The sequence below is a fragment of the Struthio camelus genome, chromosome 21, assembly GCF_040807025.1.
Source record: "Struthio camelus isolate bStrCam1 chromosome 21, bStrCam1.hap1, whole genome shotgun sequence".
In the NCBI taxonomy this organism is placed as follows: domain Eukaryota; kingdom Metazoa; phylum Chordata; class Aves; order Struthioniformes; family Struthionidae; genus Struthio; species Struthio camelus.
This window is the reverse complement of record NC_090962.1, coordinates 10,438,692-10,508,749: the sequence shown is the minus strand read 5'-3', so window position 1 is coordinate 10,508,749 and position 70,058 is coordinate 10,438,692. Positions and strand designations below refer to the sequence as shown.

At 54.8% G+C, this 70,058-nt stretch overlaps 1 protein-coding gene across 1 annotated transcript; it reads right to left on the bottom strand.

Moving 5' to 3' along the window:
- Window positions 1-38,405: 38,405 nt before the first annotated feature.
- Window positions 38,406-67,247, bottom strand: LOC138061791 (uncharacterized). The gene is made up of 15 exons (XM_068915654.1): window positions 67,178-67,247; window positions 65,416-65,474; window positions 46,721-46,782; window positions 46,007-46,154; window positions 44,909-45,165; window positions 44,369-44,454; window positions 43,221-43,291; window positions 42,999-43,116; window positions 42,686-42,786; window positions 42,151-42,268; window positions 41,845-41,945; window positions 41,295-41,412; window positions 40,981-41,081; window positions 40,534-40,651; window positions 38,406-38,522 (listed from the first exon to the last, which is right to left on the bottom strand). Exons 3-15 carry the CDS (start codon window positions 46,745-46,747, stop codon window positions 38,477-38,479), a joined length of 1,410 nt encoding a protein of 469 aa, XP_068771755.1. The 5' UTR covers window positions 46,748-46,782; window positions 65,416-65,474; window positions 67,178-67,247; the 3' UTR covers window positions 38,406-38,476.
- Between the last annotated feature and the right edge of the window lie 2,811 nt (window positions 67,248-70,058).

Here is a 70,058-nt window from a genome sequence, read left to right as displayed (position 1 = left end):
ATGACAGCATCCCAGTCATGTGAACTATCCCACCATGTCTCTGTCACTGCAATGAGATCATGGCCCTGCGACCGCACACAGTTCTCTAACTCTTCCTGCTTATTCCCCATGCTGCGTGCATTGGTATACAGGCATTTGAGAGAGCCAGTCAAGCACACAGGCTTCCCAGAAGAGGTGCAAGAGGATCCTCCATAGCCATGTTGCATGCTGTCTCCCCTGGTTGTATGCACCCGCTGGAGGCATCCTGACTTGAACGGTGTTTTACTGACTCCCCTGCCACTATACCACTCCCCTTCCCCCATCTTGCCTAGTTTAAAGCCCTCCTTACCAGGCTGGCCAATCTGTTGGCAAAGACGCGCGTGCCCCGCTTGGTAAGCTGGATCCCGTCTCTCCCCATCAGCTGTTGATCTTCAAACAGGGTCCCATGGTCATAGAAACCAAAGCCCTGTTGCCAACACCAGCGGCGCAGCCAGCTGTTAACTTGGAAAATTCGTCTACTCCTCCTCCTGTCCTTTCCCCTCACAGGCAAGATTGAGGAGAAAACGACCTGGGCTCCCAGACCCTTCACCACCATTCCCAGAGCTCTGAAGTCCCGTTTGATGGTTTCCAGTTTGCCTTTCGTGTCATTAGCACCCACATGGAAGATCAGCAGAGGGTAGTAGTCTGATGCATGGACAAGCCTTGGCAGTCTTTCCACGACATCTCTTATTCGAGCCTCTGGCAGGCAGCAAACCTCTCTGGACAAGAGATCAGGTCGGCAGATAGGTGCCTCTGTCCCCTGCAGCAGGGAGTCACCCACAACAATCACTCGCCGTTTCTTCGCACCACCTCCCTGCAGGTGCGCCTGGTGCAAAGGGCCTGCTTCACTGCCCTGTGTCTCTTGCCACAGGAGAGGCAAACAGGAGGCAAACTCTGCTTCTCAACCCCAGTCATTCATCCCCGAGTCCCCACAAAGGCACACCCCCAGGCATGCCCTATTGCAGTGGGCCAATGGGCCTGCCCAGGACAAGGCAATTCAGAGGACTCCACGGGCAGGGGCCTCCGGTCAGCAGGGCAACTCACCAGGTACTTGCTGGAGACGTGCAAGTAGGCAGCCGCATGCTCCAGCAGATGGGAAAAGGCTCTGGCATCATTGCCCGTTGCCAGGTGGTGGTGAGCCAGGGCCACAAGCACCAGTTCCACAGTGGCCTTGCAGTTGCACAAACACACACTGTGCATCCCTTCGGTCTTGCTGGGCACCTTATGCATCCATTCGCTCTTAGCCAGAAAACACTCTGCCGCTCTAGTCACAGACAAGATCCTGGAGAAAAAGGACATCAAAGAACGCACCAGCATCACCAGTGCTGGTCATTCAGACAACACTAGTGGCACGTCCGAGCACAGCACGAGGCCACATGCACGCAGGCATCACGCAGGGGCACTGTCTTTCACTGCCTTCCCAGGCATGGTGAGCGAGCTCGGCCAGTTATTCCTTCTGCCCCACACAACAGTGACCTGCACCCCGTATTTCCCCGTGGTGTTCCAGGCTACAATTGACACCATTGACTCCTGAGTGGGCTGGGGCCACCCATCCGCACGCTCTCTTCTCCCTGGGCTCCTTCCTCCCTTCTGCTCTTGCCTTCTCTCCTCGCTCCAGACCTTTGGCTCTCCCCTAACAGCAAGCAAAGCCAGGACAGCTCACTCACACCGTTGCTTTTTGACAAGCTTCGTTTCCTGCCATTGCAGTGATGTCGCCCAGTAGACTGGGCAGCGTGACGAGCCCCGGGGCCCCAGAGCACAGGGACAGCACGCTCAGGCACGGCACAACTGGGACGAGGAGCAACAGCTCCCCTTTCCAGCACCGGCAAGCTATTTGCTGGGCTACACCTGTAAGAAGGAAGCATGAGCACAGAGCCTGTTGGGGCCTTTGCTCACCCTGCTCGCGAGCAACACTGCTCTTTTAGGCAGGCAGAGACACAAGCTGGCATTGCTGCCACCTTCCACAAGGCCACCCTCCTCCCAGGGGCTGCTTTGCCCCTGCACACCTCACACCACTGCTCTCTAACAGATAGCAAGCCGGGCCTGCTCCACCCTAAAGTGACCATCATCACTGTGAGCCCGCTGGCTTCCTCAGCCATGCTCATCTCCGCAGACATCTCAACCCAGCTCCCACCCAACACGCCCGCTCTTTCCTAAGCTGCAGCCCACAGGTGCAAACTCCACTTCTCTCCTCTGCACACCCTCAGCCCACTGCCTTCACAATTCATCATCAATACCTTCTCTCCTCACTACAAACTCTCCTCCAAGAAGCTCTTCTCTTTCCTGCAACTCTTTCTCTTTCTTTCTCCTCTGAACAGAAAGCATTCGGTTAAACACCTCCTTGCCGCACACCGGGGCAGAGCTGCTTCCTGCCATTCTGCAGCAGGAAGAGGACACGAGAGCCACAGGGGCTGACGGCAGCTCCCTTCCCGGCCCCTTCCCCTGAGATCTGCCTTCACTGTACAGCTGCTGTCGTGTCCAATCCCCTTCCAGACAGTCACACAGGTCGCTCTCCCCCCACCAGCAGAGCTGGGCCCAGCAGCAGCAGCTCCCAGGCAGGAGCCTTTCCCAGCAGAGGCTCCCCTGCAGGACAGCTCCTCCAGGGCTGGCCCAGCCCCGCCGTCCCCTACATGCTCACCACACACGGAAACTGCAGAGCTCTTCCAGGAAGCCAATCCCTTGTGGGCCCCAGGGAACAGGCCTGGAGTCAAGAAACCTGACTTTTGCACCACCAGCAGTACCCTGGCCACAAGGCTGCCCACAAGTTTCTGGTCACGGTTACCTCACCCTGGAAGGCTCCCAAAAAACCCCAGGAAAGCCATGCCCAACCCCACAAGTGCATGTAACAGTGGTCAATTCCATGCCAACAGTGAGTGCATGTGCTTTGCACACAAGTGAGTACTGCAGTGAGTGCATTACTGCTGGCCCCGGCCTGCGCTCTGCTGCAGTTGTGCAGCACCTCTGTCTGTGCCACGTCTTCTGCCTCTGTGAGCCTGACCTGGAGCAGCACCTGCTCGCTGGGCTTCCTGGTGTGCCCTTGGCCCTGACTTGTCACTACACGCTTGCTGGCTGAGCCCTGCACTGTGTCTGACCTGACCACCCTCTCGGGGCCCTGATCTGCACCCAGCCGTACCACTCTGCATCCTGGCTCCTGTGCAGAGCAGCCGGCTCCTCATGCTGCCAGACAAGAAGACCACCCCCTGCTCCCAGAGAGGTTGTCTACACTGGCCGGGGGAACCACACAGGCATGGCACGCACAGGCCCTGGTCTTTCACAACTGCTACGTCAGGCCATAGCAATAAATGCGAGGGAAGGACCAAAGAGGGCAAAAGCACACCTGCCACAAGTCTCTGCACTCCAATGCACACAGCCTGGAAACAAGCTGGAGGAACTCAGGCTCTGCCTGTGGTCACGCAGCAGCAGCATCCTTGGCGAACGTGGGCTGCAGTGAGACCGCTCACCCAGCTGCAGTGCTGCACCAGATGGCTACAAACTCGGCAGCAAAGACAGCCAGGGAGGGCCTGCCTTTCCTCCTCCGGAAAACTCCTGCTGCTTCTGAAAAGCTGCTCCTGACAACAACTGGTGTTTTAACAGCTCCAAGGGTTTCCTGCAGAACAGGCAGCATCCGACAGGGGAGGTTCCTGAAGAGGCTGAGCAGTCATGAAGGGAAGGAAAGTCTTGTGCTGCCCGGAACCATTCCCAAGAAGCTGGTGGGAAGGGGAAGTCAGAAGAAAGAGTGGTGGGAAAACGCCCTGCAGGAAGGAGAGCCACCTCCCGGGTGGCCTGGGCGTGCAGCCAGCAGGTCGAGGGCAGTGGGGCTGCCCCTCTGCTGGGCACTGAGGAGACCGTGCCAGCAGGGCTTGGTCCCAGCAGGGGCTCCCCAGCGCTCCAGCACAGGCAGGGACAGCTGGGAGCGACTCTGGCAGAGGGGGCCCAGGCCGCGAAGGGGCTGGAGCACACAGCCCCCGCGGGGAGGCCAAGACCACCTCCCTGGCGCAAGAGCAGCTCTTCCCACAAGTAAGCTCGAGGGCCCATGCAAAGGAGGCCAAGGAGAGCAGCCTGCAGCCCCATGGTCCCCTGCCCACGGGGGCACCCTCCAGCCCCCCACCATCCCCCTGTGGGGCACAGCCAGGTAGGGCCCCCGCAACTGGGGAGCGGGTCAGGTGTGCCGTCACCACGGCCTCCCCGTGTCAACAGTGACCTCAGCGCCACTGTTCCAGAGCTGTCAAGAGGCTGGTGGTGGGACACGACCCGGGATCGTGCTCTCCACTCCTGCCTGCCATGAGCCAGCCGGAGCGACTGTGGGCCAGGAGGAAGGCGGCGCTGCACATCAAGAGGAAGGTGGGTGCCACCGTCTGGGACCGCCGCGCCGCCCTCCTCCAGAGTGCCCCAGCCGCCTCGGAGCCCATGGAGGAGGAGGAGGAGCCCATGGAGGTGGACCCTGCAGAGGGGCAGCTCGCCCTGTGCCTCGTGGACCTGCCGCAGGGACCAAAGAGGAGGAGGAGGTGCTAGCCCGGCAGGAGGCCCCCCGCTGACCACCAGCTGCGGCACAGCCCCCCCAGCAACACCAGGCTGCTGCCAGCACCCAGCCACGGGGAGCTGAGCCCACCAGCCGGGGCAGGCCGAGGATCACCGGGCCGCCCGTCGCCTCCTGGACCACCCTGGACTGCCGGGCATCAACATCTGCCCGGCAGAGACAGGGCCCACCGTGGGGACACATCCCTCCCACGACTCCCCTCCACCTCCACTGCGGGACGGAGACAGCGCCCGGGAACAGCTCCCACCACCCTGCCACAGCTCTGTTTAGGCTACAGGTTAGGTTATAGGATAGATTTTTTTAGGAGTAGGAGTATTATAGCATTTAGCATTCGGGTTACTCTAGTAAGATTTCTTAGTGTAGGGTTGGTTAGCCTATTTTTAGTGTGCAGTTGTTGACAGTTAGTTACAGTTAGGTAGAGGATTCTTAGTTCACAGAGAATATTCTATGTGTAGGGCACAGTTCTTCTCATTATTATCATTAGGTAGAGTTATTACTTCTGTTCCTAGTAGCATTACAGTTATTAGTTACAGATATCATTCTTAGTTATTCTTCTGAGTTCTTCCTTCTTGTTGTTATTCTTAGTTCTTCTTCCTTCCTGTAGGGTAGTTCACGGTATAGGGTAGCATTAGGCTAGGTAGCTTCGCGTTGGTTACAGTAGTCTTAGTGTGTAGTTAGTCACAGTTCCAGTAGTCTTAGGGCAGTTACAGGAGCCTTAGTTCACAGTTAGTTCGGTCCTCCTCAGTGGAGAGGTAGTGTCTTTGGAGCCACAGCGAGAGAGGAACGCACAAGAAGGGAGGGACTAACCTGGGCCAGACCTTCACAAAGGCCACGCTCCCAAAAGGTCCTGCAGCACCGAGGCGGCAGCATTGCCACCAAGCACCATCATGCGCACACATGCACGGGGTCCCAGGGCAACTGGGCTCAGTCAGCTGGGCTACGAGGCAAGGCAAGAGTGTGTCTGTGCACAGCTGCTTGTCGGACTGGGCCCCCACAATCAGACTCTTTCCCACTACGGAAAAGCAGCAGGACTCTGGCATCTCTTGCACGACACGACATGACATGAGGAACTTTCACCAAACACGTGTCTTAATGCCAGCATTTAGGTGCAGGAGAACGCCCCATGCAAAGTGACTGCGGCCACGAGCGTGTGGGGCATCTCTGCCTTCCTAAGAAACCTTGGCAGGAGCCTGGACAAAGCACTAACAACAGCAACTTGACTTCGTGTCTCCCCTCAACGCTTGCATCTCCTGAACCGCTCGCAGTGTCCCCTCACCAGTGGTCGATTTTCCATTTCCTGCATCTCTACAGCAATCCTGGAATCTTTCTGCAGTGCACACTCAGAGGGGTGCACCTGAGAACCTGTAAAGTGGACACCTCAGAGAGATTTGGCATTGAAAAAAATTAAGGAGGCATTAAGGAAAGCGCTGGCTCTAGGGCTCCCTGATTATAAAAAACCTTCCCAGCTGTACATTCAGGAACAAGGGGTTGCCAGGGGAGTGCTGACTCCAATGCTACGTCCCCAACCCAAACCAGCCACATATTAGTTAGTACAAGTGGATGCCATCCTTTTGGGGACTCCTGGACGTATCCGTGCGGTGGCTGCTGCAGCAATCATTGTTGAGACATGTCCAACCATGCTTCTGGGACACCCTCTGACAGCACACGTCCCACACAAAGTGGAAATGTTACTGAAGAATTTTGTGTCTCACGTTCCAGCTCCACAGCGAGCACATAAATATGAACTACTTCTCTTAATGATGGACAATGTGACTATACAACATTGTAATACATTGAATCCAGCTACCCTGCTTCCCTTGCCCAGCGACGGAGAAAAACATTACCGTGAATGCACTAGGGTACTAAAATATACTAACATACTAAAGTATGCTTTTGGAGTTTGCTATGCAGTAGGGGCACTATGGAAAGAGCGAGGGTTCTTAACCTCCGGCAGAAAGAACATCGCAAATGGCCCACAAGTCCGCAAACTGCTGGATGCTATTCAAGATCCTAAACACAGTGCTATTCCTCATTGCCCTGCACATCGCCAAGGTAGGCCCACCGTAGAAAAAGGGAACAATTCTGCTGATTCAGCTGCCCGAGCAGCTGCCTTGCAATGGGATGTTTTGTTATGCCCCACTGCGATGGATGGACCAGACGTGTCCCAGCTATCCAACATACATGACAAAGAATGTACCAAGGAAGAAAAGGAGAGGTGGGAACAGCTTGGAGGGGGACGAGGCGAAACTGGAATTTGGACAATCGGAGGTAAGCCTGTATTGCCTAGGAAAGATCTGCTACCTGTGGCACCATGGCTCCATGAAAAAGGACAAGGCGGAATTGAAGGTGTTGCGGCACAAATAAAAAGACTCCTGGGCAGCTCCAGAGAGATATGCAGTTTCCAAGTAAATAGTATCCAGCTGTGATCAATGTCACAATGAATAGACAGCAAAAACAAAATGAGCAAAGGTGTGTGCAGAAACTAACCTAACCCAAAATGGCCACAGGTTTTAAGTTTAGTGCTATGGGACATTAGAAACACACCTCGGTGGGACATTAGAAACACACCTCGGAAAAGCGTTGGTCTTACCCCAGCAGAAATACTATTTGGTAGACGTTTGGCTGTCCCAAGGACTTATTTACCTGTATCAGAAGAACTGGTGGATGGGGATGACCGTATAACGAGGAATGTATTGTACCTTCAGAACACGATTAACCATTTACAGAAACGAGCTGCTCTGGCACAGCCTGTATCTCTAGACTTACAAGTCCATACCTATGTACCAGGAGATTTGGTACTGATAAAAAAGTACATCCGAAAGCATACATGGGAACCAAAGTGGGAAGGAGCGTACACTGTACTTGTGTCTTCCTATTCTGCAGTTAAAATTGCTGAGCGGCAACCCTGGGCTCTTCATTCGCATGCTAAAACACACAATCCACCAGAATGCTTATCGGAAGAGTCTTCTTCATTAGAGGATGTTGTTTGGAAGCGATGGAAGGATGGAGAGGAATTCGCTGGGAGGCTCTCACCACAGATCCTTAGGTACGGCAACAGGCTGCTACCAAGAATGCCACACGTACTGCATGGGTAACTATGGTAGCCTCGACAAGGGGTCGCAGAGAGAAGCACATCTTTTGCTGTTTTGCTGATAAAAAGGTTACATTGGAAAGAGAAGAAGAAATGGGCCGTTGTTGTAGTAAGACCTGTCATGCTGAACAATGTTGTATAGAGGTATAGAGGTTCCTGTGAATGCTCATGCGAGTCTCAATGACATTTCTATGGACGGTCGCATTGTGTGTCAGGTAAAACATGACTTAACTACTCCTACGATCACTAGTAGCATTACTCCCACTACTCAACCTCCCACCCCTAAACTAAAACTTTGGACATATCTAATAGGACCGTACGTGATGAAGAAAGGAGGTCAACAAACCGTGCTGCTTAATCCAACTTGGTCCTTCAAACAAGTAGAACTCAGCTTGCAAGTAAACATCACAGGGCTCAAGCCCCAACGCGCGCCTTTCTTGCAAAACGTATACGTTGCATGGGAGACATGGTTAAACAGCAGGGAACAAAACCTAAGAAAACGACACATCACGGGCCTGATGGGGACTGGCCTAGGTGTATTAAATGGTATCGATGCAGAAGTGCTGATAATAAATTGGGCGCACCCACAACAGATTCGTTTAAGCTGCAACATCCGTTGCCATCATCGTTGACCGCAGCAGGGAAAGTACAATGGCTGATACCAGACCTGTTACCTCGGAGGGAGGAGATTAATGAGCAAGACCACCGATTAACAATAGACACGTTAGGGGTACTTCAAGGAAACACCTCACTTGCCCTTAGCTGCATTCAAGCCCAACTTTGGCTACAAACAATAGCTGCCTCAGGAATAAGGGAAGGGGAGAATGGTATGCTTCCAGCAGAAATCCAAACATTAATATGGGAAAAGAGTGCCGTATCGGAACGGAAATATCAAGCTGGGTGGCAAATGCCTAAGTTTACATTCAGTAAGGAGCAAAAAGTGGTAACTGCTTTTGTCCTCACTATTCAACAAGCATGGGGTAATGTTAGATCACAATAAGAGTTTAAATTTGCGCGTGTGTAACTTCACAATGCTAAAGGCACGTGGCTGCAATTATCCAAGCCCAGTAACAACTCCTCAGTTACTCCAGGAAAATTATTCATTGAGTCATGAATTGTGAGATCACCAGTACCTACTGGAACGAATCTCCATCTAGTGAAGGAAGTACTACACCATGACCAATGCGGACAATGCTCCACAAGGTCAAAGAAACAGGGAAAAGTACACTGATGACCGTAGAGCATGACAGAACAACAAATTCAAATGAGACTTGAAAGAGTCAAAAAGGACGCGGTGCGTCAATGGTGGGAAACTTTGTTTGGGTGGTCTCCCACCGCTTCTGCCTTCCATAATCGTTTGCTGCATCCTGTAGTGATTCTGCTCTGTCTAGGCATCGTGTGCTTTGCACTCACCTTGGCATTGTATAGAAAGTATGGAGGCAGGCTGCTCGCCTTGGAAAATGGATAGATTACGAAGAGGAACAGCCAGAAAAACAAATGGGGGGTTTGTAAGAAAACCACTGTCATTTCCATTGGCATAACCTTGATTCAACTTAGCATCAGTGCTTGGAGCAGTGAAGCCTGCAGGCCTAAGCTTGAACTTTAACCAAACCTGTGGCATACTGCTGACAGAACAACTGCAGAACCAGCTCTCAAATCAGCCCTCAAAGACCCAGCACACAATGGACAGAGGTCTCGGTTAACCTCCGGATAAGATAAGGCGCTGTGAAGCAGGAACAGCAGCAACTGTCCTGGGATGTAGACACGAACCAATCAAAAGGATAGAGACCACCCACTCAGGAAAGAAGCCTGGAAGAGACTGTCACTGGCAGGCGGGGAAATAAGACTGTAAGGAGTATAATCACCCCCACATTTCTTTGTTCTCGGTCCCTCTTTGGAGGCACCCAGCTCGAGCTGAAATAAACCATCGTATAAGAGTCTGATTCGGACTTAGCGGTGAATGCCTGGGGACCTTTGTAACAATATAAAGCACATTAGTCCCTGTGGACATGGTTTTCTGGAAAGCTTGGGACATGCAGCTTACTTCACAACATATAATGTTTGTTGTCATCATTTCACTCTGTGTGGAGGGAACAGGTGTGTGCTCATACGCTAATCTTGTCCTGCAGTACACAACAACTGTCACAACTCAGACGCGCTGAGGCTGCATCACACACCTCTCCCATCCCAATGTATCCTGGGATGCAGCACTGCCCTTCTGCTGTGTCAGCCACTCCTCCCAGTTTAGTATCATCAGCCAACTTGCTGAGGGTGCACTCTGTCCCTACATCCAAGTCACTGATGTGCAAGTTAAACCATACTGGGCGCAGTATTGACCCCTGGGGGACACCGCTAGCTACAGGCCTCCAACTTGACTCTGCGCCATTGATGACAGCCCTCTGAGCTTTGCCATGCAGCCAGCTCTCAGTCCACCTCACCAGCCACTCATCCGTTCTGCACGTCCTGAGCTTACCTAGCAGGATGTGAATGCCTGGGGACCTTTGTAACAATATGGTCCGAGACAACCAGAGGAGGAGGAAACTCCATATTAGTGCTGCTTAACCCTTGGCAGCGAGAATTACACTATGCTGCACCGACCACGGCCCTGTGCGGAAAAGCTAGCGCTAATTTGGGAAAGCATAGCCAATCCTACTCGTGAGGCTGTGCAAGCCCTTACCGCTGAACTATCAGCAATACAGCAAATGGCATTGTAAAATCAGGGGCACTCAGCTTCCTCCTAGCTGCCACAGGCACCTTTTGTACCCTCACTGGGGAAGACCGTTGTACCTTTATACCCCAAAATGACAATCAAGTGTTCCATGAGATTCAGAAAACACTTGGCGCTGTCAACACACTACATCACAGCGACCATTAGTCCCTGCGGACGTGGTTTTCTGGAAAGCTTGGGACACGGAGCTTCTCTTATTTCACAATGTATAATGTGTGTTGTCATCATTTTACTGTGTGCGGAGGGAACAGTTGTGTGTTCGTATGCTGATCTTGTTATGCAGTAAACAAGCTGTAAGACTGTAAGACTGCCATGTAGGAGCAAGCACTAAACACTTATAAGGGGGCAGCCGTGCTGCACCGGGAGTCCTTGCTCTTTACAGGTCCCTCAAGTTAGCGAACATCTGACAGCATGCTGGGCACGAGGCCATCCCTGGTGCAACGCCACATGGCCGTGCCCACCTCCCCGGTGCCGATAATGCGAGGGAGGGCAGGAGCCAGCATGGCCGGCCCCCGCGCACCCTGCGCATCCTCCCGTGTGTGCTGCTGCTCCCTGCCTGAAAGCACCACTCGGGCTCCCCTGGGGGCTCTCCGACAGCCCCTGCCCCCTGCCACAGCCCAGGCTTCGGGGCCCAGTCCCCTCCAGAGAGCCTCACAGGCCCCCCAGCAGAGCGGCCCAGCAGCAGCCGCTCCCAGGCAGGAGCCTTTCCCAGCAGAGGCTGCCCTGGCGGACAACTGCTCCCGGCCGGCCCAGCCCCGCCGCCCCCCACGCCCTCCCCACCCTCGGGCCCAGCGCCCAGGGAGCAGTCGCTGCCTCCCCGGCACACGAGCACGCCACAGGCTGCGGCATCGCTCGCGGCTCCCCGCGCGGCCGCCGGGAACGGCGCTTTCGGCCGCCGCGGCTTCTCCCGAGCCCCGAGAGCGGAGGCGCCGCCGGCCGGGGCCAGGGCCGAGCCAGCGGCAGCCGTGGCCGCCCAGGCCCCGCCCCCACGGCCTGGACGGGACGCCTCCCCCCCACAGACCCCGCCCCCTTCCGCCGCGCGCTCCCCATTGGCTCCCGCGGCTCGTGGGCTCCCGGGGCGGGACACGCCCCAGGGGGAGGGCGGCACTGCGCCTGCGCCTGCCCCGCGGGAGAGGGGGAGAGGGGGGGTGGGCGGGGGGAGCGGGGCTCTGGGCAGGCGGGGCTCTGGGCATGCGTGCTGGCGCGGAGGAGGGGCACTGAGGGCCGGGGCGGGGCCGGCTCTGCGCAGGCGCTGTGGCGGCACAGCCAGGCGGGGCCGGAGCGTGCGGCCCGCGGCTGCCCCGGCCCCGGCGCCGGCGCCGGCCAGGCGGCGTGTGCAGCGCGGTCAGGCCGCGCGCGGCGGGAGCCGATGGGGGAGCGCGGTGGGGCTGGGGGGAAGGGCCGTGGGGCGGGAGGCGTCACTTCCGGTGCAGGCGGGCGGGGGAGCAGGTGTGGCAATGGCTGCCGCCCGGCTGGGCCTGGCTGGGCCCGGTTCCCCCCCGCCGTCCCTCGGCCCCCTCCGCCGACGCCGACCCGCGTGGCGGCTGCCGAGCCCTCCCGCCGCCTGCCCCCGCCCCGCTGCCTGGCGGCGCCCCCGGCGCGGGGCGGGGGCGCTGCTGCCGGGGCTGCCGCGCAGCCTCGCCCCGGTGTCGCGGCTCGGGCACTGCGTGGTGCCCGCTGGTGGCCCTGGGCCCTCTGGGTCGCTGGGAGGAGTTTTGGAAGTAAACCCTGGGCTGTGGCGGGGGGCAGGGGCTGTCTGTGAGGCGCCCGGTGAGCCCGAGTGGTGCTTTCAGGCAGTGGTGCAGAAGTGCAGCGCTCAGTTGTTTGGATGGCTGTGCTGTGTGAGGAGTGCCCTGCTTCTTGTGCAGCTTGAAGTTGTGGGCCTGAAGAAGCTGTTCTGTCGGGGAAAGGGGAGAGGAGAGGGCTGTGAAAAGGGCAGGGCCGGAGCTTGGGGACGTAGGTGTAGAAGGAGAGTGTTTTCTTAAGGGCCCAGTGAGTGTGGGATAGCCAGAGAGTGTGTTGCAGGTGTGCCCTGTGAAAAGGGGTCTCTTTGGTGACAATGCAGATACTCCTTGGTGGAGGAGAAGGGATGTCTCGACAGGCAGCTTCAATGTCTGTGTAGTTTTAAGGAGGTGTCAACGCAGGGCAGCCCGAGCAGCCTGTAATACCTGTGTGTCTGGTGAGCTGGTGCGTAGAGCTCTGTGGGCACTGCCTCTTTGCCTGTCCTACCATGGAAGGAGCACCTGAGTAAGCTTGTGCTGATGCCCAGTGTTGCCGTAGCTGTGGGGGACCTGAGCGTCTTGTGTGCGTCCTCAGGAGCGCACAGAGACACGCGTGCGGTGGCCAAGGTTAGCCTGCGTACAAGAGAGGTCACGTGAGGCAGCTTGCTAGCTCCGTTGAGCAAGGAGTGGGGGTTGTCGGTCACGTGGCTTGGAAAGGGCTAAGGAAAGAAGGGTCTAGTGAAGCCTGGCGACTAATGCTGCAGAGTGAGGGAAACGGGTGTTGTTTGTACTTTGTTAGGCCAGCTTCAGCCAAGAAGGAGCTGCTGTGATGGTGAGAGGCGCTGCGGTTTCTTTGCCTTCCTTAAGGAGCCTGGGATGCCGGGAGGCCTGTTGCAGTGAGTCAGCTGCTCAGCACGGAGTTCTGATTGCCTGACTCCAGTGTGGTCACGTGCAGTTCCCCCTGTGTTGTCCAACTCCAGGTCAGCCGTGAGGAGCTCCACCCGCTAAGGAAGGTCGCCTGGGTCGAGGCTAAGGTATAACTTGCTGCAGCGCAGTGGTGTTCTCGTGCAGTGTGTATTGAAAAATACCCCTTGCCCAAGTATGTGAGGTCTCTTTTCCAAGTTGTGTGCTGACCCTTTTATGTGCCCCCAAGTCTCCAAAGCATCTGAGTGTGGGTTCTGTTTTTTCAGCCTTGAAGGGTTTGGTATTTCTGAAGGCAGGAGTCAGTCATGCTTTCTGCAGTGGCTCTGTGAGCACCTTCCTGCTGGCTGTTGCAAGGGCCTTTGTTGCCGCTTACTGAAGCCAGTGTCACCTTTTTGTTTCCAGGTTTGTGCATAAAGATGAGCAATCGGAAGAAGAATTTGCTGAGAAGGCCTGCCTAAAAGGTACTGTGGCAATGTGCTGATCCAGTGTAGAGATGCCAGAAGTGTGTTGCCCTCATAGGAACGTATCTTTCAGTCCTCCAGAGCTTGGAGAATGACAGCAGCCCCCAGGTGCGCTACGAGGGGGTGCAGACAATCTTCATCCTCCAAGCGCCCAGGAAAGTGCCCCCATCGGGCTTCTCCTGCTGAGGCCTGTGTGCCCGCCTGCCGAGAGCCTGGCAGCGATGGCACGCAGCTGTGGGCCCTGGGTCACCCTGAGCATCTGCAAATTGGGTGTCTCCAACTCTCCGATCCACCCGCTGTGCAGAGGACATGAAGTGAAGCAGGTGGCTCGGGGGCCACGTCCGGCTGGGCTTGCCCAAGGATGGAGACAGTGCAACCTGCCTGGGAAAGTTGTTCCCATGCCTGCCTACGCCCCTAGTCCTTTTTTTCCTCCCGTTTACCTGGAAGGCTGGGGCAGATAGGGCTGGCAAGGTGAGTGTATTGCGGGGAGCATGGGTGCCCGAGTTGGGCCCCGGAGAGGAGCTGCCTGCAGTGCCTGTGTGCGCTGTGGGGCCTGGCAGCGAATGCGAAGGCAAAGCTAGTGGCTGTTGCCCTCACAGTGACATTGCAGGCATTCCAAGGCCCACTGTTTGCCTGACTTCCTGTCTTCCTTTTGGTGGGCTCCAAGGCTCTCTGTGTCCTTCCTGGTGCATCCCAGCTGCCCCCATGTGCTTTTCCATGTGCTGAGGCCACTCGGGGTGCCTTTTGGTGCTCCCCAGTAGCCTGAGGACAGCATGTGCCCCCTCAGTGCGCTCGGTGCTGTGTGGGAGCTCTGTGGGGCCGCATTCAGGGCATAGGGATGGCATGGCCAGTCCCCAGCACTCCAGTGAGCAGTAGCACACACAGATGGATGGGCAGGGTGTGCGTGAGCCGGCCATGCTGACTCCTGCCCTCCCTCGCATTATCGGCACCGGGGAGGTGGGGAGGTGGGCACGGCCATGTGGCATTGCACCAGGGATGGCGTCATGCCCAGGATTCTGTCAGATGTTTGCTAACTTGAGGGGGCCTGTAAAGAGCAAGGACTCCCGGTGCAGCACGGCTGCCCCCTTATAAGTGTTTATTGCTTGCTCCTACATGGCAATCTTACAGGCTGCTTTGCTTTGGCCAAGCACTAAACTGTTATCCTTCACTCCCCTTGGGCTCAAAACTAAGTTGCTGTCTTGGGGCTCCCGATGCCTCGATGCCTTGTCAGTCACGGAGGAATGGCAGTGTGGGCATCCCCTTCTCACCAACTGGTGTCCAGGGGGCAGTCCGGAGCAGGGTCATCACCATATGGGGTGGCATTAAGCTTTCATAATTCTCCCTGTTGTTCCCCCCGAAAGCAGCAGCTTAAACCCCTCCCCAGCTGTGTTTTATCCAACAACTTCCACTCCCTACAACTCCCTTCTCTACTTCTTTATCTCTAATTTCCCCACTGTTTTCCCAGAAGTGGTGAGAGTTTCTGCAGTGCCGTGCCGTTTCGCATCACTATGTTCCCCCACGGCTCTGCAGTGAGGTGCCTCAGGCCGGGGACACGCCATGGGGTTGCCAACTGGAGGTAGGCACCAGCGCATGCTGCTGGCATGGGGGCTGTGCTCTCCAGGAGGCCCCGTCTTGCCTGCAGGCTGTGACATTGTCCACCCTTTGACACTGTCGGAAACCTTTGTGATTTGAAATATGTAGAGCTCAGTTTTGCCCAAACCATTTTTCCAGGATTCATATGCAGGATACATTGGGATGGGAGAGGTGTGTGATGCAGCCTCAGCGTGTCTGAGTTGTGACAGTTGTTGTGTACTGCAGGACAAGATTAGCGTATGAGCACACACCTGTTCCCTCCACACAGAGTGAAATGATGACAACAAACATTATATGTTGTGAAGTAAGCTGCATGTCCCAAGTTTTTCAGAAAACCATGTCCACAGGGATTAATGTGCTTTATATTGTTACAAAGGTCCCCAGGCATTCACCGCTAAGTCCGAATCAGACTCTTATACGATGGTTTATTTCAGCTCGAGCTGGGTGCCTCCAAAGAGGGACCGAGAACAAAGAAATGTGGGGGTGATTATACTCCTTACAGTCTTATTTCCCCGCCTGCCAGTGACAGTCTCTTCCAGGCTTCTTTCCTGAGTGGGTGGTCTCTATCCTTTTGATTGGTTCGTGTCTACATCCCAGGACAGTTGCTGCTGTTCCTGCTTCACAGTGCCTTATCTTATCCAGAGGTTAACCGAGACCTCTGTCCATTGTGTGCTGGGTCTTTGAGGGCTGATTTGAGAGCTGGTTCTGCAGTTGTTCTGTCAGCAGTATGCCACAGGTTTGGTTAAAGTTCAAGCTTAGGCCTGCAGGCTTCACTGCTCCAAGCACTGATGCTAAGTTGAATCAAGGTTATGCCAATGGAAATGACAGTGGTTTTCTTACAAACCCCCCATTTGTTTTTCTGGCTGTTCGTCTTCGTAATCTATCCATTTTCCAAGGCGAGCAGCCCGCCTCCGAAATTTGATATACAATGCCAAGGTGAGTGCAAAGCACACGATGCCTAGACAGAGCAGAATCACTACAGGATGCAGCAAACGATTATGGAAGGCAGAAGCGGTGGGAGACCACCCAAACAAAGTTTCCCACCATTGACGCGCCGCGTCTTTTTTGACTCTTTCAAGTCTCATTTGAATTTGTTGTTCTGTCATGCTCTACGGTCATCAGTGTGCTTTTCCCTGTTTCTTTGACCTTGTGGAGCAATGTCCGCAGTTGGTCATGGTGTAGTACTTCCTTCACTAGATGGAGATTCGTTCCAGTAGGTACTGGTGATCTCACAATTCATGACCCAATGAATAATTTTCCTGGAGTAACTGAGGAGTTGTTACTGGGCTTGGATAATTGCAGCCACGTGCCTTTAGCATTGTGAAGTTACACACGCGCAAATTTAAACTCTTATTGTGATCTAACATTACCCCATGCTTGTTGAATAGTGAGGGCAAAAGCAGTTACCACTTTTTGCTCCTTACTGAATGTAAACTTAGGCATTTGCCACCCAGCTTGATATTTCCGTTCCGATACGGCACTCTTTTCCCATATTAATGTTTGGATTTCTGCTGGAAGCATACCATTCTCCCCTTCCCTTATTCCTGAGGCAGCTATTGTTTGTAGCCAAAGTTGGGCTTGAATGCAGCTAAGGGCAAGTGACGTGTTTCCTTGAAGTACCCCTAACGTGCCTATTGTTAATCGGAGGTCTTGCTCATTAATCTCCTCCCTCCGAGGTAGCAGGTCTGGTATCAGCCATTGTACTTTCCCTGCTGCGGTCAACGATGATGGCAACGGATGTTGCAGCTTAAACAAATCTGTTGTGGGTGCGCCCAATTTATTCATCAGCACTTCTGCATCGATACCATTTAATACACCTAGGCCAGTCCCCATCAGGCCCGTGATGTGTCGTTTTCTTAGGTTTTGTTCCCTGCTGTTTAACCATGTCTCCCATGCAACGTATACGTTTTGCAAGAAAGGCGCGCGTTGGGGCTTGAGCCCTGTGATGTTTACTTGCAAGCTGAGTTCTACTTGTTTGAAGGACCAAGTTGGATTAAGCAGCACGGTTTGTTGACCTCCTTTCTTCATCACGTACGGTCCTATTAGATATGTCCAAAGTTTTAGTTTAGGGGTGGGAGGTTGAGTAGTGGGAGTAATGCTACTAGTGATCGTAGGAGTAGTTAAGTCATGTTTTACCTGACACACAATGCGACCGTCCATAGAAATGTCATTGAGACTCGCATGAGCATTCACAGGAACCTCTGTACAACATTGTTCAGCATGACAGGTCTTACTACAACAACGGCCCATTTCTTCTTCTCTTTCCAATGTAACCTTTTTATCAGCAAAACAGCAAAAGATGTGCTTCTCTCTGCGACCCCTTGTCAAGGCTACCATAGTTACCCATGTAGTATGTGCAGCATTCTTGGTAGCAGCCTGTTGCCGTACCTAAGGATCTGTGGTGAGAGCCTCCCAGCGAATTGCTCTCCGTCCTTCCATCGCTTCCAAACAACATCCTCTAATGAAGAAGACTCTTCCGATAAGCATTCTGGTGGATTGTGTGTTTTAGCATGCGAATGAGGAGCCCAGGATTGCCGCTCAGCAATTTTAACTGCAAAATAGGAAGACACAAGTACAGTGTACGCTCCTTCCCACTTTGGTTCCCATGTATGCTTTCGGATGTACCTTTAACTTAAAACCTCTGGCCATTTTGAGGTTAGGTTAGGTTAGTTTCTGCACACACCTTTGCTCATTTTGTTTTCGCTGTCCTATTCATTGTGACATTGATCACAGCTGGATACTATTTACTTGGAAACTGCATATCTCTCTGGAGCTGCCCAGGAGTCTTTTTATTTGTGCCGCAACACCTTCAATTCCGCCTTGTCCTTTTTCATGGAGCCATGGTGCCACAGGTAGCAGATCTTTCCTAGGCAATACAGGCTTACCTCCGATTGTCCAAATTCCAGTTTCGCCTCGTCCCCCTCCAAGCTGTTCCCACCTCTCCTTTTCTTCCTTGGTACATTCTTTGTCATGTATGTTGGATAGCTGGGACACGTCTGGTCCATCCATCGCAGTGGGGCATAACAAAACATCCCATTGCAAGGCAGCTGCTCGGGCAGCTGAATCAGCAGAATTGTTCCCTTTTTCTACGGTGGGCCTACCTTGGCGATGTGCAGGGCAATGAGGAATAGCACTGTGTTTAGGATCTTGAATAGCATCCAGCAGTTTGCGGACTTGTGGGCCCTTTGCGATGTTCTTTCCGCCGGAGGTTAAGAACCCTCGCTCTTTCCATAGTGCCCCTACTGCATGACAAACTCCAAAAGCATACTTTGAATCAGTATAAATATTAACAGTTTTACCTGTAGAAAGCCTTGCTGCTCTTGCCAAAGCAACCAGTTCGGCCCCTCATGCGCTTGTAGTAGGTTTTAGGGGCCGAGCTGCAGTATGTCGAAATCAGATCCTACCGCGTAGCCACTTTGCCGCTTGCCCTCATGATAAGAGGAAGATCCTTCTACGTACAAAACTAAATCTGGGTTTGGGAAGGGAGTCTGTTGTAAGTCTTGGCGAGGTTTTTCCACAAGTTGCATTACCCTAGTGCATTCACGGTAATGTTTTTCTCCGTTGCTGGGCAAGGGAAGCAGGGTAGCTGGATTCAATGTATTACAATGTTGTATAGTCACATTGTCCATTATTAAGAGAAGTAGTTCATATTTATGTGCTCGCTGTGGAGCTGGAACGTGAGACACAAAATTCTTCAATAACATTTCCACTTTGTGTGGGACGTGTGCTGTCAGAGGGTGTCCCAGAAGCATGGTTGGACATGTCTCAACAATGATTGCTGCAGCAGCCACCGCACGGATACGTCCAGGAGTCCCCAAAAGGATGGCATCCACTTGTACTAACTAATATGTGGCTGGTTTGGGTTGGGGACGTAGCATTGGAGTCAGCACTCCCCTGGCAACCCCTTGTTCCTGAATGTACAGCTGGGAAGGTTTTTTATAATCAGGGAGCCCTAGAGCCAGCGCTTTCCTTAATGCCTCCTTAATTTTTTTCAATGCCAAATCTCTCTGAGGTGTCCACTTTACAGGTTCTCAGGTGCACCCCTCTGAGTGTGCACTGCAGAAAGATTCCAGGATTGCTGTAGAGATGCAGGAAATGGAAAATCGACCACCAGTGAGGGGACACTGCGAGCGGTACAGGAGATGCAAGCGTTGAGGAGAGACACGAAGTCAAGTTGCTGTTGTTAGTGCTTTGTCCAGGCTCCTGCCAAGGTTTCTTAGGAAGGCAGAGATGCCCCACACGGTCGTGGCCGCAGTCACTTTGCATGGGGCGTTCTCCTGCACCTGGAGACACTGGCATTAAGACACGTGTTTGGTGAAAGTCCCTCATGTCATGTCGTGTCGTGCAAGAGATGCCAGAGTCCTGCTGCTTTTCCGTAGTGGGAAAGAGTCTGATTGTGGGGGCCCAGTCCGACAAGCAGCTGTGCACAGACACACTCTTTCCTTGCCTCGTAGCCCAGCTGACTGAGCCCAGTTGCCCTGGGACCCCGTGCATGTGTGCGCATGATGGTGCTTGGTGGCAGTGCTGCCGCCTCGGTGCTGCAGGACCTTTTGGGAGCAGGGCCTTTGTGAAGGTCTGGCCCAGGTTAGTCCCTCCCTTCTTGCGCGTTCCTCTCTCGCTGTGGCTCCAAAGACACTACCTCTACCCTGAGGAGGACCGAACTAACTGTGAACTAAGACTCCTGTAACTGCCCTAAGACTACTGGAACTGTGACTAACTACACACTAAGACTACTGTAACCAACGCGAAGCTACCTAGCCTAATGCTACCCTATACCATGAACTACCGTACAAGGAGGAAGAAGAATAACTAAAGCTATAACTAAGAATAATGCCTATAACTAATAACTGTAATACTACAAAGAACAGAAGTAATAACTCTACCTAATGATAATAATGATAATAAACTGTGCCCTACACATAGAATATTCTCTGTGAACTAAGAATCCTCTACCTAACTGTAACTAACTGTCAACAACTACACACTAAAAATAGGCTAACCAACCCTACACTAAGAACCCTAATGCTCCTAGAGTAACCCGAATGCTAAATGCTATAATACTCCTACTCCTAAAAAAATCTATCCTATAACCTAACCTGTAGCCTAAACAGAGCTGTGGCAGGGTGGTGGGAGCTGTTCCCGGGCGCTGTCTCCGTCCCGCAGTGGAGGTGGAGGGGAGTCGTGGGAGGGATGTGTCCCCACGGTGGGCCCTGTCTCTGCCGGGCAGATGTTGGTGCCCGGCAGTCCAGGGCGGTCCAGGAGGCGACGGGCGGCCCAGTGATCCTCGGCGTGCCCCGGCTGGTGGGCTCAGCTCCCCCTGGCTGGGTGCTGGCAGCAGCCTGGTGTTGCTGGGGGCTGTGCCGCAGCTGGTGGTCAGCGGGGGGCCTCCTGCCGGGCTAGCACCTCCTCCTCCTCTTTGGCCCCTGCGGCAGGTCCACGAGGTACAGGGCAAGCTGCCCCTCTGCGGGGTCCACCTCCATGGGCTGCTCCTCCTCCTCCTCCACGGGCTCCGAGGCGGCTGGGGCACTCTGGAGGAGGGCGGCGCGGCGGTCCCAGACGGTGGCACCCACCTTCCTCTTGATGCGCAGCGCCGCCTTCCTCCTGGCCCACAGTCGCTCTGGCTGGCTCATGGCAGGCAGGAGTGGAGAGCGCGATCCCGGGTCGTGTCCCACCACCGGCCTCTTAACAGCTCTGGAACAGTGGCGCTGAGGTCACTGTTGACACGGGGAGGCCGTGGTGACGGCACACCTGACCCGCTCCCCAGTTGTGGGGGCCCTACCTGGCTGTGCCCCGCAGCGGGATGGTGGGGGCTGGAGGGTGCCCCCGTGGGCAGGGGACCATGGGGCTGCAGGCTGCTCTCCTTGGCCTCCTTTGCGTGGGCCCTCGAGCTTACTTGTGGGAAGAGCTGCTCTTGCGCCAGGGAGGTGGTCTTGGCCTCCCCGCGGGGGCTGTGTGCTCCAGCCCCTTTGCGGCCTGGGCCCCCTCTGCCAGAGTCGCTCCCGGATGTCCCTGCGTGTGCTGGAGCGCTGGGGAGCCCCTGCTGGGACCAAGCCCTGCTGGCACGGTCTCCTCAGTGCCCAGCAGAGGGGCAGCCCCACTGCCCTCGACCTGCTGGCTGCACGCCCAGGCCACCCGGGAGGTGGCTCTCCTTCCTGCAGGGCGTTTTCCCACCACTCTTTCTTCTGACTTCCCCTTCCCACCAGCTTCTTGGGAATGGTTCCGGGCAGCACAAGACTTTCCTTCCCTTCATGACTGCTCAGCCTCTTCAGGAACCTCCCCTGTCGGATGCTGCCTGTTCTGCAGGAAACCCTTGGAGCTGTTAAAACACCAGTTGTTGTCAGGAGCAGCTTTTCAGGAGCAGCAGGAGTTTTCCGGAGGAGGAAAGGCAGGCCCTCCCTGGCTGTCTTTGCTGCTGAGTTTGTAGCCATCTGGTGCAGCACTGCAGCTGGGTGAGCGGTCTCACGCCAGCCCACGTTCGTCAAGGATGCTGCTGCTGCGTGACCACAGGCAGAGCCTGAGTTCCTCCAGCTTGTTTCCAGGCTGTGTGCATTGGAGTGCAGAGACTTGTGGCAGGTGTGCTTTTGCCCTCTTTGGTCCTTCCCTCGCATTTATTGCTATGGCCTGACATAGCAGTTGTGAAAGACCAGGGCCTGTGCGTGCCATGCCTGTGTGGTTCCCCCGGCCAGTGTAGACAACCTCTCTGGGAGCAGGGGATGGTCTTCTTGTCTGGCAGCATGAGGAGCCGGCTGCTCTGCACAGGAGCCAGGATGCAGAGTGGTACGGCTGGGTGCAGATCAGGGCCCCGAGAGGGTGGTCAGGTCAGACAGAGTGCAGGGCTCAGCCAGCAAGCCTGTAGTGACGAGGCAGGTGTGAAGGCAGGCCAGGAAGCCCAGCGGGCAGGTGCTGCTCCAGGTCAGGCTCGCAGAGGCAGAAGACGTGGCACAGACAGAGGTGCTGCACAACTGCAGCAGAGCGCAGGCCGGGGCCAGCAGTAATGCACTCACTGCAGTACTCACTCGTGTGCAAAGCACATGCACTCACTGTTGGCATGGAATTGACCACTGTTACATGCACTTTGGGGTTGGGCATGGCTTTCCTGGGGTTTTTTGGGAGCCTTCCAGGGTGAGGTAACCATGACCAGAAACTTGTGGGCAGCCTTGTGGCCAGTGTACTGCTGGTGGTGCAAAAGTCAGGTTTCTTGACTCCAGGCCTGTTCCCTGGGGCCCACAAGGGATTGGCTTCCTGGAAGAGCTCTGCAGTTTCCATGTGTGGTGAGCATGTAGGGGACGGCGGGGCTGGGCCAGCCCTGGAGGAGCTGTCCTGCAGGGGAGCCTCTGCTGGGAAAGGCTCCTGCCTGGGAGCTGCTGCTGCTGGGCCCAGCTCTGCTGGTGGGGGGAGAGCGACCTGTGTGACTGTCTGGAAGGGGATTGGACACGACAGCAGCTGTACAGTGAAGGCAGATCTCAGGGGAAGGGGCCGGGAAGGGAGCTGCCGTCAGCCCCTGTGGCTCTCGTGTCCTCTTCCTGCTGCAGAATGGCAGGAAGCAGCTCTGCCCCGGTGTGCGGCAAGGAGGTGTTTAACCGAATGCTTTCTGTTCAGAGGAGAAGGAAAGAGAAAGAGAAAGAGTTGCAGGAAAGAGAAGAGCTTCTTGGAGGAGAGTTTGGAGTGAGGAGAGAAGGTATTGATGATGAATTGTGAAGGCAGTAGGCTGAGGGTGTGCAGAGGAGAGAAGTGGAGTTTGCACCTGTGGGCTGCAGCTTAGGAAAGAGCGGGTGTGTTGGGTGGGAGCTGGGTTGAGATGTCTGCGGAGATGAGCATGGCTGAGGAAGCCAGCGGGCTCACAGTGATGATGGTCACTTTAGGGTGGAGCAGGCCCGGCTTGCTATCTGTTAGAGAGCAGTGGTGTGAGGTGTGCAGGGGCAAAGCAGCCCCTGGGAGGAGGGTGGCCTTGTGGAAGGTGGCAGCAATGCCAGCTTGTGTCTCTGCCTGCCTAAAAGAGCAGTGTTGCTCGCGAGCAGGGTGAGCAAAGGCCCCAACAGGCTCTGTGCTCATGCTTCCTTCTTACAGGTGTAGCCCAGCAAATAGCTTGCCGGTGCTGGAAAGGGGAGCTGTTGCTCCTCGTCCCAGTTGTGCCGTGCCTGAGCGTGCTGTCCCTGTGCTCTGGGGCCCCGGGGCTCGTCACGCTGCCCAGTCTACTGGGCGACATCACTGCAATGGCAAGAAACGAAGCTTGTCAAAAAGCAACGGTGTGAGTGAGCTGTCCTGGCTTTGCTTGCTGTTAGGGGAGAGCCAAAGGTCTGGAGCGAGGAGAGAAGGCAAGAGATAAGGGAGGAAGGAGCCCAGGGAGAAGAGAGCGTGCGGATGGGTGGCCCCAGCCCACTCAGGAGTCAATGGTGTCAATTGTAGCCTGGAACACCACGGGGAAATACGGGGTGCAGGTCACTGTTGTGTGGGGCAGAAGGAATAACTGGCCGAGCTCGCTCACCATGCCTGGGAAGGCAGTGAAAGACAGTGCCCCCGCGTGATGCCTGCGTGCATGTGGCCTCGTGCTGTGCTCGGACGTGCCACTAGTGTTGTCTGAATGACCAGCACTGGTGATGCTGGTGCGTTCTTTGATGTCCTTTTTCTCCAGGATCTTGTCTGTGACTAGAGCGGCAGAGTGGTTTCTGGCTAAGAGCGAATGGATGCATAAGGTGCCCAGCAAGACCGAAGGGATGCACAGTGTGTGTTTGTGCAACTGCAAGGCCGCTGTGGAACTGGTGCTTGTGGCCCTGGCTCACCACCACCTGGCAACGGGCAATGATGCCAGAGCCTTTTCCCATCTGCTGGAGCATGCGGCTGCCTACTTGCACGTCTCCAGCAAGTACCTGGTGAGTTGCTCTGCTGACCGGAGGCCCCTGCCCGTGGAGTCCTCTGAATTGCCTTGTCCTGGGCAGGCCCATTGGCCCACTGCAATAGGGCATGCCTGGGGGTGTGCCTTTGTGGGGACTCGGGGATGAATGGCTGGGGTTGAGAAGCAGAGTTTGCCTCCTGTTTGCCTCTCCTGTGGCAAGAGACACAGGGCAGTGAAGCAGGCCCTTTGCACCAGGCGCACCTGCAGGGAGGTGGTGCGAAGGAGCCCTTGTGCCCGTGGTGGGAGAGGCAGCGTGACTGTGTTAGGCTGGAGATCGCCGGGGCAGGTGCAGGGCCTCCTCAGAGAGATGCAGGAGGCAACAGGGAACGATGGGGCTGGGGGCAGGCTTGGCAGCGACACTCAGCTGCTCTTTGTGTGCTTGTTCAAAGGCCTTCCTGAACCTGAACAAAGCAGAGGTGCTGAGGAACTCAGGGGCTAAGAAAGGCAAAAGGCAATGTGCTTGGGTACTTTGAAGAAGCCACCTTCCTGAGCCTCAAAGGGGAGGTAAGGTGAGCGGGAGGCTTTGCGGGCTGTCCTGGTGGGTGGGATTGGATGCCTTCCGGGGGGGTCGCGAGAAGAACAAAGACTCCTCCCTTCCTCAGGAGGCAGGGTAAGAAGCAGAACAGGATGCGGAGGGAAGGAAGAGGCAATTCATACCTGGTCGCGGGCATCTAGGCCCCAGCCTGCTGAGACTTAAGCCCAGCCTTCAGCTGATGCAAAGGTCTTAGCAAGACCGAGGCACGAAGCAGCGAGGTTTGGGTAGAACGGGAACGACAGAGCCTGAGAGTGGCACGTGCACAATTTTTCGAGGGAAGCATGCCTGTGGGTAAAAAAGCAGGCTTGTATCGTGAGGGCTGCAGCTGCTCTTGGTGGTGCTGCTGAGAGCCTTTGTTTTGCTGGAGGGCAGTGCAGGTGCTTGAGCTTGGGAGCAGTGCTTTGAGTGACCCGTTTGTGATGAGATGCCGGCAAGAAGGCTAGGCGAGCAGAGAGAGGTTAGCAGGGAGGAGAGGCTGGAGAGGGGAAGGGAGAGTGTGGGCAAGAGCAGCAGGAGGTGGGCCTGGAGGGGTAAGTGGAGGAGAGATGTGAGGAAGAGGAAGCTCAGAGGTCATAAGCAAGTGCAAGCTGGGTTGCTGGTCTAGCAGTGCTGGGATGTGCAGGAGATGCAGGAGGCACCTGAGAGCCTGTGCTACGGAGTCACTGCTGTTGCTGATCACTGGCAGCATGCCTCTGTCCAGGGCTAGAAAGCTGCTGGTTTTGCAATGGAAAATGCTGTCCGGGGAGTTGAGAGTCCTCTTTTCTCCCTTCCTGATGTAGTCTGCCCTTGCCTTCAAGGGCATTTCTGTGGAGCCTGAGTAGCCCCAAGGCGCTAGGGTAGAAGGCCAGCCCTTGCCTCCTTGCTGTGAGGTTTGCTGGCTCTCTGAGTGGTTTATCTGCCAAGACCTTCCCCAGCTGTGCTTGAGCTTTCTGCTGCTACGAACGCTTGAGGCAAGTCAAGGCCGGGGAGGGAGGCAGTGCTCCTCTGAGAGATGTTTGTATTCCAGGGTGGCAGTATAAGTCCTTTGAAGAGTGCCGGAGCTTTGCTGAGCAGAAGGAAGCCAATTGCGTTGTCAAGTCGCAGAGCAGCATGCTGCTTGGACTGTATTTGTCCCTGGCTCTTTGGTAAGTTAGAGCCTTGCTGTGAGTGGGGAGGAGCCGAGGCCGTGACTGTGGCAGGGAAGTTGTGAGCTGTGGGCTTGTCACATGCTCCTGTCCCATGTCCACCAAGGCAGCCGCCTGTGGGGCGCTGTGGTGAAAGGGGCAGGGGAGGCGGGAGGGTGCGCACTGTGAGCAAGGTGGCAAGGAGCTCCTGGATGTGCTGTGGTGGAGCCCGGCCAGGGAAGGATGACTCTGGTGGCCCTTGGCCACAGCTTTCCTTTTCCCCTTGAACTTTAGGCGAGGAGTGGCGAGGGTCTGTCTCGATGCAGGCCGAATGCTGAGTAAGTGCAAGGGCTCGGGGAGGGAACGACAGCATGAGGGCGATGCTCTGAGTGAGGCTAAGCAAGAGGAGCTATGACCCACTGCAATTGACACCCCACCCGCCGCAACACGTCCCTGATAACTTCCTTTTCCTGGAGGATACATTTCCTCTGAAAGCCAGGTTGGGGCTGGAGGCTATAGCCTCGGAGACCTTTTGATTACTTCCTCCTCTCTACAAAATGTGGGGGTGGGGGGAGGGGGCTTTTTTTTTTTTTTCCCCATGGACGATGAAGGTCTGCAAGGCCTGGGCAGTGGGACAACTTCCAGAAGCCCTTTGGAAAGGCCAAGGGGCTGCTGAAGGGAACTGCTGCCTCCATTTTGGCCCCCCAAGCATGCAGCCGGCTCCAGGAGTGCCATAGCCTGGTGCTGAAAAAGGAGATTGAGCACGCATCAGCGAGGGCCCGTGAGAGCTGCGCCAGGGCTCTCAGGGTGAGGGAGGAGGAGGAAGGGGAGGCGCATGCTGCGAGGGCACTCTAGAGAAAGCTGTGTTGCTAACAAACAGCAGTGGGTTGACCTGTGGAGGCAGAAGGAGGCCCGACGGGATGGAGTCAGGGTGGCGCCAGAGTGTAGTGGGTTAGAGGGGAACGTGGCAAAAGAGTGCTGTCCCAGGGGGTGTCAGCAAGAGGTGGAAGAGAAGGCAGTCGGGGAAGGCGGTCTTTGTGGGCATGTGAAAATTGCCCACTCATTGGAGTGATCTGCAAGAGAGGAGAAGAGACTAGCACAGCCATGCCTAGGGAGCCTTGCTGAAATGCCTGCTCCATATGAGGTCTCAGGGCTCAGGAGAGAATTGTGTGGTATCTCAGCCTTGCTAGCTGTGCACTCCTTGTCTCTTTGTGGCTGGTTTTTCTCTTGGAGGGGGGGGGAATTGGTGCCCTTCTGAGGGCCAAGCCATCGCCAGGCTCCATGACTTCTCCTGACGCGCATCTCCCTTGTTTTCTCGGCAGCTTGCAGAAGAAGTTTTCTCTCGGTGCTCTAGAAGCCCCGTCTTCTACCCCAGAGTCTACCACCTGAAAGTCTACGTTCTCCCAGCGCTGGGTAATGAAGAGGAGAGCCTGCTGTGCCTCAAGCAGGGCCTCCAAGTCTGTGAAGACTCTGGCAACCTCCTGGAGAAGACTTGGCTGGAGATGAGCAGTGAAAGTGGGTCGTGTGTGCCTTGGAGTTGCTTCCTGGGCCGAGGTTCAGCATGCCGTAGCAGAAGGTGGGCCAGATGGGACGTACTGCAGTGGGTACATGTGGGGAAAGGCCCCAGAGAGCTTCAAAGGCATGAGCCCTGCGTGAGCTGGCAGGTGCTCTTAGCTCTGCTGAACAGGAGGGCTGTGGCAGCTGCGCTATATCTCTCTGAGGCAGGGCGGGACTGATCCCTGTGGAAGCAGTAGGCCCTGCAGCCTTTCCTTCCCAGCATCTCTGCTTGGCTGAGGCGTGGTGAAGTTTAGTCTTTCCCTCTCCCTTGAGCCTGCTCACATTGAATTCCCACGTGTAAGTGCTTCTCCTCTGGCTGGCATGCTTCCAAAGAGATGAGTGAGGAGTGAGGCACTTCACTCCTAAGAGAGAAGCAGCAACATGCTTTAAAGAGGTAAGGCAGTGATTTAACAAAGTTCAGTCATCAGCAAGACAGTGATTTAACAAGGAGGACTGGCTCAGATAAAAGTGTCAAGGAGACCCTCCCGTTGAGTCACGAGGTTCAGAATGAAGCCCCTGGCTGTCCAGACTGCTTCTCAGAGGAGTCTAGGTGCGGCTGGATCCAGCCTTAGTCCCCGACTTGGTCAACGGTTTGTGCCTAAGGATTATGTGCACAGTCAATCAGAGAGGCAACTTAGCAAAGCTGGCAAAGTTTCAGCCCGCTATTAGTCACTGACCGAGGATCTGTTGCATATTTGCATACTAGGCGGATTTTAGTTGGTGCATGCGCAGCCGCTGCCCATGTGCTGTGTATGGAGAGGTCAGGCTGGGGGGTAGGAGGAAGAGCGCATGAAGGAGGGGGAGGAGCCCGCCGTGACAGCTGGGCTCAATAGGTATTTCTATAAAGATGCCTCCTTTTCACAGCTTTCTGTAGACAGACATCTGGGACCTTTCTCAAAGTAGTAAGCTGCTCCCTAGTGGCCTGAGAAACTCCTGTGTGGCCAAGCTGCCCTTGCTGGCTCTGAGTGCAGGAGGCGAGTGTAACTCAGGGCCTCGTCCATCAGCAAAGTCACTCCAGAGGTGGGAATGGGTGGGGGGGAGCCTCTTCCTGCAGGAGGTCTCAGAAAAGACATGTCCGAAGATGAGAGCTCGAACCTGAGTTCCTCTTTTTTTTCCAAGCGTGGGGTGACACTGAGAGCCTCCAGGTAGTCTGCCATAGAAGAAGGCGCTCGAGGTGTCTCTGGCGCGCAGCGTGCCCTTTTTCCCTGCAGAAAAGTCAAGAAGCCCTCGCTGGGAGACCGCATTCCTGCTCAGGGGGACGTCCCGGTGCCAGCCAAGTCAAGACAAGCAGGACAGCAGAGACTTTACATAGAGCTCCCTGGGTTTCTTTCTGTGGGTGGACTGACTTGCCCTGATCCTGTGCCTGCTCAGTGGGACTGCGGATAGCACCACAGAACTGGAGAAAAAGACTTACTGGCTGTAATAGTCCAGAAGGACACCTGTGGCAAGCTTCATTAGCCACCCGGAAGTGTTCTCTAGCACTTTCCTTGTACCTCAGCTCAACTCATGGCCTCTCGGAAAGGGGGAGGAGAGCTTTGCAGCTTCACAGCAGGCCAAGAAAGAGGTGCTGAGAAGCAAAGGTGAGAAGAGAAAGACACCTCAAAGCAAGGTTGCCTTCAGAGAAAACATCTTGCTTACAGCTTCTGTGGTCCCCTCGGAGAGCTTCAAGGGCAGGGACCGTGCTGCTGTGGCGGAGGTAGTGTTGGAGGTATGGAAAAAAAGGAGCCTAGGGTATTAGTCAGTCTTTCACATGTCCAGTTAACAATGAACAAGGCCTTGAAGGAAGGAGCAAGACAACACTATAAGGCAAGCAGATCAGGAAGCTCCCAAATAAACCTGAAGAGAACAAAAACAGTTGATAAAACAGGAGAGACCTACTTGAACTGCGGGTGAACTATCCTAATTGGCATAATAAAAAACCCACCCACAAGCAGGGAAGCCCCCTGCTGATCAAAGCCCCTTCCCCATAGAGCATGCGCAGGAGAAAAAGAGGATGCTGTGACTTCAAATGAAGATGAGACCTAACAGAAGCAATAAGAGTAAGGATGACTTCATGTAGTTGTAAACTATGCTGCTAACTGTTGCTTAAACTGTTGTAAAGTGTAAGCTGTGTAGCAATCAGGTGTGCTAGCTTTGTGGAATTACCACCTAGCACCCACCTCTGCGCGGAAATGAATTAAACAAATATCGCGACTCTGTGTGTTTTCGGCTCATTGCACACCGGGTGAAAGAACCCTTCTTTGGGACAACATTTTAGGCACCCCAGACGGGACGGCCGTAAAGCCTTGCCCGGATCGTCTTGCCGTCCCCGGCGGAGGAGAGAAATCAGACAGGACTCCAGCGCGTGCCGACTAGTTGACTGGGGACTCCTTCGGGTCTCCTCCTGCATCGAGGCGGTGAGTGCCTCAACGGTGCAACGCTCACAGAGATATTTGTACAAGGGCGAAAGGGGGGTGAACTCCTGGATTGGTAAGTGTCACCTTTTTACGGTTGGTTTTTCCACGAAATAAGAAGTTTGTCCGCACACAGACGCGTGGCGGCAGAGGGCTGCCAGAGCCGAGCACAGACACAAGGTGGGTTTTGGTTCTTTATTCTCGTGAAGCGGGTGTGCATAGACGCGTGGCAGCAGGGGGCTGTCGGAGCTGCGCTCACACGGGGTGCACCCAGGTATAAAAATTGGTACAGGTACAGGTAGAAGTAAAATTATGGGATCAAACCACTCCACGAGTGCCCCTCCCTGTAGTCCTTTGGAGTGTATTCTGAAGAACTGGGAAAAGTTTGGAGGCGACCCGATGACAAAAGAAAGGAGGAAAAGATACTGTAATCAATGGTGGCCAACTTATAAATTGGGTGATGGTGAGGTCTGGCCAGAGAATGGATCGGTAAACTACAATACTATATTACAATTGATGCTATTTTGCCGTCGGACGGGAAAGTGGGATGAAGTGCCTTCTGCTGATGCTTTTATGACTCTGTACAGAGAGGCTGATGTTAGTCAGGAATGTGAGCTAACAGCTGAGTCGGTGATGTATGCGGCTACTGGGAAAAAGGAAAGTGGTCGATGTGGGGGTGATAGAAAAATTGTGGGAGAAGAAGAACAGGAGGATGTACAGTTACTGGTCCCAACAGCCCCGCCTCCATACAGAGATACTGAGCAGTGCCCAGGTGATTCTAGCTCCCCATTGAGCAATGAAAATTTTAGTCCTGTTTCCAGTCGGACTAGAGGGCATGCCCAACCAGTTTTCCAAGCTCCCTTGAGACAAGCAGCGGGACCAGAGGGACCGCCAGTCTTTGTGCATGTTCCGTTTACTACCTCTGACCTGTTGAATTGGAAGCAATCGGTTGGCTCATACAGAGAAAGCCCTGACAAGATGCCCCAGTCGTTAGAAGCTATAATGCTAACACATAATCCCAACTGGGGAGATGTACAAGCTTTGTTAAATACATTTTTCACGCTAGAGGAAAAGAGAATGGTTGCTGAAAAAGCCAGAGAAGAAGGGGAGAGAAGGAACGGTAGGCAGGGCGACTCTGAGACTTTTCTGCCTACAACAAGGGACCCGGAGTGGGATCCTAATGTGGGAGGAGAAAGAGCTCAGTGGAAGCAATATCAGCAATTGATACTATATGGGGTTCGATATGGAGTGCCTAGGCCAAAGAATGGGTCTAAACTGTGTAAAGTGAGGCAGGGCTCAGAGGAAAATCCATCAGCCTTTTATGGAAGGTTATGTGAAGTAGCTAGAAAATGGACTGGTTTGAATGCAGATGATGAGGCAAAGCGGAGAATGTTCAATATGTTGTTTATTGGACAGTCAGCCCAGGCTATAAGGAGAAAGTAGCAAAAAGTTGATGGAGCAGCAGGAATGTCAGTTTCTCAACTGATAGAAATCGCATATAGAGTGTATAACAATAGGGATGAGAGGGAAAGAAAAGAGAAGCAGAATAGAATAAAGTTGCAAGCATCTCTGTTAGCAGCAGCAATACGTGGGAATAATATTAGAGGGAGAGCCAGCAGGAGAGGCAGAGGTGGAGGGGGACGAGGTGGAACGACAAGGGGAAGAGATTCACCAAGTCGAATCCCATTGGGGCCAAATCACTGTGCGATCTGTAGACAGGAAGGACACTGGAAGAATGAACGCCCAAATCGAAGGAGGGTAAGAAGGCAGGATCAGGTGGGAGAGCCTAACCTCATTATGTTAGAAGATTCAGACGGAAGGGGACCGGGGAAAATAGTGACGTTTCCCCAGCTGATCCCCTGGTTCCAGTTAAGCTGGGGAATGAAACTATAGATTTTCTAATTGACATTGGGGCCACTCATGCCATAGTGAATAGTTGTAAAGGAGCCCTAAGTAAAGTAACTATACCTCATGTTGGGGCAACTGGAAAAAGAACATTAAGGCCATTCTTACAGCCAATGGAATGTACAATTGGGGACACCAAATTAATTCATGAGTTTCTATATGTGCCAGAATGCCCCCTACCTCTGTTGGGACGAGACTGACTAGGCAAATTAAATGCACAGGTAACTTTCTCTGAGAATGCTGTGCAGCTCTCCACATCCCACCTGAAGCTGCCTGGAAGGCCCAGATCTACTTGCTGACAGACAGGACTGAGGAAGAACCTGAGGAAAATATCCCCAACATTGTACTAGATGCGGTAATTCCACTGGTGTGCGCTTCTAAGAAACCAGGAAGAGCAAAAAACGTTAAGTCCAATTAAAATAGAACTGAAAGATGGGGCAAAACCGGTAAGGGTACCTCAGTACCCCATTAGGCTGGAAGCTCGCAAAGGCCTTGAACCCCTGATAAAGATCTTCATACAATGTGGATTACTTAGAGAATGTCAATCTGAAAATAATAGACCGGTTTTGCCAGTAGAAAAGCCCCACTCCCAGGAATGCCAATTAGTGCAAGATTTGAGGGCTAACAATCAAATGACTAAAGATAGACATCCCACGGCATCTAACCCTTACACCCTAATAGCATCTGCACCTGAGAGTAATGCCTATTTCACAGTATTAGACGTAAAAGATGCCGCCTTCTGCATTCCAGTAGATGAGCAAAGTCAAACTCTTTTTGCCTCGGAATGGGAGAATCCGGCCACTGGAAGGAAAGGACAGTTGTGCTGGACTGTTCTTCCTCAGGCATTTAAAAACAGTCCTCCTTTGTTTGGTGAGGCATTGGCCAAAGAATTACAACAGTGGCAAAATGGTAAAGATGGTGTTAGCCTTTTGCAGTATGTGGATGACATCTTAAGTGGAGCGGATACTGAACAAGCTTGTATGGAAGCAACAACAGGCCTGTTAAACTTTCCAGGACTGGCTGGATAGCGGGTCTCGAAAAGGAAGGTCCAAATTGCAAGAGAGAAAGTCCGGTATCTTGGGTTTGATATATCAAAAGGACAACGGGCACTGGGGTGGGGGGTGGTGAAAGAAAGGAAGCTATATGCCGAATAGCAGTACCAAGAAACAAAAAGCAGCTAAGAGGGATTCTGGGAATGGCTGGATTCTGCCGGATATGGATTCCCAATTTTGGGCTCACAGCTAAACCCGTATATGCAGCCACCAAGGGCCCGGGAGAGCTGCTGGAATGGACTCCAGAATGTCGAAAAAGCTTTGATGAAATTAAAAGAAAATTGATGGAGGCCGCAGCCTTAGGCCTCCCTGATTTAGCAAAACCTTTCCAGCTGTATGTACATGAGAAACCACAAGTGGCTTCTGGGGTAGTGACTCAGCTGTTTGGAAGCTGGAAAAGGCCAGTAGCTTATTTTTCAAAACAATTGGATGAAGTAAGCAAAGGATGGCCGGCCTGTCTCTGAGCTGTAGCTGCAACTGCTCTATGAATTCAAGAGGCTCGGAAGCTCGCCTTGGGACAACCAATAGCAGTATTAGTCCCACACGCAGTGGTGGCTATTTGAAATCAAAAGGGACACCCCTGGATTTCTCCAAATCAACTAGCCAGGTACCAAGCCACACTGACAGATCAAGAAGATGTTACCCTAAGTGTGGTATCAACTCTTAACCCTGCCACTTTGTGGCCAATGGCAGAACAAGAACCTCTACAGCATGATTGTTTAGTAACTATTGAACAGGTATACGCCAGCAGGCCGGATCTGAAAGACGAGCCATTGAAAAATGCAGATTTGGACTTTATTTACAGATGGTAGCAGTTTTAGGCAAAATGGGGAAAGGAAAGCCGGATATGCAGTGGTGACCCTCTGGGAAGAAATAGAAGCTAAAGCCTTGCCCCGAAACACATCGGCACAAAAAGCAGAAAGCATTGCTCTTACTCGAGCCCTTGAACTTGGAAAGGGCCAAAGGGTTCCTATTTATACTGACTCTAAATATGCCTTTGGAGTCGTACATGCTCACGGAGCTATCTGGAAGGAACGTGGGCTGTTGAACTCCCAGGGGAACGGTATAAAATATGGACAAGAGATTGTAAAAGGACTACAGACCATACTAGAACCAAAGGAAGCAGCAATAATTCACTGCAGAGCTCATCAAAAAGGACAAGAAGAAATAATTTGAGGCAACAGGTTGGCTGACCAAGCTGCCAAAAGAGCAGCTGTGCGTAAATCAGTGATAGGTGCCCTCATACCTAGCAGGACACTGGACTTAAAACCTCCACAGTATTCAGAAAGACTGAAGTGTACCAAAAGTGAAGAAGGACGGTGGGTAACTCCAAACCAACAAGTGTTAATCACATCTAGGATGATGGAGGGTCTTCTTAAAAGGTTCCATGAGGACACACATATGGGATCAGATGCTATGGGGAGCAGTATCAAGAGATACGCCATAGGGCCGAAAATGCAAACAAGTGCAGATATAACGGTAACAAAACGCCAAACTTGCTGTGCAAACAACCCTAAAGTTCAGAAGAAACCACCGATGGGTGAAGTAAGAGAGGGGCTAACCCCTGGCGAATACTGGCAAATAGATTTCTCTGAATTGCCAAAATGTGGACAGCATAAACATTTACTTGTGTTAGTAGATAGGTTTTCTGGATGGCCTGAGGCTTTCCCCTGTCGCAACAATAGGGCTAGGGAAGTAATTAAGATCCTGTTAAAGGAAATAACCCTCAGATCTGGCGTTCCTGAGGGTATCTCCTCAGACAAAGGGCCTCACTTTGTTTCAGAACTAGTTCAGGGAGTGCCTAAGTTCCTCCCAATACAGTGGGACTTGCATACCCCTTGGAGACCACAGTCTAGTGGAAAGGTGGAAAGAAGGAATCAAACCCTTAAAAGAGAAATTTCTAAATTGTGTCAAGAAACTCAGCGTAAATGGGTAGACATTCTACCGCTTGCTTTAATGAGGATTAGAATTACTCCACGGGCAAGGGAAGGGGTAAGTCCATTTGAAATATTGTACGGAAAACCATATCCTATTCATGAAATGGGAAATCAGAGCGATCAAATGCATATCAAGGGTGAGAAAATCCTGAAAGATTATTTGTTATCTTTTTCGCGGGTATTATCCTCTTTACACAGGTATCTCAACCAGCGAGCTCCACTTCCTTTAGACTCTCCAGTACATAATTTCAAGCCTGGAGATCTGGTTTATATCCGGACCTGGAAGGATGAACCGTTAAAAGAAAAGTGGAAAGGGCCTTATCTTGTGCTCCTAACTACATACACTGCAGTGAAGGTGGAAGGGATAGGCTCCCGGATCCACTACACGAGAGTGAAAAAAGCTCCTCCAGAAGGGCAGTGGACATCTACGCAGACGGGAGCACTAAAATTAAAGCTCTCTAAGAATTATACTGGTTAATGAATTGCACTTAGAACTCCAAAATGTGCATACACTGAGTTAAAGTGCTCGTGAGAGCGGTTATTGTCTAGTTGTAGGTTGGCAATATTGCTGCCTGTAGTCATAAGATTTACTTATAGAATACGGATCTTTTCAAACTAAGCTACGATGTCTAGAGGACTATGGATAAGAACACTCTTAATTTTACTATGTTTACCTGTTAGTAATGCAAATCTGATCTTACAATTTATACAGTCTTTTGGAAAAATCCATGATGTAACTCCGATCACTATTTGTTTGCCAACTCCAAAGTCTGCTGAGTCACCAATACCTTGGGGAACACTCGCAAGTAACTTAACATCAATGTGGGAACATATGTGGAAGAATGTACCCAATAGTACCATAACCTGGCGTAACAAAGAAGGGACATCGATTTTAAAATGGACAGGAATTGGGATGGGGGACCTAAATTCTCGCTTGCAGGCCCCCTCCAAAATGACTTTGCAAAGTCATTTGGTCCGAGATTTGCTTGTATTACATGAACATGGAGTATGCGGCTATTCCGACTTAAGAAATGACAGTTGCTGTGTCCATATCCCTAACATCACTGAAAATCTAGGTAAACAATTGGATCAAGTAGAACGAGTGGCAAACACTCGCTGTGATCTGAGGAGCCATATGGAAAGTGAGCATCCTTCACAGGATGGGAATCCCTTTAACAAGATGGCTGCAGAATTTGCTCCAAACCCTGGTTATACTTGTAATGTTGATTAGAGTAATTTGCGTAATCTTTAGATGTATCAAGGGTATAATCATCCGAGCTGCAACGTCACAATCCTCACCTGTAAGGATAACCACAACCCACCCTAAAAGTCTTCCTATAAGAAATAGAGAAGAATTCCAACAAGATATACGCCAAGGGGAAAAAACCAAAAGACACTACACGAGACTGATTGGAAATAATGAATTATTACTCTAAGTCTCAAAGGGGGGAACTGTTGGAGGTATGGGAAAAAAGGAGCCTAGGGTATTAGTCAGTCTTTCACATGTCCAGTTAACAATGAACAAGGCCTTGAAGGAAGGAGCAAGACAACACTATAAGGCAAGCAGATCAGGAAGCTCCCAAATAAACCTGCAGAGAACAAAAACAGTTGATAAAACAGGAGAGACCTACTTGAACTGCGGGTGAACTATCCTAATTGGCATAATAAAAAACCCACCCACAAGCAGGGAAGCCCCCTGCTGATCAAAGCCCCTTCCCCATAGAGCATGCGCAGGAGAAAAAGAGGATGCTGTGACTTCAAATGAAGATGAGACCTAACAGAAGCAATAAGAGTAAGGATGACTTCATGTAGTTGTAAACTATGCTGCTAACTGTTGCTTAAACTGTTGTAAAGTGTAAGCTGTGTAGCAATCAGGTGTGCTAGCTTTGTGGAATTACCACCTAGCACCCACCTCTGCGCGGAAATGAATTAAACAAATATCGCGACTCTGTGTGTTTTCGGCTCATTGCACACCGGGTGAAAGAACCCTTCTTTGGGACAACAGTAGTCGTGTTGAGTGTGAGACATCAGAGCAGCTCTTTGCGCTCCTGCCTTAGGTATCAGCACTTAAAACCACCAGTGAATTCCCGCTAGCAGTCAGTAGGCATAGCAGCGCGGGAGTTCCCCCTGCCCCATGGTGCTGGACGCATTTTGTTGCCCTTTGCCTTCTCTTTCCCCTCTAATATCGTCACTAATGACCTGGATGATGGGCTTGAAGGCATCCTCAGCAAGTTTGCAGGTGACACAAAACTGAGAGGCGTTGCTGATATACCAGGAGGCTGGGCTGCCATTCGGAGGCCCCTTGGCAGACTGGAGAAATGCACCAAGAAGAACCTCATGACGTTCAACAAAGGGAAGTGCAAAGTGCTCTGGCTGGGCAGGAATAGTCCCCTGGACCAGTACAGGCAGGGGGCTGACCTGCTGTCTGGACACAGTCCTGGGCAACCTGCTCTAGGAGACCCTAGTTGAGCCGGGGGGGTTGGACCAGGTGATGTACCTCCAACCTCAGCTAGTCTACGCTAGTCTTGTGCTATCCTCCCTAACCTGCCAGCGATGTGAGTCAAGGTGGATTTCCCTCTACCCTTTGCTGGGCGGAGGGGAGGAGTGGGCTTTACTCTGCCTTGCAGGTAGCTCTGATTAGCACCGAGGGAGCACTGCAGGCAGCCTGGCGGTTTTTCCGGCTGCTCCCATTTCCTCGCCAGAGGGCAGTGCCTGCTGGAGCCGACTGCAGGCGGTTTTGTCCTCCCACCGCTTTTGCTGCAGTCATTTCTAATGGAAAGTGGCTCTGCTTGTTGGGATGGTTCTGAGTTCAGCGCAGTGGGCGTGCTGCAGGCCTGCTCTACAGCTGTGCCAGGCTGAAGGCAGAGCTGAAGCGAGAGCTCTGTTCCCAGCTGCTTGGCCTGGGCAGCTCGGGGCACGTGCAGGAGTGATGCCGGAGCCCAAAGAGCTAGAAACGGAGGTGAATAATGGCTGGAAATGGAGTTGAGAGAGGCCAGGCAGCAGGTGTCAGCAGTGTGGAGGATCAGCCTGTGCCAAGGAGGGTGAGAGGCCAAGCCTTGCCCAGGCAGCTGACCAGTAAAGCACCCCTCGCCCACGCCCAGCTGCCTCACCCTCTCCGCAAGCATATGGAGGCCGAGCTAAGCTGCGTGCTACTCACAGCTACCTATTGCATGGCTTGCCCAAGAGGACTCCTTTGTCCTTTGGGTGTGGACCCTGCTTGCAGAGTCTTTGCAGGAGGGAGAAGCTGCCCAGGAAAGTCACCCAGAGGTAACTGGGCTGCAGAGCCCATCATGCTGCCCTTGGGCCCATGGCAGCAGGGTTGTGGTGTGGGCTCAGAGTGCGCACCTCCCCGGGCTGCCCACCGGGAGCCCCAGGGCCTTTGCTGCAGAGCTGCTGGCCAGTCAGTCCTCTCCACTCTTGGGGCAGCTTGTAGAGAAGTCGTCTAGCAGGGCTGGGAAATAGATGGATCTTCTTCCAGCTTAGGAGACATCCCACCCTTCCTCCCGCCCCCCTCCCATATAAGAGCAGTCTGGACACAAGGGCAAAAGCCCTCCCAGCAGCGGCAGGGTGTGGAAGTCCCAGGTGACCCCGTTGCAAGTGAGAGGCAACCTGTGGTGCCCCGAGGCACTGGCCCCGGCAGTGCAGGCGGAGGGCCCTTGACATCGCACAAGTTCAGGTGCTGCACAAGCAGGGCAGGGCACAGGGCTATGCCTCCCTGCCCACACCCTACGCGACCTGCAGGGTGCATGTGCCCACAGTGGGGTCTGTGCACACACTCTGTGGTGTGTACATGCATATGCCACGTGGCATGTGCTGTTGATGTGCACATGACGTGCACATGTTGGCCATATATACATGCCATGCCCTGTAGATGCACGCTTTGGTGGGGAGGCACGCAGTGTGGTGTGCGTGCACCTTATTCCCTTCTGTCCCTAAAAATCACTCTGCCATCTCTCACAGGCTTCAGAGCAGCACCTGCCTTTTTATTCCCTGCAGAGGCTGGTCTCCCCTTCACACAGCAGCAGTTGCTACTGATTTCCCCTCCGGGACTGCAAGGGCCTCTTCTCGCTGGTGCTAGGGAGGCCAAAGGAGAGGTATTCAGTGTTAGGTGTAGGCACGTCCCCTTGGGTGTCAGGGTGCCTGGTTCACGGCCAAGCTCAAACGTGCCCCGTCTCAGCGGTGGTGGTGCCAGTGACAGCCCCGGTGTCCCCAGGGCTGCTGGCCAGGGAAGGCAGGGCAACGCAGGCAGGAAAAGCCCCAGACCTGCTCAGACATAAGCACCAGAGCAGCTGCTCCTCGCTGTGAGCCTTGCAGGGGTTTTGCTCTCCCCTGTTCTTTGGCTCCTGCCACCAGGCTTTAGCCACCTCTAGCTGACGGTGGCTCTGCCTTGCTGGCAGGGACTTGTGGCTGCAGCGGCAGGGACAAGGTCGCGCTCAGCCCCGCTGAGACCCTTTGTGCCCAGCCCAGCCCAGCCCTGCACCCCCACAGTCCCATCTGCACCCCCAGTCCTCAACTCAGGCCAAGCCCAAAGCAGTCGCTTGGGGCTCTGGAGGGGAACTCGCAGTCAAGGGCTAATGTGGGGCATTCCCTGGCCAGGAGAAATCAGAGGATGTCCTATGCAGCCCCATGGCTCTGGGCCGGGATCTTTGACCCGCTCCTGGATCCCCGGCGTTAAGCTGCGCCTGTCCACGCTGGGGCTCTGCACACTTACTGCTGCAGGGAGAGCTGTGCCGGTTTACGCTTTGGCTCCTTTCCCCATGCCTTCCAGTGGAGCTCGGTGTCTCCTCTGTTGCACAAGGGAGAAAAGTGTGTGTAGTAGCTTGAGGTGCCACTGAAGGAAGTATCCCTCCCTGCACAGCATGCAAGGCACCCGGGCACTCTGCAGCCTTTCTCAGCATACTCAGTCCTCGCCTGCTCTTCCCGAGCACGGGAACCAGAAAGGCTTCATCCTTCAGCCACTGAAGCCCAGGAAGATGGCATTACCTCTCATGTCGGGGGGTGGGCAGTGTGCCCTGAGGCATCGGTTAAAAATGAGCAGAGCTCGTGTCCCACCTCAAAGGGCAGGCACCCTGGGCGGGGGGTGTCCTGGAGCTCGAGGCAGGCGTCAGGACCATGTGCCCGCAGCACAGCAGATTGCTCTTTGGGTCCCGTAGTTTTCACTGACAAAGTCTCCCATCATGGGAATGAGCAGCTGAACTGCAAAGACAAGTCACCTGCCCCACGCCTGGGAGGCAGGCCTGCTGCTCTGCCCACTCGGCCCTTTCTTGCCTCTCCAGCTCTTCCCACCATGCTGCCTGGAGGCGTCGTTCCTCCTGCTGCATGCAGAGGAGGCAGACTTTCTGGAGGGCAGAGACAGGCCCAGCAGGCAGCAGGAATCGCAGCCGCTGGCAGTTTTCCTGCCCCTTGCCCTCAGCCTTGCTCACAGCAATAGCCTGGGCCTAATGCCAGCCCTGAAAAGCCCTCCTGCTATGACCAAGGCCCTAGAAAGCACCTGTCTCTTTTCTCTCCCGGGAAAGCCTAACTTTTCCCCTTTCCAGGGGTAGCCCGGAGACAGTGGTGTGAGGAGGGACTCAAGAGTAACTTGTGTCTTCTATAGCAAGATCCACAAGAAGCCACGGAATGTGCAGGTCAACACCTAGCAAGGGCTCTTGGGGGAAGCTGTATCCACAGGGCGCCACGTTTCCACAGTGCCCTAGGACACAGTGGTGACATGGGGCCAGATCACGTACCTGCCCTGTGGTGCGATACCCTTTGCAAACAGGGCTTTCCACTTTGTGGCTGCCTGGCTGAGCTGTTTTGCTCTTATCTTTTTTCGAGGCTCTCCCCTGAGTTGCTGGTAGCACCCTAAGAATACAGAGCAGGCAGAGTCTGTAGCAGCACAGCATGAGTGTGCTCTGCCCCCTGTGCTCTCAAGCTGGGCAGAAGGTGGTTCTGCAGCAGCAGGTGGTTCTGCAGCAGATGTGGGTGTGTTTGACAAGTTGCATTAGCATCCCCAGAGCAAGAGATGCCCTGAGCTTTGGCACATCTCACTGCCACAAGGAGCAGAGCACACCACTGCCCCAGCCCCATTCTCCACACGCCTCACCTCTCGGGGGGCTGCATGCCCAGGCCTTGCTGAGCCACACTGGCGTCCATTCTGAGCCCAGGTAACTTCACGGGCGAAAGCCTCCTTCGAGCAAGGAGGCGCTTCTCAGCACGACTCCCTGCAGGTGTGACATGAGACAGCTCTTCAGAAGAGCCTCTTTGAGGCAGCTCAGGCAAGAAGCACTTGCAGGGCTGCTCCGTCCTGGTAGGAAACAGTCTGGGGCAGTAATTCTGATTCCCTTGGAGTCCCGTTTCCCCGCAAGACTCACATCCTTTCTGACAGTGCTGGAAGGAAAGAGCACATTGGCTTTCCCAAGCAGCAAGCAGCGCCACAGGAGGGGCACTTTCCTATCCCAAGCATCACAGAGTAACTTTGCCTTTAATTCCCTGGCAATAAGGACATAGAGGTGACCCGCAAGCCTGTCTCAGGACTCATCCATTACTGTACCTCCTTTCTCACTCTCCTTTGGCATGCCTCCTTTGAGCTGTTGTTGCTGGAGAGCCTTGAAGGGGGCCTCAGTGGCCAAGTGTGCTCGTGCAAGTTCACATCTGGAAACAAGAACACCACCAAAAAAGAAGATGACACGAGCGTCTCAAAAAGCCTTGCCGCCCACTTGCCCTCCAGCAAGACAGTGCCTGCCCTTGGGACACACGTGAAGAGCGTTTCGGAGCTAATGCAGGCAATGTACTCAATGCAAACATCAAAATGGCAGAAAGACCAGAGCACAGCACTGCCCCAGCCCCATTCTCCACACGCCTCACCTCTCGGGGGGCTGCATGCCCAGGCCTTGCTGACCAATACTGGTGTCTTCTTGCAATCCAGGTAACTTCATGGGCGAAAGCCTCCTTTGAGCTAGGAGGCACTTCTCAGCAGGACTCCCTGCAGGTGTGACATGAGACAGCTCTTCACAAGAGCCTCTTTGAGGCAGCTCAGGCAAGAAGCACTTGCAGGGCTGCTCTGTCCTGGTAGGGAACTGTCTGGGGCAGTAGTCCCGATTCCCTCGGAGTCCCGTTTCCCCGCTGCACTTTCTGTCAGTGCTGGAAGGAAAGAGCCCTTGGCACTACAGGCGAGGGAATGGAGTGCAGTGGGGCAGTGTCCTTCAGCAGATCAGCTGCAGCTTGGAGCACCAGGCTGCCCTGAGGTCTCCTTCCATTACAAGCCCCTGAAGGGTAACGGCTGCCACCAAACAGAGCCACAGGAGGGGCCGTTTCCTATCCCAGGTCTCACTTTGTGACTGTGCCTTTAATTCCCTGGCAGTAAGGACATAGAGGTGACCCGCAAGCCTGTCTCAGGACTCATCCATTACTTTACCTCCTTTCTCACTCTCCTTCGGCATGCCTCCTATGAGCTGTTGTTCCTGGAGAGCCTTGAAGGAGCCCTCAGTGGCCAAGTGTGCTCGTGCAAGCTCAGATCTGGAAACGAAAACATCACAAAAAAAAAAGAAGATGACACGAGAGTCTCAAAAAACTTGCCGCCCACTTGCCCTCCAGCAAGACAGTGCCCACCCGTGGGACACACGTGAAGGGCCTTTGAGAGCAATGTGTCCAACGGAAATCTCTCACTGCCACAAGGACAAGAGCGCATCGCTGCCCCAGCCCCATTCTCCACACGCCTCACCTCTCGGGGGGCTGCATGCCCAGGCCTTGCTGAGCCACGCTGGTGTCCATTCTGAGCCCAGGTAACTTCACGGGCGAAAGCCTCCTTCGAGCAAGAAGGCGCTTCTCAGCAGGACTCCCTGCAGGTGTGACATGAGACAGCTCTTCACAAGAGCCTCTTTGAGGCAGCTCAGGCAAGAAGCACTTGCAGAGCTGCTCCGTCCTGGTAGGGAACTGTTTGTGGCAGTAGTCCCGATTCCCTCGGAGTCCCGTTTCCCCGCTGCACTTTCTGTCAGCGCTGGAAGGAAAGAGCCCCTGGCACTACAGGCGAGGGAATGGAGTGCAGTGGGGCAGTGTCCTTCAGCAGATCAGCTGCAACTTGGAGCACCAGGCTGCCATTACGAGCCCCTGAAGGGTAACGGCTGCCACCAAACAGAGCCACAGGACGGATGGTTTCCTGTCCCAGGCTTCACTTTGTGACTTTGCCTTTAATTCCCTGGCAGTAAGGATGCAGGAGGAACCTGCAAGCCTGTGCCAGGAATCCTCCACTACTTTACCTTCTTGCTTTCTCTCTCTAGCCAGGTCTTCTCCCAGCTTGTCCTCTGTAGCCGACTGCAGATTTCCTCTCATGCTGGATAAGAGGGGGCTAAAATCTTCCCTGGGAAGAAGATGAACAAGAACATGGAGCTGACAACAAAGTCGCACAAGGACCTGCTGTACACTTGCTGTCCAGCCAGGAAACACCAGCCTTTGGGAGAGGCGTTAAGAGCCCTTCAGAGCTAATGCAGACAGCGTGTGCAACGGAAACCTCTGCCTCCCACAAGGATGGGACCATCCCGTTGCCCTCCTCCACTTCCCCAAGAGCCTCACTTGTCAAGAGGCTTCTTTCTGCTGCCCTGCTGCCCTTTTCCTTCCTTGGCCCCTTTGGCCTGGCCTGGAGAACGCCTCTTTCGGCGGTGGTGAGGCTGCTGCAGAGCACTCCCTGTAACTGTGCACCAAGAAACCTCGTCAGAACAGCATGCTTGGGAACGCTCCAGCAAGAGGGTGCGCAGACCTGCTCGGTCCTGCCTTGGGAGCTGCACGGTCCTTTACCTTCTCTCTGCTTGGATCCCTCGGGGCCAGGCTCTTTGGCTTTTTCCCCAGGCCCTGGCTTAATCTCAAACCTAGAAACAAGAAGACCCCAGCTGCAAGAAAGAACTCCACGTTGCCTTTGCCACTTGCGCGGAGCATGCAGGCTCAGAGAGGGATGAGAGTCCCTGCACGGTCTCTACTGTTCCAGAGCAGAAGATGCAGATGCTTCAACACCGTGGAGGCCCATTTCAGGCAAGCACACGACATAGCCAAGAGCTCCTGCCTCGATGGGCCGAGCAGTTGCCAGGGGCTGGTCCCAGTGCTTTGCTCGCCTTCCCGGGAGCAAGGGTATGCTAACACAAGTCCTCCTGGCTGCCACTTCTGACGCTCTTTCCTCTTGCCTCCACAGAGCCCACGGAGAGCAGAGTACTCTCCTTTGCTCCAGTGTGCCCAGATCCATCCATGTGTGAATTCACATCTTGCCCTCCAGCTCGCTGGCACACCCTCCCAGATTCACGCTGTAGTGCTTGTAAAGAGGCCGCTCTGTACCCTCGGGTCATCAGGGGATGTGCTGCTCAGCAGTGCGCAGGACACTGTGCCAGGACCGAGCTCTGCAGAGCCCTGCTAGACACAGCCTCCCACTGGGCCAAGAAGTCCCTCCTCTTCCTCTCCCCCTTGCTCCCAGAAGGCGGCCTTTAGGACACCTTTCCTTCCCTGGAGTCTCCCAACAGACAGGGCAATGCCCCACACGGGACCTGCATAGGTCAGGTCTTGGACCCACCACTGCACAGAGGCTGTGGCCACGCCCAGGACAACACACAGCCAAAAGCAGACACAGTCTTGACTTCACAGCTTTTTGCCATGTCTTGCCAAAGACAGGGAATGAGGAGGTGAAGCTTGATGAGAAAGGATGCCGACATTCCTCTCTCGGTCCAGTCTATGCTGCGAGTGTAAAACCCCAGCACTCTTCCACGTTAATCCAGGGGAGGCCTCTCCAAGGCCAAAAGAAGAAAGAGCAAGCAAGGAGTTGGCTGGGAGCCCTTCCGTTGGACCAGCTAGTCTTGAACGAGCTCACGAGCGGGCAAGCTCTGGCAATGCAGCACCACCAAGCAGGAGCTGAGAAGCTGCTCGCTTGCTCAGCCACGGGCTACACAAGCAAACATACTCACGTTGGCAGCACACGGATCCCCCCAGGACGCACAGGAAACGCAGCAGCGTCTTTGCCTGACAACACCCAATATTGTGTGCTTGGGTTCTGCAAAAAGGACAGAGACACGGGAGGTGAGGCCAAGGAAGGGATCGCATTACTCACAAAGGCCACAAAGCTTTCTGAGGGTGAGAGAGGCTGCCTCTGCCTCAGGGAAACTCTGCCCCAGGGATGTCTTTCACAAACAGGAGCCCTGCATTGCAATGGAGAGAAGCTGCGCAGCTGTGCAGGAAACTAGCCTCTTTCCCCAGGCCTTTGGGAACAGGATGCTAGGCTGCAAAGAGCTTGGGCTTCACCGCAGACAGCTCTTCCCAGCTTCTGCTACGCTGCCGAGAGCACCAAAGGCAAAGAGCAAGGAGTTCTACAGGGAGCTTGCATTGCTCTAGGTCACCTCTCTCCCAAGGTCGAGAGGCCGCAGCAGGTCGAGAGACTTCACCTTGAGAGTCCTCTGAGAGGAGCTTGGAAGGACTCTCGGGAGCCCGGGAGACAAATCTCAACTTACAGAGAGGAGACTTTTCAATACAATTCCAGGGCCATCCACGGCAAGGAGAAACTCCTTGGAATATCTCATTGTGAGGCTCTTGTTTCGGCTCATCAGAAGACCGATGCCCTTGAAAACAAGGTCGTAATCCTCTCCGAGTCCCGCGCCCCAGCTGAACAGCACCACAATGTCATTCACGCACTCCTTCACTAGCTTCTCGGGAAGGGACGTTGCTGATGACAGCAGAGCATAGTCCAGGGGGACAATTTCAAGATCGTCTAGGAAACAGCAAAAGAGGAAGCCAGTTGGGTAGGGAGCAGTGCAGAAGCCGCCTGAAATACAGCTAGGGACAAGGGGAGACGTGGCCAGCACCCATGGCCACAGGGAGGCTGCTGGGCCCACGCTGCATGCGTAGAAGACTGCACAGCAGCCCTCAGGGTTAGTCTGGCCACCGCCAGCCCGTCCCCACGGAGCTGACCGTCAGATGTGCCAGCTTTGGCTGACCCCGCTCACAACCCCTGCACACTCCAACGCAAGGCCTCTGTGGCACACAGCCATCAACCAAGTCTAACTACAGCCACAGCCATGGCAGCAGGGAGCAGAAGGCCCAGGGAAATCTGGCCAGGGAGGGGCTTTGCACACACTCTTGCTCCCAGCTCGGGTGCAAGGCGCCTTACAGCTGACTTACACCCCCTTGGAACTGGCAGGAGGCTGTGAGAGCCAGCAGCAACACTGGCGTTTGCTTGCACAAGCTCTGGTGCAGTCTGCAGGGGCAGCACTGCTTTCCTCTCAGCTGGGGTAGAAACAACCGCTCCAAAACATTTCCGTCAGACTGCAGTCATCCAACATGGCCTAAGAGTGACTGGTATGGAGGCAGCTCCAAAGCAGGACAGGGGCAGACAGTCTACGTGCATGCAGTGCTAGTAAACAAAAGAATACCCCAACGCCCTCTCGAGAGGTCACTACGTGGTGGGCAACAGTTGGGCTGGGACAAGGTGAAGTTGCTCTCAGGCCCTTTGGGAGGAATTTGCGATGCCTCTCCGTCAGTTCTGCATTGCGTTCAGCTCCCACCCCAGACATGTCCCAAGGGGAAGCAACGGCTTTGCTCTGCCGCCTTACCAGGAATGTCTCTGTTGACATAGCTGAGCCCATGAGTCTGTGCAACTCTCGGAGACAGGTGAAAGCGCGGGATAATCACCTCCCTGTTCACCTCACTGCAGTGCTTCCTCAGGACATAGAAAATGCCAAGCACATCGAGGGCCACGCCCTGGCACCCGGCGAGAAAAAAGGAACAAAGTGCTTTCAGGTGGGCAAATGGACTGAGGAGTCAGCAGGGCCAGAAGATGGTGCCTTGTTCCTCTGGAGGAACAAGGGGGCTGGAGGGGCACTTGGAAAGCTTTGGAGAAGACGCCTTTGGGAGAAGGCCAGATTTTGTCCCCTCCCTCCTTTGCACCCTCTCAATGGTATGCAAAGTAAAAGCTGAACAAACGTTCCTGAGGGAAGAGACCTTCTCGGCTACGTAAGGGCCAAGGGGTGGCCTGCAGTGGAGTCAGCCCTGCGGAGCGGCCCAGGCTTTGTGTTTGGTCTTTCCTTTGCAGCAGTGAGGACTGCAAATGCCCCAGAAAGGGGTGAAGCCTCTCTTCTCCCACAGCTGCCCTGGACCCTTTGGACCAGTGGACAAAGGAGCTGCTCTGTCACACCCTTGTGCACTTTGGGAACCTTCTCTCTTCTTCCCAAGGAGGGGACGCACAGCGCCACGGTGCATGGGGCCCGGGGCTGCTAGCACTGCTGAAAGCATCCCGGCACAAGGGGAGGAGCAGGATGACAACCCACCTTGTTCAGCACAATCTGCTGTAGCATGTACTCCGACACGCTCTCCCAGATTCTCACGACCTCTGAAAAGCAAGGGAAAGACACATCAGGCTCTGAGCCAGCCAGCTCACCACGTTCGGCACGTTCCCAGCCAGGACAGTGACAGATGCAGGTGTAATCACGCATGCAGCAGAATAAGCACACGCAGGACGGGCTGCAGAGGCCAGGTCTTGGCTGCCTCTGGCCGCAGAGTGAGCACAGGAGAGGGCTGGAGCTCAAAGAGAGACAGCGGAAGAGTTTTGGACAAGGCCATGCCACCATCTCACATCTGCAGGGGGAGGGTGTGCCCCAGCTCCAAGCAGCGACTGGACTCCCAGAAGAGAAGCCAGGCAGGGCTGGTCGAAAGGGAAGCGGCTGATTTCCAGCGCGGGCGTTTCAGGCAGTCTCCCAAGCCCCAAGAGAGGTGCACAACCCCTCCGCCTTCTTCAGACAGGAGTCCCCTTGCCTCCCGCTTTCAGGTGCTGGTCTCCAAGGGCAGCCCCTCTCTCTGGGGAAAGGTGGCCATGGATTTCCCCACGGCCAGAGGACAGTGCTGTGCTCCACAGCAGCCTTGGGGCACCAAGAGCATCCCCAGGGGTCTCCCCACAGGGCCCAGCTCCCCCGTATTCGGTGCCTGCTTCCACAGGCTGCTCACGGCCACCTGAGCACCTCCAGCTCCTTGGCCCAGCCACGACTGTGGGTGGCCAGAGGCCCTGTGAGGCAAGCAGTGACCCTCGGTGGCTGGGATTCCTGCCTGGGGAACCAGGAGTCCTGGACGGCCACCTCGATCCCTGATCCGCATGGGGCACTCAGGCAGGCTCCCATGGCAGCCACCAGCCCTCCCCACACAACGCTGGTTTGGGAGTTGGTGTCCTACACGATCGCGCTCCTGGAAGAGCCCCTAAGGCCTCACCATCATGGCTGAGGAGCCTGAGCGCTGGCAGCTTCACAAACGGGAACTGCATGGTTGTGCCTGTAGTTCCCGCCTGGAAACTTCTCCACTCTCCTCCTCCGCTGCCTCCTCCTCCTTCACACTCCAGCGCAGTGTGGGGAGGGCTGGGCACAGCCTGGGCAGAGGGGAGGTGTCACTGTGAGGCGGGATGTGCCACAGTGACCTCAGACCGTGTCACTGAGCGTGTCACAGAGGGGCTGCAGGGATCCCACCCCCAGACCTTGCTGGTGTGGGATCCCTAAAGCAGTGAGGGCCCTGGGTGGTTTAGGGTGCTGCCCCCACCCCACCACCCCCTGCCCCAGGGAGCTCTTTGCTAAGCCAGCAAGGATCAGCACCAGCATCGGCCTTCAAGTCCTCCCTCACAGGCGTCACATGGGGCATCTGAATGCTTGCGGGTTGCAAACATAGACATGGGTTCAAGGGGGTCCAACAAATGGGTACCGCGATGGTTCAGACACAGCTTCATGGCCCAGCTCCCATAACCGCAAAGTGCTGCAAATAAGGACAGTGTGTCAGAGGGGAAAAAAAAATCATCATTCTCGGCTTTCCTTGCTTCTCTCACACCTTCCCTGAGCATCTGCTACAGGTCACTACTGAAGACAGGGCACTGGCTCAGGGGCACCGTCACTTGCACAAGGACGCAAGTGCCCCAAAGGGTAGAGGTCACAGGTGGGACCTACAACAGAGAAGCTCTATTTACCACAAGCCCAGACCTACTTTGGATCCCAAAAGCCCAGGCAGCACAGGTTGCCTTCCGGCCGGGCAAATGCCACTTGAAGAGGAGATAACTTAAAAAAACAAATTCTGTGTCTATTTGTCTACATGACTAAGAGTTCCAGCTTGTCCTTTGATGGACAGCAGGAGAGAGAACAACAGGGTACAACGTCCTTCCTCTACATGCACACACCTACACATACACACACACACACACACACACACACACAGACACTTCTTTCCTCTCACTGCACACCACCCTCCTCACCCAAGAAGCTGCGCAGGAAAGAAGGAGGCATTCCGGAGAAATGCTCTAACATGCAGAATCTCAGGACTGAGCTGGCAGCAACTGCAGGATGGTTCACAGCAGCAGCATGGCCACTCCTGCCACTTTGGGACCATCAGCCACTCTGTCCCCTCATCCAGGTCATTGATGAGTAAGTTAAACTGCATTGGAGCCAGTGTTGGGGTGCACCGCTAGTCACTGGCCTCCAGCTAAGACGCTGTGCTACTGATGACAACCTTCTGAGCTTGGCTGCTCAGCCAGTTTTCAGGCCACCTCACTGTCTGCTCAGCTAGCCTGTACTTCATCAGCTTGCTTGTGAGGATGTTAGGAGAGCCAGTGTCAAAAGCTTCCTTTTGCTGCTACTCACAGTCTTATCTTTTGCAGCTACACAGTCCCATTCACAGGCTGGCTATGCTGCATACCCAGGCGTGGCATTGTCTGCTGGTGCTCTGCTAATAGCGGTCACTCTTCAGCATAGGGGGAATGGCCATCCTCAGCAAGGGAAACCGGGCTTCTCTTGTTTGGAGATGAAGACCCCTTTAAATTGGATCCATTCTTTCCTCAGGAACGTGGTTTCCTCATACCTTTCTCTTGTTTGACTTTCAGCCACAGCAACTGGTCTGAAAAAGGAGATTATACTCTTCCCGCCCTCATTCCCACCCCAATAGCTGCTGGAGGGACGGCACCGCAGGGCACAAGCAAGCCCAGGCCGTCCCTGGAGAGCATCAATGACAACCTCCTGATACAAGTTGAGAAAGGAGCCCCTGGGGAGAGCGGCTCTGCTTGACCTTGCACTTACCAACAGTGAAGGGCTCGTTGGGGATGGGAAGGTCAAGGGCAACCTTGGCTGCAGTGGCCATGAGATGGTGGATGGGGTTCAGGATACTGAGAGGAGGGAGCAGGGCAAAAAAGCAGGATCACAACCCTGCACTTGAGGAGAGCAGACTTGGGCCTCTCCAGGGACCTGCCTGGAAGAATCCCATGGTGTGACTGCAAGGTGGGAAAGGGAGGGTCGGATACTGGCGTAGAGAGACAGTCAAGGTTCACGAGGGGTTAAGCAGCATAGATTTAAGAAAGAATTTACCCTCGAATCCCATGGTGTGACTGCAAGGTGGGAAAGGGAGGGTCGGATACTGGCGTAGAGAGACAGTCAAGGTTCACGAGGGGTTAAGCAGCATAGATTTAAGAAAGAATTTACCCTCCAAACTGCGCGGGGAGCCCTGGGAACTGTGGACAAGGTGCGTACCTGCCTTTCACTCATTACCTTAATTAACAGCTGAGGAGTACAAGCAGCTACGTTGTACTACATCTATAGAGTACATTATAACATATAGGCCAGGAGTACAATGCGCTTTCCCCATAGTGCAAAATTTGACAGCCATGACGACAGTCACTGCCAGGGGTCGACCCACGCTGATTCTTTGCACTTTCCGTCGTGCAGTACTTGGAGTAGGCTCATTAGCTTGTAGACGTTGGGTTTGATGCAATGATTTCCCCTCCCGACTGTCCGGGTTTAGTCAGATCAGGCACCCACACAGCACACCCTGTAGACCCCAAACCACCTGGCTGCTGGGTGGGCTGCAAGGAATCTCCTTCCGGGATTGTGAGGACCCCTATCCGCTCATACATCCGTTGGGCTATTTGGTCTCCCTGTGTACATCACAGGGCTTAGGATCCAGTGTAACGGATCGCAACCTTCACCACCTCAAGCCAATTCAAGGCAATGACCCCCTGCAATGATATCCACCCCCCTGGACAGCTACACTATTGCAGGGCACCAAGCAACCATACTACCCTTCATGTATGGCGACTGCCATCTCCATGCTCACAAGGTGACAGCTGTCTGGTTCCAGGGTTATTTCTTTGCGTGGCAATCGCAGAGCCAACCCTGAACTCCCGGGCATGGCTCGCATGGGGTGGTAGGCTTGGGGGCGCAGCCGGTGCACTCTAAGCACCTGTGGCCCCCTTGGCACATTTGAGCATATCGGGTAGAGCCATGGGGTGGGCGGTCCCTGAGGCAGACACCTGCCTGACAAATGTTTTTACTCCAACCCCTGAGGGTACCAGGAGGGGACAGCTGGCACAGTTGCTCTCTGAGCAGTCTGTTCATTCGCCCCTTGCGGGTGGTGGGGTATGTGATAGGTCCAGGCTAGTCCTTGCTCTCCAGCCCAATTTTGAATGCCGTTCCCTGTTAAAGGAGTGCCCCGATCCCTTTGGATTTCCACCAGCAGCCACGTAACCCAATCACATCTTCTAACACTTTAATGGTGTGAGGCTGGGTAGCTGCAGAGCAAGAGTGGGTGTACAAGAGACCAGAGCAGGTTTCTCCAGTGGTCAGGACATATCTATGCTGCTGGCTTTCCAAGAAGGGTCCAATATAATCAACTTGCCACACCTCCCCAGGCTTTTGTCCTCTGCGGATATACCCCTTTTGGGTCCGCAACTGCTGTGGAGCTAAGCGGGTGCAATGCTGCCTGGCCCCATTTGTGCCACTGGCAGATCCCCCTCCGTGCACACTGCTGGCCGGGCAGTGGGTGCTGCTGGTCCCCGCCGCCCTCTCCAGGCTGCCCGCTGTGCTCCCCAACCCTCGAGGGCTGTGCATGCTGCTCTGGCTGAAGCTGCAGCTACTGCTCGAGCAGCTTTGTCCACCTCCACTCGCCGTCCACCTCCCACCATGGTATGCCGGCTTGCAGCAGGTCTCGGAACATAGTGCCGCAACTCGCCCTGTCTCTGTTTCATGTTTACCTGCCTCTTTCCTGACTTCCCATCTCTGCTCACAGAGGACACCGCTGCTAGCAGAGACAGCGGCACTGCCACTTCCCCCATGGTCACCGGCCCCCGTCCCTCACCCCCCAAAACAGGGAGCACCATCACTTCAAAAGGTTGTTTCACAGCACCTGACTTTGGACCTAAGGTTTTGCTCGTGGGGATCCAATCCAGTCAACTCGACGGAATAAATGCCAGACAACATTCCGAACTGTCACAGCTAGTTTATGCCTGCTGCAATAGTAGTCCACTTGGTGAGCCAGCCATCAATGCCTGTGGCAGTCGGCCAAGTTAAACGTGCTGCACCCAGCACCCAGTCCATTAGGGAGGGGGAAACGCTTCAGTTTTGCTGCTGCGGGGTATGGAGGGTGTTGCACAGCCTAGGATCCTGGGGCAGAGCCCCCAGCCTATCAAGCTCCTCTCTAGTAAAGTAAAAGGCATCTGCCCCATCACCCCACAACCTTAACAGGCACTCAAAGAACCCTTCACAGGGCTGCTACCTGTAGCACCCTGCATATCCTGCACCTCTCATGCTTTACAATTGCAAACAGTTGTGGGCCCTTGCCAGTTGGCTGCATTTGCTCCGGTAAGCTGCTGCTCTGCCACCAGCCGGGCAGCTACCTTCCTCTCAGGCTCTGTGTCTGACTCTGAACTGTGGGCCTTGTCAGGGTCCCACATATTGCCACCCCAGGTTTCTGGATCCCCATCTGCTTTTTGCACCAGTGCCCGCACCACCAGGGGACAGACATCTCGCCGCCCCCTCTGTCACTGCCGGCAATGTGCAATGCAGGCAGCCACAAGCAGCACATTGGTGCTCGAGCTTCTCAGCTCGATCCATGGTTGCAGTAGGCACATGGGTGCTCCAGCTTCTCAGCTTGAGCCGTGGTTGCATTTGCAACCTCTGGGGTCAGCTGGCGAGCGTCCTTAGCAGCTTCAGGAGCACTTTCAAACGGCCCAAGTCGCTGGACACAGCAGTATCCTGCCGACTACACCAAAGGTGTCCGCAAGGCAGGAAAGGGAGGGTCGGATACCAGCGCAGACAAACACTCAAGGGTGGCGAGGGGTTAAACAGGATAGATTTAATAAAGGATTTGCACTCCAAACTGCACAGGGAGCCCTGGGGACCACACGGAGGGGTTGCTCATGGGACGTTGCTGGATGTACGGCTCGGACACCCAGGCGGGACTCACCTCGTACCCAAAGGCCCCCTCTTATCGACTACAACTATTTCCTTATCTCAGCTGTGCTAACTTTGAGGAGCTACCGGCCGGGAAGCAGCTAGACATTGTTGACAAAATGGAACATGCACGTCTGGCCTTGACAGGAATTCGGTCAGCGCGCAGAGAGCACGCTCTGGCACTGCTCTCACCTACTCTGTCAGTCCCCTGACTCATCGCCACATCTTCCGCAGGGGTTCTTGCTCCCCATGCTAAATGCAAATCTATTCCTATGCAAATATATTGGCATTCGGCATGGTCTGGTATAGCAGAAGGTAAAACTCCGGAGGGCAACAAATGGCCTTCTCCTCCAGGTCAGCTTTTAGCTCAACATAAGTTTCCATCGAGCTGTCTTCAGTCACTGCTTGCCAGCAGCAGCCTGCCAGCAGGACTTCCCCAGGCCCTTCTCCGCAGAGCTACCTTCCAGCAGGTCAGCCCCCAGCCTCTACTGGACCATGGGGTGTTTCCTCCCTAGCTGCAGGACTCTGCACTTGCCTTTCTTGCATTTCATGAGGTTCCTCTCCACCCATCTCTCCAGCATGTCCAGGTCCCTCTGAATGGAAGCACAGCCTTCTGCTGTGTCAGCCACTCCTCCCAGTTTAGTATCATCAGCCAACTTGCTGAGGGTGCACTCTGTCCCTACATCCAAGTCACTGATGTGCAAGTTAAACCATACTGGGTGCAGTATTGACCCCTGGGGGACACCACTAGCTACAGGCCTCCAACTTGACTCTGCACCATTGATGACAGCCCTCTGAGCTTTGCCATGCAGCCAGCTCTCAGTCCACCTCACCAGCCACTCATCCGTTCTGCACGTCCTGAGCTTACCTAGGAGGATGTTGTGGGAGACAGCATCAAAAGCCTTGCTGAAGTCCAGCTGGACAACATCCACTGCTCTGCCCTCAGCTAGCCAGCCAGTTGTCCCATCAGAGAAGGCTGTCAGGTTGGTTAAGCATCATTTCCCTTTGGTGAATGCCTGCTGAATACACACGTAAACCCAGGCCCTGTTCTTTTCACAGCCCTCTTTTCTCCCCTTTCCCAGAGAGGACAGCTTGTTAAGGCCCATGACTTCAAGCTGGACAACAAGAAGTCCACTATTCAAGCATCACCTCCTCCAGGCTCAGGACACATGCATCCCTCTGAGTAAGAAGTCGAGCAAAGCGAGCAGGAGACTGCATGGATGAGCTAGGAACTCCTGGCCAAACTCCAGCAGAAGAAGGAAGTCTACAGAATGTGGAAAAGGGGACAGGCCACTTGGGAGGAATATAGGGACATTGTCAGAGTCTGCAGGGATGCAACAAGGAAGGCTAAGGCCCCTTTGGAATTAAATCTGGCAAGGGACAACAAGAAGGCCTTCTTCAAATACATCCAAAGCAAAAGGAAGACTAGGGAAAACGTGGGCCCGCTGCTGAATGGGGTGGGTGCCCTTTTAACGAAGGCTACAGAGAAGGCAGAGTTACTGAATGCTGCCTTTGCTTCAGTCTTCACTGCTAAGGCCAGCCCTCAGGAATTCCAGACCCTGGGGACAAGAGAGGAAGGCTGGAGAAAGGAAGACTCTCCCTTGGTCGAGGAGGATTGGGTTAGAGATCTTTTGTCCAAACTTGACATCCACTTGACATCCATGGGCCCCGCTGGGATGCACCCACGAGTGCTGAGGGAGCTGGTGGATGTTATCGCTAGGCCACTCTCCATCATCTTTGAAAGGTCCTGGAGATCAGGAGAGGTGCCTGAGGACTGGAAGAAAGCCAATGTCCCGCCAGTCTTCCAAAAGGGCAAGAAGGAGGAGCCAGGAAACTCCAGGCCTGTCAGCCTCCCCTCCATCCCGGGAAAGGTGATGGAACAGCTCCTCCTGGAGGTCATCACTAAGCATGCGGAGGACAAGAAGGTGATCAGGAGTAGTCAGCATGGATTCCCCAAAGGGAAATCATGCTTGACCAACCTGATAGCCTTCTCTGATGGAATGACTGGCTGGGTAGATGAGGGCAGAGCAGTGGATGTTGTCCAGCTGGACTTCAGCAAAGCTTTTGACGCTGTCTCCCACAACATCCTCATAGGTAAGCTCAGGAAGCGTGGGTTGGATGAGTGGACGGTGAGGTGGATCGAGAACTGGCTGCATGGCAAAGCTCAGAGGGTTGTGGTGAATGGCGCAGTCAAGTTGGAGGCCTGTAGCTAGCGGTGTCCCCTAGGGGATCCTGCCCCTCTCCTCAGCCCTGGGGAGGCCTCACCTGGAGTACTGTGTCCAGTTCTGGGCTTCCCAGTACAAGAGAGACATGGTGCTACTGGAGAGAGTCCAGTGGAGGGCTACAAAGATGATGAGGGGACTGGAGCATCTCTCCTATAAAGAAAGACTGAAGGGGGAGTGTCGAGAGGATGAGGCCAGTCTCTTCTCCGTGGTGCCCAGCAACAGGACAAGAGGCAATGGGCAGAAACTGAACCACAGGAAGTTCCATCTAAAGCTGAGAAAATACTTCTTCACTGTGAGGGTGACACAGCACTGGAACAGGTTGCCCAGAGAGGTAGTGGAGTCTCCTTCCCTGGAAATATTCAAAACCCGTCTGGATGTGATCCTGGGCAATATGCTCCAGAGGAACCTGCTTGAGCAGGGAGGTTGGACTAGATGATTTCCCTTCCAACCTAAACCATTCTGTGATTCTGTGAGTCACATGTTCCTCCAAACGACTGAATGCTGCGCTACTGCAGCACAGCACAACAGCAGCTAACACCCATCTCCCTTCCCCATCAGTTTCCCCAGCCAGGCCCAGAGCCCTCCCTCTTCCCAAGAGGGGAGAACAGCACTGCGCAGAAGCGGCACAGAAAGCAGCTGCTCTCTTCCTTGCACGCTGCACCTGCTGCCCTGACTCTGACTAGCCAATGGGGTTCTCATGGCTCCAGGCCTTTCTGCACCCGCCCTGCTGCAACACTGCCTGAAAGCACCACTCGGGCTCACCTGAGGGCTCACAGACAGCCCCTGCCCCCTGCCACAGCCCAGGCTTCGGGGCCCAATCCCCTTCCAGAGAGTCACACAAGCCCCCCCCAGCAGAGCTGGGCCCAGCAGCAGCTGCTCCCAGGCAGGAGCCTTTCCCAGCAGAGGCTGCCCTGGCGGACAACTGCTCCCGGCCGGCCCAGCCCCGCCGCCCCCCACCATCACCACGTGGGGGAGCTGGGGAGCTCTTCCAGGAAGCCAATCCCTTGTGGGCCCCAGGGAACAAGACTGGAGTCAAGAAACCTGACTTTTGCATCACCAGCAGTACACTGGCCACAAGGCTGCCCACAAGTTTCTGGTCACGGTTACCTCACCCTGCTCTACAGGAAGGCTCCCAAAAAACCCCCAGGAAAGCCATGCCCAACCCCACAGGTGCATGTAACAGTGGTCAATTCCATGCCAACAGTGAGTGCATGTACCACAGAGAGGGGGCCAGGAGTTACCCTCAGGGCACCTCTAGGTCAGGGCCTGCAGCGCATCCCCCTTCTGGGGTTTGAGCTGGCTGAGGTAAAGAGTTGAGCTGCCTGAGTCTGAGGCCAGCTCCTTTGCTGATAAGAGCTGTTGTGAAGAAAGCTACAAGCGAGGGACTGCCCCTCCTTGCCCTTGGGAATGGCTCTGAAGCTGAGGCTGTACTGCTGGCCCCGACCTGCGCTCTGCTGCAGTTGTGCAGCACCTCTGTCTGTGCCACGTCTTCTGCCTCTGCGAGCCTGACCTGGAGCAGCACCTGCTCGCTGGGCTTCCTGGTGTGCCCTTGGCCCTGACTCGTCACTACACGCTTGCTGGCTGAGCCCTGCACTGTGTCTGACCTGACCACCCTCTCGGGGCCCTGATCTGCACCCAGCCGTACCACTCTGCATCCTGGCTCCTGTGCAGAGCAGCCGGCTCCTCATGCTGCCAGACAAGAAGACCACCCCCTGCTCCCAGAGAGGTTGTCTACACTGGCCGGGGGAACCACACAGGCATGGCACGCACAGGCCCTGGTCTTTCACAACTGCTACGTCAGGCCATAGCAATAAATGCGAGGGAAGGACCAAAGAGGGCAAAAGCACACCTGCCACAAGTCTCTGCACTCCAATGCACACAGCCTGGAAACAAGCTGGAGGAACTCAGGCTCTGCCTGTGGTCACGCAGCAGCAGCATCCTTGGCGAACGTGGGCTGGCGTGAGACCGCTCACCCAGCTGCAGTGCTGCACCAGATGGCTACAAACTCGGCAGCAAAGACAGCCAGGGAGGGCCTGTCTTTCCTCCTCCGGAACACTCCTGCTGCTCCTGAAAAGCTGCTCCTGACAACAACTGGTGTTTTAACAGCTCCAAGGGTTTCCTGCAGAACAGGCAGCATCCGACAGGGGAGGTTCCTGAAGAGGCTGAGCAGTCATGAAGGGAAGGAAAGTCTTGTGCTGCCCAGAACCATTCCCAAGAAGCTGGTGGGAAGGGGAAGTCAGAAGAAAGAGTGGTGGGAAAACGCCCTGCAGGAAGGAGAGCCACCTCCCGGGTGGCCTGGGCGTGCAGCCAGCAGGTCGAGGGCAGTGGGGCTGCCCCTCTGCTGGGCACTGAGGAGACCGTGCCAGCAGGGCTTGGTCCCAGCAGGGGCTCCCCAGCGCTCCAGCACAGGCAGGGACAGCCGGGAGCGACTCTGGCAGAGGGGGCCCAGGCCGCAAAGGGGCTGGAGCACACAGCCCCCGCGGGGAGGCCAAGACCACCTCCCTGGCGCAAGAGCAGCTCTTCCCACAAGCTCGAGGGCCCACGCAAAGGAGGCCAAGGAGAGCAGCCTGCAGCCCCATGGTCCCCTGCCCACGGGGGCACCCTCCAGCCCCCACCATCCCCCTGCGGGGCACAGCCAGGTAGGGCCCCCGCAACTGGGGAGCGGGTCAGGTGTGCCGTCACCACGGCCTCCCCGTGTCAACAGTGACCTCAGCGCCACTGTTCCAGAGCTGTCAAGAGGCCGGTGGTGGGACACGACCCGGGATCGCGCTCTCCACTCCTGCCTGCCATGAGCCAGCCAGAGCGACTGTGGGCCAGGAGGAAGGGGGCGCTGCGCATCAAGAGGAAGGTGGGTGCCACCGTCTGGGACCGCTGCGCCGCCCTCCTCCAGAGTGCCCCAGCCGCCTTGGAGCCCGTGGAGGAGGAGGAGGAGCCCATGGAGGTGGACCCCGCAGAGGGGCAGCTCGCCCTGTGCCTCGTGGACCTGCCCCAGGGGCCAAAGAGGAGGAGGAGGTGCTAGCCCGGCAGGAGGCCCCCCCGCTGACCACCAGCTGCGGCACAGCCCCCCCAGCAACACCAGGCTGCTGCCAGCACCCAGCCACGGGGAGCTGAGCCCACCAGCCGGGGCACGCCGAGGATCACCGGGCCGCCCGTCGCCTCCTGGACCGCCCTGGACTGCCGGGCACCAACATCTGCCCGGCAGAGACAGGGCCCACCGCGGGGACACATCCCTCCCACGACTCCCCTCCACCTCCACTGCGGGACAGAGACAGCGCCCGGGAACAGCTCCCACCACCCTGCCACAGCTCTGTTTAGGCTACAGGTTAGGTTATAGGATAGATTTTTTTAGGAGTAGGAGTATTATAGCATTTAGCATTAGGGTTACTCTAGGAGCATTAGGGTTCTTAGTGTAGGGTTGGTTAGCCTATTCTTAGTGTGTAGTTGTTGACAGTTAGTTACAGTTAGGTAGAGGATTCTTAGCTCACAGTGAATATTCTACGTGTAGGGCACAGTTTATTATCATTATTATCATTACGTATAGTTATTACTTCTGTTCTTTGTAGTATTACAGTTATTAGTTATAGGCATTATTCTTAGTTATAGCTTTAGTTATTCTTCTTCCTCCTTGTACGGTAGTTCACGGTATAGGGTAGCATTAGGCTAGGTAGCTTTGCATTGGTTACAGTAGTCTTAGTGTGTAGTTAGTCACAGTTCCAGTAGTCTTAGGGCAGTTACAGGAGTCTTAGTTCACAGTTAGTTCGGTCCTCCTCAGGGTAGAGGTAGTGTCTTTGGAGCCACAGCGAGAGAGGAACGCACAAGAAGGGAGGGACTAACCTGGGCCAGACCTTCACAAAGGCCCTGCTCCCAAAAGGTCCTGCAGCACCGAGGCGGCAGCACTGCCACCAAGCACCATCATGCGCACACATGCACGGGGTCCCAGGGCAACTGGGCTCAGTCAGCTGGGCTACGAGGCAAGGCAAGAGTGTGTCTGTGCACAGCTGCTTGTCGGACTGGGCCCCCACAATCAGACTCTTTCCCACTACGGAAAAGCGGCAGGACTCTGGCATCTCTTGCACGACACGACATGACATGAGGAACTTTCACCAAACACGTGTCTTAATGCCAGTGTCTCCAGGTGCAGGAGAACGCCCCATGCAAAGTGACTGCGGCCACGAGCGTGTGGGGCATCTCTGCCTTCCTAAGAAACCTTGGCAGGAGCCTGGACAAAGCACTAACAACAGCAACTTGACTTCGTGTCTCCCCTCAACGCTTGCATCTCCTGAACCGCTCGCAGTGTCCCCTTACCAGTGGTCGATTTTCCATTTCCTGCATCTCTACAGCAATCCTGGAATCTTTCTGCAGTGCACACTCAGAGGGGTGCACCTGAGAACCTGTAAAGTGGACACCTCAGAGAGATTTGGCATTGAAAAAAATTAAGGAGGCATTAAGGAAAGCGCTGGCTCTAGGGCTCCCTGATTATAAAAAAACCTTCCCAGCTGTACATTCAGGAACAAGGGGTTGCCAGGGGAGTGCTGACTCCAATGCTACGTCCCCAACCCAAACCAGCCACATATTAGTTAGTACAAGTGGATGCCATCCTTTTGGGGACTCCTGGACGTATCCGTGCGGTGGCTGCTGCAGCAATCATTGTTGAGACATGTCCAACCATGCTTCTGGGACACCCTCTGACAGCACACGTCCCACACAAAGTGGAAATGTTATTGAAGAATTTTGTGTCTCACGTTCCAGCTCCACAGCGAGCACATAAATATGAACTACTTCTCTTAATGATGGACAATGTGACTATACAACATTGTAATACATTGAATCCAGCTACCCTGCTTCCCTTGCCCAGCAACGGAGAAAAACATTACCGTGAATGCACTAGGGTAATGCAACTTGTGGAAAAACCTCGCCAAGACTTACAACAGACTCCCTTCCCAAACCCAGATTTAGTTTTGGACGTAGATGGATCTTCCTCTTATCATGAGGGCAAGCGGCAAAGTGGCTACGCGGTAGGATCTGATTTCGACATACTGGCAGCTCGGCCCCTAAAACCTACTACGAGCGCATGAGGGGCCGAACTGGTTGCTTTGGCAAGAGCAGCAAGGCTTTCTACAGGTAAAACTGTTAATATTTATACTGATTCAAAGTATGCTTTTGGAGTTTGTCATGCAGTAGGGGCACTATGGAAAGAGCGAGGGTTCTTAACCTCCGGCGGAAAGAACATCGCAAAGGGCCCACAAGTCCGCAAACTGCTGGATGCTATTCAAGATCCTAAACACAGTGCTATTCCTCATTGCCCTGCACATCGCCAAGGTAGGCCCACCGTAGAAAAAGGGAACAATTCTGCTGATTCAGCTGCCCGAGCAGCTGCCTTGCAATGGGATGTTTTGTTATGCCCCACTGCGATGGATGGACCAGACGTGTCCCAGCTATCCAACATACATGACAAAGAATGTACCAAGGAAGAAAAGGAGAGGTGGGAACAGCTTGGAGGGGGACAAGGCAAAACTGGAATTTGGACAATCGGAGGTAAGCCTGTATTGCCTAGGAAAGATCTGCTACCTGTGGCACCATGGCTCCATGAAAAAGGACAAGGCGGAATTGAAGGTGTTGCGGCACAAATAAAAAGACTCCTGGGCAGCTCCAGAGAGATATGCAGCTTCAAAGTAAATATTATCCAGCTGTGATCAATGTCACAATGAATAGGACAGCAAAAACAAAATGAGCAAAGGTGTGTGCAGAAACTAACCTAACCTAACCTCAAAATGGACAGAGGTTTTAAGTTAAAGGTACATCCGAAAGCATACATGGGAACCAAAGTGGGAAGGAGCGTACACTGTACTTGTGTCTTCCTATTCTGCAGTTAAAATTGCTGAGCGGCAATCCTGGGCTCCTCATTCGCATGCTAAAACACACAATCCACCAGAATGCTTATCGGAAGAGTCTTCTTCATTAGAGGATGTTGTTTGGAAGCGATGGAAGGATGGAGAGCAATTCGCTGGGAGGCTCTCACCACAGATCCTTAGGTACGGCAACAGGCTGCTACCAAGAATGCCGCACATACTGCATGGGTAACTATGGCAGCCTCGACAAGGGGTCGCAGAGAGAAGCACATCTTTTGCTGTTTTGCTGATAAAACGGTTACTTTGGAAAGAGAAGAAGAAATGGGCCGTTGTTGTAGTAAGACCTGTCATGCTGAACAATGTTGTACAGAGGTTCCTGTGAACGCTCATGCGAGTCTCAATGACATTTCTATGGACGGTCGCATTGTGTGTCAGGTAAAACATGACTTAACTACTCCTACGATCACTAGTAGCATTACTCCCACTACTCAACCTCCCACCCCTAAACTAAAACTTTGGACATATCTAATAGGACCGTACGTGATGAAGAAAGGAGGTCAACAAACCGTGCTGCTTAATCCAACTTGGTCCTTCAAACAAGTAGAACTCAGCTTGCAAGTAAACATCACAGGGCTCAAGCCCCAACGCGCGCCTTTCTTGCAAAACGTATACGTTGCATGGGAGACATGGTTAAGCAGCAGGGAACAAAACCTAAGAAAACGACACATCACGGGCCTGATGGGGACTGGCCTAGGTGTATTAAATGGTATCGATGCAGAAGTGCTGATGAATAAATTGGGCGCACCCACAACAGATTTGTTTAAGCTGCAACATCCGTTGCCATCATCGTTGACCGCAGCAGGGAAAGTACAATGGCTGATACCAGACCTGTTACCTCGGAGGGAGGAGATTAATGAGCAAGACCACCGATTAACAATAGACACGTTAGGGGTACTTCAAGGAAACACCTCACTTGCCCTTAGCTGCATTCAAGCCCAACTTTGGCTACAAACAATAGCTGCCTCAGGAATAAGGGAAGGGGAGAATGGTATGCTTCCAGCAGAAATCCAAACATTAATATGGGAAAAGAGTGCCGTATCGGAACGGAAATATCAAGCTGGGTGGCAAATGCCTAAGTTTACATTCAGTAAGGAGCAAAAAGTGATAACTGCTTTTGCCCTCACTATTCAACAAGCATGGGGTAATGTTAGATCACAATAAGAGTTTAAATTTGCGCGTGTGTAACTTCACAATGCTAAAGGCACGTGGCTGCAATTATCCAAGCCCAGTAACAACTCCTCAGTTACTCCAGGAAAATTATTCATTGGGTCATGAATTGTGAGATCACCAGTACCTACTGGAACGAATCTCCATCTAGTGAAGGAAGTACTACACCATGACCAACTGCGGACATTGCTCCACAAGGTCAAAGAAACAGGGAAAAGCACACTGATGACCGTAGAGCATGACAGAACAACAAATTCAAATGAGACTTGAAAGAGTCAAAAAGGACGCGGCACGTCAATGGTGGGAAACTTTGTTTGGGTGGTCTCCCACCGCTTCTGCCTTCCATAATCGTTTGCTGCATCCTGTAGTGATTCTGCTCTGTCTAGGCATCGTGTGCTTTGCACTCACCTTGGCATTGTATATCAAATTTCAGAGGCGGGCTGCTCGCCTTGGAAAATGGATAGATTACGAAGAGGAACAGCCAGAAAAACAAATGGGGGGTTTGTAAGAAAACCACTGTCATTTCCATTGGCATAACCTTGATTCAACTTAGCATCAGTGCTTGGAGCAGTGAAGCCTGCAGGCCTAAGCTTGAACTTTAACCAAACCTGTGGCATACTGCTGACAGAACAACTGCAGAACCAGCTCTCAAATCAGCCCTCAAAGACCCAGCACACAATGGACAGAGGTCTCGGTTAACCTCCGGATAAGATAAGGCGCTGTGAAGCAGGAACAGCAGCAACTGTCCTGGGATGTAGACATGAACCAATCAAAAGGATAGAGACCACCCACTCAGGAAAGAAGCCTGGAAGAGACTGTCACTGGCAGGCGGGGAAATAAGACTGTAAGGAGTATAATCACCCCCACATTTCTTTGTTCTCGGTCCCTCTTTGGAGGCACCCAGCTCGAGCTGAAATAAACCATTGTATAAGAGTCTGATTCAGACTTAGCGGTGAATGCCTGGGGACCTTTGTAACAATATAAAGCACATTAATCCCTGTGGACATGGTTTTCTGGAAAGCTTGGGACATGCAGCTTACTTCACAACATATAATGTTTGTTGTCATCATTTCACTCTGTGCGGAGGTAACAGGTGTGTGCTCATACGCTAATCTTGTCCTGCAGTACACAACAACTGTCACAACTCAGACACGCTGAGGCTGCATCACACACCTCTCCCATCCCAATGTATCCTGCATATGAATCCTGGAAAAATGGTTTGGGCAAAACTGAGCTCTACATATTTCAAATCACAAAGGTTTCCAACAGTGTCAAAGGGTGGACAATGTCACAGCCTGCAGGCAAGACGGGGCCTCCTGCAGAGCACAGCCCCCATGCCAGCAGCATGCGCTGGTGCCTCCCTCCAGTCGGCAACCCCCTGGGGTATCCGCGGCCTGAGGCAACTCACTGCAGAGCCGTGGGGGAACATAGTGATTGAAAATGGGATGACACCGCAGAAACTCTCACCACTTCCGGGGAACAGTGGGGAAATTAGGGATCAAAAAGTAGAAAAGGGAGTTGTAGGGAGTGGAAGTTGTTGGATAAAACACAGCTGGGGAGGGGTTTAAGCTGCTGCTTTCGGGGGGAACAACAGGGAGAATTAGGAAAGGTTAATGCCACCCTATATGGTAAAGACCCTGCTCCGGACTGCCCCCTGGACACCAGTCGGTGAGAAGGGGATGCCCACACTGCCATTCCTCCGTGACTGACAAGGCATCGAGGCATCGGGAGCCCCAAGACAGCAACTTAGTTTTGAGCCCAAGGTGAGTGAAGGATAACAGTTTAGTGCTTGGCCAAAGCAAAGCAGCCTGTAAGACTGCCATGTAGGAGCAAGCAATAAACACTTATAAGGGGGCAGCCGTGCTGCACCGGGAGTCCTTGCTCTTTACACGTCCCTCAAGTTAGCGAACATCTGACAGAATCCTGGGCATGAGGCCATCCCTGGTGCAATGCCACATGGCCGTGCTCACCTCCCCGGTGCTGATAATGCAAGGGAGGGCAGGAGTCAGCATGGCCGGCTCACACACACCCTGCCCATCCTTCTGTGTGCGCTACTGCTCACTGGAGTGCTGGGGACTGGCCATGCCATCCCAGTGCCTTGGATGCAGCCCCACAAAGCTCCCCTGTTGTGAGGGCAACAGCTACTAGCTTTGCCTTCGCATTCGCTGCCAGGCCCCACAGCGCACACACGCTCCCATGCCCTCCCTCACCACTTGCGCTCCCAGCTGCAGGCAGCTCCTCTCCGGGGCCCAACTCGGGCACCCATGCTCCCCGCAATACACTCACCTTGCCAGCCCTATCTGCCCCAGCCTTCCAGGTAAACGGGAGGAAAAAAAGGACTAGGGGGGTAGGCAGGCATGGGAACAACTTTCCCAGGCAGGTTGCACTGTCTCCATCCTTGGGCAAGCCCAGCCGGACGTGGCCCCCGAGCCACCTGCTTCACTTCATGTCCTCTGCACAGCGGGTGGATCGGAGAGTTGGAGACACCCAATTTGCAGATGCTCAGGGTGACCCAGGGCCCACAGCTGCGTGCCATCGCTGCCAGGCTCTCGGCAGGCGGGCGCACAGGCCTCAGCAGGAGAAGCCTGATGGGGGCACTTTCCTGGGCGCTTGGAGGATGAAGATTGTCTGCATCCCCTGGTAGCGCACCTGGGGGCTGCTGTCATTCTCCAAGCTCTGGAGGACTGAAAGGGGAGGAAAGAGAGTGGCAAGCGAGCCCCATATCGGCAGAGACCCCAGGAAGCTTCTCCAGAAACGGACAAGGGGGAGCAGGGCACAAGGCGACTGGTCCCTGCTCAGCGATGCCCCAGATACCCCCAAAATTCCCTCCAGGACAGTCTGCCAGAGATCTCCGAGCCAGGAGCAGGCATGGGGATGCTCTGCCCAAGCCTGGCCCCCTCCCCACCAGGCACGGCTGAGCCCACATACCCCACGTATGGCTGCAAACCTGCTCCAGCTTCTCCTTATGCCAGTCTATGAGCCTTCCACCAAGCGCTAGGGACACATGGCCCATCAGCGAGCACAGCCCAGGAACTGCGGGCAGCGACCTGGGGCTGAGGAAAGGGACCCAGCTGTTGGGAACAGGGTCCCAAAGCTGGGAACAGGAACCTGGACTCTGTGGAGCACCTGCCAGGCCTGGGGAAGGGCACAAGCACATTAGGGAGAGGGAGCCAGGGGTTTTGGACAGAGGCACAGGCCGCGAGAGAGGCACAGGCCGCGAGAGAGCCACCTGGGACTTGGGAGAGGGACGCAGGCATTGGGGAGGGGGACACTCGCTGCTGCCCCACACATGCCTGGGGGGCACGAGGACCCTCCCAGCCTCCGTGGGGCAGATGGGGAGAAGGTCCTCGTCCTCACCCCAAACTGCAGCCGAGCGGCTGGGGCACCTTTCTGCCAGGCCGGGGGCTTTGGCAAGATACGTTCCTATGAGGGCAACACACTTCTGGCATCTCTACACTGGATCAGCACATTGCCACAGTACCTTTTAGGCAGGCCTTCTCAGCGAATTCTTCTTCCGATTGCTCATCTTTATGCACAAACCTGGAAACAAAAAGGTGACACTGGCTTCAGTAAGCGGCAACAAAGGCCCTTGCAACAGCCAGCAGGAAGGTGCTCACAGAGCCACTGCAGAAAGCATGACTGACTCCTGCCTTCAGAAATACCAAACCCTTCAAGGCTGAAAAACCAGAACCCACACTCAGATGCTTTGGAGACTTGGGGGCACATAAAAGGGTCAGCACACAACTTGGAAAAGAGACCTCACATACTTGGGCAAGGGGTATTTTTCAATACACACTGCACGAGAACACCACTGCGCTGCAGCAAGTTATACCTTAGCCTCGACCCAGGCGACCTTCCTTAGCGGGTGGAGCTCCTCACGGCTGACCTGGAGTTGGACAACACAGGGGGAACTGCACGTGACCACACTGGAGTCAGGCAATCAGAACTCCGTGCTGAGCAGCTGACTCACTGCAACAGGCCTCCCGGCATCCCAGGCTCCTTAAGGAAGGCAAAGAAACCGCAGCGCCTCTCACCATCACAGCAGCTCCTTCTTGGCTGAAGCTGGCCTAACAAAGTACAAACAACACCCGTTTCCCTCACTCTGCAGCATTAGTCGCCAGGCTTCACTAGACCCTTCTTTCCTTAGCCCTTTCCAAGCCACGTGACCGACAACCCCCACTCCTTGCTCAACGGAGCTAGCAAGCTGCCTCACGTGACCTCTCTTGTACGCAGGCTAACCTTGGCCACCGCACGCGTGTCTCTGTGCGCTCCTGAGGACGCACACAAGACGCTCAGGTCCCCCACAGCTACGGCAACACTGGGCATCAGCACAAGCTTACTCAGGTGCTCCTTCCATGGTAGGACAGGCAAAGAGGCAGTGCCCACAGAGCTCTACGCACCAGCTCACCAGACACACAGGTATTACAGGCTGCTCGGGCTGCCCTGCGTTGACACCTCCTTAAAACTACACAGACATTGAAGCTGCCTGTCGAGACATCCCTTCTCCTCCACCAAGGAGTATCTGCATTGTCACCAAAGAGACCCCTTTTCACAGGGCACACCTGCAACACACTCTCTGGCTATCCCACACTCACTGGGCCCTTAAGAAAACACTCTCCTTCTACACCTACGTCCCCAAGCTCCGGCCCTGCCCTTTTCACAGCCCTCTCCTCTCCCCTTTCCCGGACAGGACAGCTTCTTCAGGCCCACAACTTCAAGCTGCACAAGAAGCAGGGCACTCCTCACACAGCACAGCCATCCAAACAACTGAGCGCTGCACTTCTGCACCACTGCCTGAAAGCACCACTCGGGCTCACCGGGCGCCTCACAGACAGCCCCTGCCCCCCGCCACAGCCCAGGGTTTACTTCCAAAACTCCTCCCAGCGACCCAGAGGGCCCAGGGCCACCAGCGGGCACCACGCAGTGCCCGAGCCGCGACACCGGGGCGAGGCTGCGCGGCAGCCCCGGCAGCAGCGCCCCCGCCCCGCGCCGGGGGCGCCGCCAGGCAGCGGGGCGGGGGCAGGCGGCGGGAGGGCTCGGCAGCCGCCACGCGGGTCAGCGTCGGCGGAGGGGGCCGAGGGACGGCGGGGGGGAACCGGGCCCAGCCAGGCCCAGCCGGGCGGCAGCCATTGCCACACCTGCTCCCCCGCCCGCCTGCGCCGGAAGTGACGCCTCCCGCCCCACGGCCCTTCCCCCCAGCCCCACCGCGCTCCCCCATCGGCTCCCGCCGCGCGCGGCCTGACCGCGCTGCACACGCCGCCTGGCCGGCGCCGGCGCCGGGGCCGGGGCAGCCGCGGGCCGCACGCTCCGGCCCCGCCTGGCCGTGCCGCCACAGCGCCTGCGCAGAGCCGGCCCCGCCCCGGCCCTCAGTGCCCCTCCTCCGCGCCAGCACGCATGCCCAGAGCCCCGCCTGCCCAGAGCCCCGCTCCCCCCGCCCACCCCCCCTCTCCCCCTCTCCCGCGGGGCAGGCGCAGGCGCAGTGCCGCCCTCCCCCTGGGGCGTGTCCCGCCCCGGGAGCCCACGAGCCGCGGGAGCCAATGGGGAGCGCGTGGCGGAAGGGGGCGGGGTCTGTGGGGGGGAGGCGTCCCGTCCAGGCCGTGGGGGCGGGGCCTGGGCGGCCACGGCTGCCGCTGGCTCGGCCCTGGCCCCGGCCGGCGGCGCCTCCGCTCTCGGGGCTCGGGAGAAGCCGCGGCGGCCGAAAGCGCCGTTCCCGGCGGCCGCGCGGGGAGCCGCGAGCGATGCCGCAGCCTGTGGCGTGCTCGTGTGCCGGGGAGGCAGCGACTGCTCCCTGGGCGCTGGGCCCGAGGGTGGGGAGGGCGTGGGGGGCGGCGGGGCTGGGCCGGCCGGGAGCAGTTGTCCGCCAGGGCAGCCTCTGCTGGGAAAGGCTCCTGCCTGGGAGCGGCTGCTGCTGGGCCGCTCTGCTGGGGGGCCTGTGAGGCTCTCTGGAGGGGACTGGGCCCCGAAGCCTGGGCTGTGGCAGGGGGCAGGGGCTGTCGGAGAGCCCCCAGGGGAGCCCGAGTGGTGCTTTCAGGCAGGGAGCAGCAGCACACACGGGAGGATGCGCAGGGTGCGCGGGGGCCGGCCATGCTGGCTCCTGCCCTCCCTCGCATTATCGGCACCGGGGAGGTGGGCACGGCCATGTGGCGTTGCACCAGGGATGGCCTCGTGCCCAGCATGCTGTCAGATGTTCGCTAACTTGAGGGACCTGTAAAGAGCAAGGACTCCCGGTGCAGCACGGCTGCCCCCTTATAAGTGTTTAGTGCTTGCTCCTACATGGCAGTCTTACAGTCTTACAGCTTGTTTACTGCATAACAAGATCAGCATACGAGCACACAACTGTTCCCTCCGCACACAGTAAAATGATGACAACACACATTATACATTGTGAAATAAGAGAAGCTCCGTGTCCCAAGCTTTCCAGAAAACCACGTCCGCAGGGACTAATGGTCGCTGTGATGTAGTGTGTTGACAGCGCCAAGTGTTTTCTGAATCTCATGGAACACTGGATTGTCATTTTGGGGTATAAAGGTACAACGGTCTTCCCCAGTGAGGGTACAAAAGGTGCCTGTGGCAGCTAGGAGGAAGCTGAGTGCCCCTGATTTTACAATGCCATTTGCTGTATTGCTGATAGTTCAGCGGTAAGGGCTTGCACAGCCTCACGAGTAGGATTGGCTATGCTTTCCCAAATTAGCGCTAGCTTTTCCCCACAGGGCCGTGGTCGGTGCAGCATAGTGTAATTCTCGCTGCCAAGGGTTAAGCAGCACTAATATGGAGTTTCCTCCTCCTCTGGTTGTCTCAGACCATATCTGAAGGGTTGAGGTAGAAATAGAGAGGCTTCGGTGTTGGTCGTGGGTGCCCTTGTGTTCTCCCAAATGGCAGGGGCAGCTGCACCTAGGGGCCACCTTCTCCCAAAATGGTACCAGGAAGACGCGCCCCTGTCTAATCGGGCTGCGGCTGCTACACTGCGAGTCCAGCGGTATCAACCCCTTAAGGTTGGAACATCCCACTTCCAACACCATAAGCGTTGTGTTGTGCGAAGGTGAGGCCGTGCCTTGGATTGTTTCAGATGTCCACTAACTTAAGGAGAATGGTAAAAGAGCAAGGACTCCCGGTGCAGCACGGCTGCCCCATTTTAAGTGTTCATTGCTTGCTCGTACATGGCAGTCTTTCAGCCTAATTTGCTACGGCCAAGCACTAAAATATTGTTCTTCACTCTTGGTTCAAAACTAAGTTGCTGCCTTACGATCCCTCGATGCCCGGTCAGTCAGGGAGGAATCGTGGTGCAGGCATCCCCTTCTAACTGGCTGGTGTCCAGGGGGCAGTCCAGCTGTGCAGAGCAGGGTCGACACTGTACAGGGTGGCATGAACTTTTCATAGTTCTCCCCGTTGTTCCCCCCTAAAAGCAGCAGCTTAAATCCCTCCCCAGCTCTGTTGTCTTTTTATCCAACACCTGCAACTCCCTTTTCTACTTTTTGATCCCTAATTTCCCACTGTTCCCCGGAAGTGGTGAGAGTTTCTGCGGTGTCATCCCATTTTCAATCACTATGTTCCCCCACGGCTCTGCAGTGAGGTGCCTCAGGCCAGGGACATGCCAGGGGGTTGCCGACTGGAGGGAGGCACCAGCGCATGCTGCTGGCATGGGGGCTGTGCTCTCCAGGAGGCCCCCTCTTGCCTGCAGGCTGTGACACCTGCCAACTCATCCACTGCCAAACTGTTGCCCCAGGTCTTGAATAAAAGAGGAAAACCTGAGTGTGCACTGCAGAAGACTCCGCAATTGCTGTACAACTGCAGGAGATGCAACATCGACCACCGGTGAGGGGATGCTCTGGCAGAGAAGGGGGAAAAGTCTATAGTCTCTGGGCTGCTGACATCAGACTGAATTTGCAAGAGCAGCACGTGGGGGCCCTGGGGATTGCATCTGCTGAAATTGTCTGCCTGCAGCAATGTTGTGTCGCCATATTCCTGCACGATGCGGATCTCCAGAGCGGTTCATGAGATGCAAGCGTTGAGGAGAGACACGAAGTCAAGTTGCTGTTGTTAGTGCTTTGTCCAGGCTCCTGCCAAGGTTTCTTAGGAAGGCAGAGATGCCCCACACGCTCGTGGCCGCAGTCACTTTGCATGGGG

Bases quoted from the DNA above. Each gene is read 5' to 3' on its own strand.
- LOC138061791 (XM_068915654.1), bottom strand. From the start codon at position 46,747: ATGCTACAGCAGATTGTGCTGAACAAG. The intron at 41,082-41,294 runs GTGAGGCGTGTG...TCTTGTTTCCAG, and splicing joins GGCATGCAGCCCCCCGAGAG to ATGTGAACTTGCACGAGCAC. The intron at 40,652-40,980 runs GTACAGTAATGG...TCACACCTGCAG, and splicing joins AAAGGAGAGTGAGAAAGGAG to GGAGTCGTGCTGAGAAGCGC.